This window comes from Neomonachus schauinslandi, chromosome 2, assembly GCF_002201575.2.
Source record: "Neomonachus schauinslandi chromosome 2, ASM220157v2, whole genome shotgun sequence".
NCBI classification, from domain to species: Eukaryota; Metazoa; Chordata; class Mammalia; order Carnivora; family Phocidae; genus Neomonachus; species Neomonachus schauinslandi.
Window position 1 is genome coordinate 201960955 of NC_058404.1, and position 70294 is coordinate 202031248.

The 70294-nt window shown below is 49.4% G+C and overlaps 2 protein-coding genes across 3 annotated transcripts in view; one reads left to right on the forward strand and one right to left on the reverse strand.

Moving 5' to 3' along the window:
• Nucleotides 1-15991: 15991 nt before the first annotated feature.
• On the forward strand, nt 15992-50819 carry TNIP2 (TNFAIP3 interacting protein 2). Of its 2 annotated transcripts, XM_044913038.1 has the most exons (6): nt 15992-16310; nt 45562-45858; nt 47423-47506; nt 47950-48216; nt 48298-48417; nt 50222-50819. In XM_044913038.1, exons 1-6 carry the CDS (start codon nt 16032-16034, stop codon nt 50474-50476), a joined length of 1302 nt encoding a protein of 433 aa, XP_044768973.1. In that variant the 5' UTR covers nt 15992-16031; the 3' UTR covers nt 50477-50819. The 2 variants fall into 2 exon arrangements, with proteins under 2 accessions (XP_044768973.1, XP_044768974.1); XM_044913039.1 differs by lacking the exon at nt 47950-48216.
• An 8708-nt stretch (nt 50820-59527) lies between these two features.
• The window catches only part of FAM193A (family with sequence similarity 193 member A), a 104842-nt gene continuing 94075 nt past the window's right edge, over nt 59528-70294 (reverse strand). The window contains 2 exon segments of the mRNA XM_021677715.2: nt 59528-60280; nt 69702-69783. Of these exon segments, the coding sequence (XP_021533390.2) occupies nt 60187-60280; nt 69702-69783 (176 nt within the window). The 3' untranslated portion in view covers nt 59528-60186.

The window sequence follows — 70294 nt, forward strand, 5'->3', positions numbered from 1 at the left end:
CTCTCCCTCTGACCCTCCCCCCTCTCATGCTCTCTATCTCATTCTCTCTCTCAAATAAATAAATAAAAAAAAAATCTTTAAAAAAAAAAAGAAAGAAAGGAAAGAAGAAAGAAAGAAAAAGAAAGAAAGAAAGGAAGGAAGGAAGGAAGAAAGAAAGAAAGGAAGGAAGGAAGAAAGGAAGAAAGGAAGAAAAGAAAGGAAGACATATGCAAAGAGAATGTAGGTGATCATACATTCCGGACGAGGCGGGTTCTCCAGGCTCAACAGCAAAGGCAAAATGACCAGCTTCTGAGGACAAAGGAAAGCACCAGCAGGTATGACAACATAAAGTGACCCCAAAAAAGTGAATGTCAGAAACGCCATAAATAAATTGAAAGGAAAACCACAAGCTGGAAAGGAATACGTGCAAAATGCACGCATCAACAAGGGGTGAATATAAAAAGCATTTTTACGAGTTATTTACAAGTTTCTACATTTAGTTAAAAATGGGAACTGTGTGTGACCACTAACACAACTTTATTTATTTTTTTTTAAAGATTTTATTTATTTATTTGAGAGAGAGAATGAGAGAGAGAGAGCACATGAGAGGGGGGAGGGTCAGAGGGAGAAGCAGGTCCCGATGCGGGACTCGATCCTGGGACTCCAGGATCATGACCCGAGCCGAAAGCAGCCGCCCAACCAACTGAGCCACCCAGGCGCCCACTAACACAACTTTAAACACGTTCCACCTCACCAGTAATGAATAAATACAAACAGGAACAATGAGATGGCGTTTTTTTATTGACTAAGATCAAACTCTTCCTTGGCACCCCAATATCTCAGTGCAGGTAAAAGCAGCTTTTTATGGCTACACATTCGTGTATTTACTTATTATAAGGAGAACTTATATTCACTCTTTCTAGGGCTGCACAAAAATGAGCTGGTCTTGAGGCCCATGTTCACATCCTGCCAGTTCAACCCGATGAAACTGGGCACGCAGCTCATTTGAGCGTGTGTTTTAAATTAGTTTCGACTCATTACCGAAGTCATAGGTGCATGTAATTTCGAGAGTGACATAGTTTTTACATGCCTCCTACAAAACACAGCCGTCCCCTACCCCTCATTTTCCATGGCAACTTTTAGCTCATTCTTTTGGTTTCACTTCCATATTCCCAAGTAACACACTTTTATCGCCACTTCCTGACTCTGATATCATGACACCATCGTTTTGTTCAGGTCGACAGTCAGGGTCGGCATCGTTGTGCTAGCGCGTAAACGCTGCTCCCCTCTGAGCCACAGGATGTGTCCCGATAACTTTTCCTCTCCTGCTCTACTTCTTCCTTCCCTGAACCTAATGTCACCTTTTTCTAAGTTGCTGAATTTCTCATAACTAATTCAACTCTAAATTCTGCCGAATGTCCACATCTCCCCCAAGATACCCTGGTGTATCAGGTCTTCTTTCAACTCAAAATAGATACTGCTTTCTCCACCGGGGTCCAGCCTTCACCCCGGGAGCTGCCGGCCCCGGCACCCCAACATTCCCTTCATCTTCTCTGCTGAGGATCCCCTGCTTCCTCCATCCCACAACTTCCTCTGCTCAGTGGCGCACCCTTTCAATCAAGTAGCTTCCCGAGAAAGGGTGCTGGGACAGAAGCTTTTTGAGGCCTTATCTTTCCGAAATGTGAAAGTTAATGAAGGGAAAGCTCACTGCAGTGGATGTAGTACTACGTTAGGAGGGGAGACTGGCAGGGAAGCTGGAACATTCAGTGCCAATTACAGGAGGAATTGCCAATTACAGATCTCGAACAGAAGCATCCTTGACAGCCCGGAATCCGCAATTCGGCTCAGGTCATGATCCCAGGCCCCAACAGGCAAAGATGGACACTGTGTCTCCTACACGTCAACCGTCTCGCAACTCAGTCGATGGGCTTTTGTTGGAAACAGCTCCTCCCAACATCCTCCTCTTCCTCCAGAAAATGAGTTTCCCCTCCTTTGTTTGTTGGACTTGCCTATAGTTTTACCATATCCCACTTGTCCCAAATAAACCCCATTCTTGCTGGTAAGAGAACTTTTGTTTTTAAGGTTAACAGAGAATATCTTTCTTCTACCCTCTCTTTTGATTAATAGTTGGGTTGACTATAAAATTCTAGCTTAGAAAGCATTTAACTTTGGAAAGTTGAGAACTTTTATCTGTTGCCTTCCAGCTGAAAGTTTTGCTGTTGAGCAGTCTGAAGCCGTTCTGAACCCTGTTGTTTGTGCAGTATCTTCTCTTTCTGACCGGATGCTTGGAAGATCTTCTTCTTATCTCTGGTGTTCTCAAATTTCCCTTTGATGTGTCTTCTGTGTGCATCCGTTCTCATGCTTGGATTGGAGCGTTCAGTAGATCCTTCAATCTGGAAATTCAGGTTTAATTTTTTTTTAAATATTTTATTTATTTGGGGCACCTGGGTGGCTCAGTCGTTAAGCATCTGCCTTCGGCTCAGGTCATGATCCCAGAATCCTGGGATCGAGCCCCGCATCGGGCTCCCTGCTCAGCGAGGAGCCTGCTTCTCCCTCTCCCACTCCCCTTGCTTGCGTTCCCTCTCTCGCTGTGTCTCTCTCTGTCAAATAAATAAATAAAATCTTTTTAAAAAAATTTATTTATTTATTTGAGAGAGAGAGAGAGAGAGTGAGCACAAGTCGGCGGGGAGGGCAGAGGGAGAGGGAGAAGCAGACTTTCCACTGAGCAGAGAGCCTGATGCGGGGCTCGATCCCAGGACCTTGGGATCATGACCTGAGCCGAAGGCAGACACTTAACCTTCTAGACCGGTTCTCTCACACTTTCCTCTTATCTTCAACTGTTTGCTCTATGTTCTGCAAGATTTCTTCAACCCTAGCTCCCAGCTCTTCCACTGAGTCTTCAATTGCCATGACCGTATTCTTCCGAATTTCCAAGAGCTCTTTGTAGTCCGTAAGTGTTCCTTCTTGATAGCACCCTATGCTTGTTTCTTCCTGAGGACATTGATGATGGTTTTTCTTTTTTTTTTTAAAGATTTTATTTATTTATTTGACAGAGAGAGAGCGCGAGAGAGGGAACACAAGCAGGGGGAGTGGGAGAAGGAGAAGCAGACTTCCTGCGGAGCAGGGAGCCCAATGCGGGGCTCGATCCCAGGACCCTGGGATCATGACCTGAGCCGAAGGCAGGCGCTTAACGACTGAGCCACCCAGGCGCCCGATGATGGTTTTTCTAAGTCATCTTCCCGCACAGTCCCTGTGTCCCCCCAGGGGCCCCCTTTTGTTTCGTCTTGATCTTCCAGATCACGGGTGTCCCTCAGACGTCTGGTCATCCCGGCTGGCTGTTCAGGCTGGACAGTGGGACTCGGGAGTCGGGCTTGTTGACTGTCAGTTTTGCCATTTGGTCAGCTGGCAGGAAGGGGCCCCTGGTATCTCCTGGCTGATCAGAGGCCCTGGACAAAATCCCATTGCCATCCTGCCTGGAAGGGAATGACCCAGTTTCCAGTGTTCTGGGCACTGAGGGTGGGGGGTGGGGGCAGGTCTGGGGTTGCAGCACTGTGCACCCTCTCTCCCTCTCCTGCCTGATGGCCCAGTCCAGGGACACTGTGTCCGGCCCACTCCAGCAGAGAAGCCGGCAGTGCCGGCCGGGTGGAGGAGGTCTGCTGGCCCCACTATGGGTGGGCACTACAGAGAGATCTGGTTCTCTGCCTTTCTGACTTTAGCTCCACCCCACCCACACTTCTAGAAGTCCCCCAGGGCCATGAGTTCCTGAGCCTTTTAGAGGGAAGTGGGAGGCCCTGGGGCCAGGGGACGTGGGGAGCCTACCTCTGTCCTGAGGCTACCAAGGCTGGAGTTAGTCCCTCCCTCTGAAACCCCACTTCCTCATGCACTGGGGGACGACTGCATTTTCCCTGGGCTCCTCCCACCTGAAGGAACTTTATACCAAAGAAGGAGCTTTCCCAGGTTGCTGCAAACGCCTGAGGAGCCCAGCTGGCTGCCATCCTAAGAACTTCACTCTTTGGGTCTGCCTGCCCTTGGGCAGTCTGTTTTCAAAAGTCTTTGTTGAAAATAACCCCAGGGGCACCTGGGTGGCTCAGTGGGTTAAGCGGCTCTTGATCTTGCTCAGGTCCTGATCTCAGTGTCATGAGCTGGAGCCCTGCGTTGGGCTCCGCTCTGAGCATGGAGCCCACTTAATAAAAAACAAAACAAAAACAAAAGCAAAAAACAAAAAACCCCATCAAACCCCAGTTAGCATTAGGCTTTTACGTTGAACATCTTAACTCACAGATAACACTTTAGGGCGCCAGGGGGCTCAGTTGTTAAGTGTCTGCCTTCGGCTTAGGTCATGATCCTGGGGTCCTGGGTCCCTGCTCAGCCAGGAGCCTGCTTCTCCCTCTCCCACTCCCCCCTGCTTATGTTCCCTCTCTAGCTGTCTCTCTCTCTCTGTCAAATAAATAAATAAAATCTTTAAAAAAAAAAACATTTTAGCAGTCACCCAACACCTGTGTTGACAGGTAACCGCTTGGTTATCAGCTAACGCCTCAAATATCAGCCAATACCCTTGCTGATTGCCAAGAAGAAGGCTCTGTCTGGGAATGAAATACAGACAGTCCCCTGTGGGGGGGGGAGGTGAAGAGGGGGGATAGAGGGTGGGTCCGGGAGGAGGAAAACGTTCCCACGGGGAACGGAGGAGCCAAGACCCAAGAGCCACCATGACCACGTTAGCCTAAGGGACCGGCTGGGGGCTCCGGTGGCATCACCTTCACAGGTGAGGTCACTTTCAGCTTATGGGCACATTACCCCCATCCAAAGAGGGTGGCCTCTCCAGGAACAGGGACCACAGCTCACGCTGGCCACACTCTGGGCACTCGATACAAATGTGTTTAATCAATAAGAAGATTAGACTATGCATACCTTCTCTCCATTGAACGGGTGCAAACGTTGGGACCAGAGAGAGGAGATATTTGGGTGTTTTTTTTTTTTTAAGATTTTATTTATTTATTTGAGACAGAGAGAGAGAGAGCACAAGTGGGGAGGAGGGTCAATGGGAGAGGGAGAAGCAGAGTCCTTGCTAAGCAGGGAGCCTGATGTGGGGCTCAATCCCGTCCTGGCATCACGACCTGAGCTGAAGGCAGACGCAACCACCCAGGCACCCCGAGAGGAGATATTTGTCAAGGGTTCCCCTCCCCAGGGCTGCGCTGGCTTCCTGCCCTGCCTGTCCTCAGCTGTCATGCCCCGTACCCACCTACCCCCGGAGAGTGCCAAAGGTGCCCAGCCTCCAAGTGCCTTCACTGGGCCTTTCGTTTATTCCGAACCCTGGGACCCTGGCTGGGAGAGCCCTGCCTTACTGACCCCCTTAGAAAACTGCTGCCCGGGTCGGGAAGAGGATATTGAGGGTCCCAAGAGTTGGCTTCTTGGCCCAAAGCAGGGCTATCTAGGGCCCTCTGCTTCCATAAGAAGGCTCGAACCTTCTTGAATTCTCTCTCTGGGGCCGAAGGGTCTGGAAAGATGTCCCGGCACTAAATGTGCCCAGGAAACGGAACAAGATGGAGAGAAACATGATGTTTCCAGAAGGGCTCTTGGGGATGTCGTATATCCAGTGGGCAGGGAGGGGTCTGTCGGACAGTACTCAAAGGCTGGCTGGGAGGAGGGCAGCCGGAGAGGGCAACCCCATGATCCCCCAGCCAGGGTTGCCTATCACTCTGGCTGGGCAGGACGAAAGCGGAGGCCCGCACCCTGCAAGGCCACTGGAGCATGTATGAGCTCCAGAGACTGGCAAGGAGTATGGTTGTCCCGACCTTCTCCTGGTTCCCCACCCCTAGCAGCCCCTTGAGACTGGGGTGGGGGGGTGGAGGAGGTCCCAGCTCAGCCTCGGCAAATGATTTATTCACCCCTGCATGCTACATATATTCACTGAACACCAAAACGTTCCCTCATTCCACAAATCTCGGTTGGCGGACGCCTCCCACGTGAAGCACCGTGCCAGGTGCTGGGGTGATGGTGAGCTGGCTGGTGAGGGAGGTCCTTTCCACTCCACACCCCACCTCCCGCACCCCAGGTGAGGGCAGTGCCACCCTCCTCATTGAGCAGGCCCACGGCCTCAGGTCCTCCTCGACATTCTCTCACACCCCACCCCACTCTGTGCAAGTTTCCTAGGGCTGCCGTAACAATTACATGAAACTCAGTGGTTTGAAACAGCACACGTGCATTACCTGACAGTTCCGGAGATCAGAAATCTGATGTGGGCCTCCTGGGGCCAACATCAAGTTGTCTGCAGGCCTGCGTACCTTGGGCAGGCGCTTAGGGCAGAGTGCCTTTCCTCGCTGTTCCCAGCCCCTGGACACGGCCGCCTTGCTCAGCGTGTAGCCTTCCTGCAGGGCTCAAAGCCACAACAGCAGGTAGGGTCTCTGGGCCTCTCCAGAGCTGCTCCCTCTGCCTGGAAGGCTCTTCCCTCAGAAATCTGCATCTCTCACTCCTTCACCCCCTGCAAGTCCTTGCTCAAAAGTCTTACTTAATGCCACCACCTGCCTCCGTTCCGGCTCAGCCTGCTAGCGAGGGAGCAAGCGTTCCAAAACCAGATCGTGCAGCGGGACTAAGGCACTGGCCTGTCGAGGCCCCAGGTCATCAGGCTTCCTGCTCCGTTTTCTCCCCCTTGGTCTAGCCACAGCCGAGCTAGCGCGCTCAGATCAAAGGCTTCTCCCACGTGTGGCTGGGATGCTCTCCGTGGTAGATCAGAGATTGGGGGAGGAGAGAGAGAAACTGAGGGGAGGGAACGTCAGGGGCATCTCCAGCCAGCCTTCCCTGGGGAGAGCCACATCCGCATGTTGGAACGTTTCAGAGCTACACATCCAGCTCCCAACCATGAAACAGACATGCTCTCTCCTTGTTCCCTGACAAATGCACCTTGCAGCAGCCTGGAAGGCTTGGTCTGGGTTCACAGTCTTGGGCTCCCCTGAGTTCTTTGCATGAACGGTAAACACAGAGGGAATGTTGGCCGGGCCCCTGTTCTGAGACCTTCAGCCTCCCCTATGTGTACCCCCTCAAGGGGTCCACTCAGCTCCCTACCCAGCTCTGTCGCTGTATCCCTGGGGCCGCACACACCAGCAGCACCATCCCCGCGTAGCAGGACAGGGCTGGAGACAACTCCTGCCAGGGCCGTTTGTCGGGGAATTCCAGGTCCTGGCCCCCAGTGTGGTCTCGAGATTCCTCCTGCACGGGGGGGACATGGGCAGAGGAAGGCAGAGTGGGGTCCAGGCAGGAGGATACCTGCAACTGGAAGATGAGGGTCATGACAGTGGAGACCAGTCAACATCAGCGAGCTTACCCGAGGACCACACCATGGCTGGGACCCCCTTCCCCAAAGCCCTGTGACCCATGAGTTCCCTCTCTCAATCCACTTGGACACCGTCTTAGGGAGAGAAGCAGAGGAACGAAGCAGTGTTCGAGGGCACGTTTCCTAACGAAGTCTGAACAAACACCTCCTTCAGGGCCATGGAAGCTTCTGGATGTAACCACACTTTGGACCAACAGGACTGAAGTCAAATTCCGCCCCCAGCACACAGGGGCCTATGAGAGAGAGCAGGCTGGTGTCTCTACCTCTGCGATGAACTGGGAGATGAGCAAGGTTGTTGAGTGATGTACAGAGGGTTCCGGGCCGGCAGGGGCAGGCCGTGAGCCCCGAACAGCCACGATGAGACCCCCGGGCACCCAGGGTTCAGTTGTGAGTGTTCAGGTGCAGGGTGAAGCTGGGATTCGCACATACTTTGGGTCCTGCCTGAGGCTCTGGTCCCCGTGCTGGCTGGCCCCTGGAAGCACTGGGCCACACTGCCCCCTTGTGGACACTCACTTAGGGGACCCCCCCCCAGCAAGCTTAGGGTACAGCCTGGGCATCCTGGGCCCCAGAGCGCCCTCTTGTGAGGCAGGGTGTGGGGGAGGGGGGCAGCCCAGGTCTTGGGTGCCACCGGGATGGTGGGGGGGGGTTCTTTACTTGGCGTCCGATGTCCCTGAACTCTGGCCAGGAGGTGAGCTGCCTTGAAGTGCTCCATCTGTCCCAGTCCCTCTCTTGCCCTCTCCTGTTGCCCCACTCCAGCGGGCCCAGCCTCCTCTGAGGCTCTTGACCAGGCCTAGCACTCACCCCCAAGACCGTGCCCTTGCTGTTCTCTCCACCTAGAAGGTTATTTGCCCAGACACCTGCATGCCCTCTCCTCCCTTCTGGTGGCCAGTCACAGGCCACCCGTCTTCCCTGAGCATTCTGAATAGAAACCAGGAAGAGTCAGGGTTGGAGCTGGGCTCCTGGTGGGGTCAGAGAGGGCACCAGGAGGAGGGGATGCGGAAGGGTGAGTCAGGGTGGGGGGCTCTGACCTCCCTTCTCGCCCCCAACCGAGCCTCCTCCCTTGTGCTTGCCCTCAGTGACAGTCTCCCTGCTGAGCTGGACCTCTGGGAACCTCATGAGCCGTGGAGGGATGGAAAGGGGATGGAAGGAGGCATGGACGCTGGGCCTGGGAGGGGCCGGTGTGCAGCTCACAACCTCCCCCCTGGGAGCTGAGCCAGCATAGTCTGTTCTGCGACCTCCGCAGTGGCCACCTGTGAGCCCCGCCTCCTGGGAGCACCATCATGTGCCCCTGATCCCACAGTCTGATGCCCACCCCGCAGTCTGCCACCACTTTCTGATGAGCAAAGCCCCACTTATCATGGCAAACAGTACAAGACAACTAGCAGATAAAGCCAGTAATGCTGATGCCCGAGGTCCCTCTTTTAGGATCATCCCTTGTGAGGTGGGCAGAGGGCACCTGGGATCCAGGGGTGCACAGGGAACTGTGGGTTGAGGAAGGATAGCCGCCTTGGGGACAGAGCAATGTGGTGGCTCCTGAGCTATCATTGTCAGCAGGGGTTCTGAAAAAGCAAGGATGCACCCCAGGAGGTGGGGCCCCCAGGTGAGCACCTGGGGTAGTCCCTGAGCAGCAGTGTGGACAGAGCCGGGTCGGCTCCTGGTGTCTGCTGGCCTCCTTGCTGTGTGTCACTCTGTGACTCCGTCTTCACACAGCCTTCTGTGTGTGTCTGTGTCTTCCTTCTTCTGCCTCTTACAAGGTCACTTGTCATCAGTTTTAGGGCCCACCCGGATAATCCAGGATGATCCCCACATTTTGAGATTCTTACCTTAGATTACATCTGCAAAGCCTCTTTTCCCAAATAAGGTCCCATTCACCAGTTCTGGAAGTCAGGATTTGGACATGTCTTTCTGGGGTACACCCTGCAACCCACTGCAGGGGGAATCCACTTTGTTGTTCAAAGAATATATCATCTCATGGAGAGCCCAGTGCTTGCCACGAGAAGGGGGATCTGCAACCTCGGGGGAGAAGCATTTGCCCGGCACAGGATGGGGGCAGCTCCTTGGGGCCACCCAGCTACCCGAGCTTAATTCTCTCACCTGCTATCCGGGGTGACCCCACACATGAGGTAGCTGTTAGTTGTGCAAAAAGTGGCAGGAACAAACATTCCAGGCAGAGGGAACAGCAGGTGCAAAGTCCTGAGGCAGGAATAAACTTGGTATTTTTAAGAGGCTCTCAGGATGGCTGGTCCACAGAAGGACCATGGTGAGTGGGGTGCAGACATGCATGAGAACAGGCAGGGCCACAGGCCTTTGCGGCTGCAGGCTATGGATAGGGCTCGGCCTTTTTCCACTGTCTCATTCCCATTTGAAGCTCCCAGGACTTGCTCTTCCGGGACCATGGGGGCCGAGAGGTCAGCAAGAGTATGACCTCATCTTGCATGACCTCTGCTGACACCCACTGGCCGGGTTCAGTGTCGAGGGGCAGGGACATAGTTTTGGCCTACTCTAGTGCAGGTACCCAAAGTCACTTGGCAAAAGGACATGGCGAGAGGCGGTGGGAGGCTGGGAGCAGCAATCAGTAATATGCATTCACTGCGAAAAGCCCCGTGAGGGTTCCCAAGATGCCCTCGGGCTCAGGGACTCACTAGAAGGACTCACAGAACTCGGACAAGCTTTTATACTCACAGTTAGGATTTAGTACAGAACAGGATATGGATCACAATCAGCAAAGGTGGAAGGCACATACGCCAGGGGCCGGACAGCCCAGGCACCAGTCCCGTTGTTCCGGCCCCGTGGTGTTTAAGGACAGCACTTACTCATTCAGGTAACAACGGACCCAGCAATGGTAGAAATGAGGCTGGATGCAAAATTTAAAAGTACAGGCAAGGCTTTATTGGGGTTTATGCTTTTATTATTATTATTATTTTTTTAGAGAGGGAGGGCAGGGTGGGGCAGAGGGAAAGGGAGAATTTAAGCTGTCTCCTCACTGAGGGCCAAGCCTGACATGGGGGCTTGATCTCAGGACCCTGAGATCATGACCTGAGCTGAAATCAAGAGTTGGATGCTCAAATGACAGAGCCACCCAGGCGCCCCTTTCGGGGTTTATGCTTGAGCATGAGGAAGGCAGCACAAAGGGAAGGATCCTCAGGCTGGCTCTCCCAGGGGAGGTCAGGGAGAGTTTTTAAAGGAACAGGTGGAAAAAGGGTGCTGTGGGAGGGAATTTATTAGCACCTGTGTGCTTAAAGTTTGTGCTGCTTCTTCATGCCGCTTGTGCCTAATTAGCATGTTAAATCTCCACCCCAGGCATGATTTTTAGTATTATAATGAGGGGAAAAGTCGGTGAAAGGTCAGCACTGGGGTCCCTCTTGGTGCAAACTGGTTTGGTCCCATCTTCGCCAGTGTCATAGTAAGCATCCTCCCTCTGCATTCCTGCAAGATACACTACTTGAGAACATAGAGGTTTAGTTTTTCTTTTTTTTTCTTACGGAGGTAGCCAAAGAATGCTGGATTTGGGAGTCAGGGATAGCAGACCTGAGTCCAGTCCCTGTTCTGTCTCACTGCCCACCAGGAAGCTCACCCAGCCTTGATGTCGCTGTGGAGAACCAGTGTGACTGGCCTTAGTCACTCAGTCTCCAGCCCCTCCAGGGGTCAAGCTAGTACATCGTGCCCCTGGCCCTGCCAGAAATCCTATAGTCAGTAAGGAAAGGGTTAAGGTCTAAGCAGGGAGAGGAGGGGCCCCTTGGCTGGGCTCTGAGACAATTCCTGGCTGGCAGGAGGACTAAGCCAGAGGGAGCAAGAGATAAGGAAACAGACCACCTGGCCTCCGACCCCAGAGTATTTTTCTTTGGCTGCTACAGTGTATCACAGAGAATGACCAAACCTCAAAGAATTAAGTTATGAAGGGTGTTATCAACCGTCTGTGCTCAAACCAAGACAGCACAAGAATCTCCAGGCCACAAGCTTCCCGGTCAGTTCTCAAGAAAAGACTGCCCCTAAATGCCCTCCGTGGCAACCCATTTGGGACGTCTCTCACTCTAGGAGCTTCTCCTTTCCTTTCTGCTCTCACCTTAATAAACTCGCACTTCATTTCACCCTGTTGTGTCCGTGAGATTCATTCTCGCCCTGCGATCCTGTAACATTAGCACAGACCATGTGGTGTGGCTGGAGGCCTCCGGGTAAGCAAAGAGATCTTATCAGACAGAACATTCCAAGGGTTTAGAGACTATCTCCCAGGAGCAGGTCCAGGGCCCCTACTTTCTTCGGAGTGTGTGCAGAGTTTGAGCACCCAAACCTGCATGCTAATCCTTTATTGCACAAACCCAAGCACTGCATAACTGCAGGGCATGGAAACCAGATGCTCCCTGGACCATCTCCCGCTGTGGGCCAGGCTTCGTAGAGCTTTGTTTCAGGTCACGTGAGCATGGACGGTGGGCGTAGGGCTGGGCATAGGAGTTCTTCGGGCTAGTGGGTGAGGAGTGGAGAGGGGCGGGGGGCCAACCCACAGAGAGGGTAAGAAGGGTGGGCAGTGGCCACGTCAGCCCTGGATCTGAGGGCTCTCTCCTCAAGCTGGTGCTCTTTCTGCTGTTCCAGTGCACCAGGAGCAAGGGCACCCTAAAAAAGCACAGGGCAGAGGTGACAGCCCGCATGACAGCTTACTGTCTGTGCTAGCCTGGCTGGGAAGGTACGGAGACACTTGGAGGCAGAGGGTGTGCTTCTTCCTCCGTTTGCCACGGCAGGTATGACAGGACCAGACAACCTTGCCGGGTGCTGTGACGGACTCAGAACCCAGGCTCTTGACGGCCACTCTCCGTGCCCCGTCCGTCTCTGTGCTTCACCTTTTCCCTCTCCCAAAGGCAGAGGGAGCCTTCCTCCATGTGTCGGGCACCTTACAAAAGAGTAGAAAATATCTTTGTGCTACTCAGTAGCATCCCCACTGTTATAGACTGAATTGTGTCCCCCCAAAACTCATGTGTTGAAGCCCTACCCCCTGAATGTGACCGTATTTGGAGACATGGCCTTTAAGGAGATAATTAAGGTTAAATGAGGTCATTAGGGTGGGGTCCTGATCCACTAGGACTTGGGGTCCTTTTAAGAAGAGAGACTGCAGGGGCGCCTGGGTGGCTCAGTCCGTTAAGCGACTGCCTTCGGCTCAGGTCACGATCCTGGAGTCCCGGGATCGAGTCCCGCGTCGGGCTCCCTGCTCGGCGGGGAGTCTGCTTCTCCCTCTGACCCTCCCCCTCTCATGCTCTCTGTCTCTCATTGTGTCTCTCGCAAATAAATAAAATATTTAAAAAAAAAAAAAAAAAAGAAGAGAGACTGCAGGGATGTGTGTACACAGAGAAAAGGCCTTGTGAGGACTCACGGGGAAGGGGGGACCCGTGCCAGCCCAGGAGAGACCAGACTGGCTCGCACCTGGAATTCCAACTTCCAGAAATGGGCGAAGTAAAGCCTGCTGTTTAAGCCCCCCATCTGTGGCATTTTGTTATGGAAGCCCGATCTAAGACACCTTCCTCCAAGTAGGAACTCTGCTGGGAACGGAAGTTCCTCACCACCCGTTATCTCTCCACCGAACACACTGGGAAGGGAAGGGCTTGGGTTGGGGGTGGGGTGGGGACATCACAGCAGGTGTGTGCAAATGTGGCGGCTTAAGCCCCACCAGCAGCCAACCTGATCGGCCACTGTTGGGTGGGTGTGCTTGGCCCCGGAGAGGCCCCCAGCCCCTTCTCATACCCCTTCTCAGCACAGCTGCTGCCAGAGGCTGTTCTGGCCCCACTCTGGCCAGGGTGTTGGCCCCTGTAACTCTCCCCAGGCACATTTTCCTCTGCTTGGGACTCACTCCTTTCTGTGCCCTAGGTTGCCGTTGAAACTCCCCTCCGTTTGGCTGCCCTCCTGTTTCTCCTTCTTTGCTCCTTATTTATTTACTTATACATTCCTCCCCTTTCCTGTACAAAGTTTCCTTACTTTGCAACTTCTTTCTTTCTTCCTCCCTTCCTTCCTTCATTTCTTTTTCTTTCTTTTTTTTTTAAAATATTTTATTTATGTATTTGACAGAGAGAGACACAGCGAGAGAGGGAACACAAGCAGGGGGGAGTGGGAGAGGGAGAAGCAGGCTCCCCGCTGAGCAGGGAGCCCGATGTGGGGCTCGATCCCAGGACCCCGGGATCATGACCTGAGCCGAAGGCAGACACTTAACGACTGAGCCACCCAGGCGCCCCTCTTTTTCTTTTTTTTGAAAGAGGGTCTGTCTCCACCATCAGAGTGCTTGCCCATGAATCCCCAGTGCCTGACTCAGTACCCGGATTTTAGCTGAAGGCACTGGCATGTTGTTAACAACACTGTGAAGGATGTTAACCTAAGAATCCTCACAGCACCGTGTAGGACTCCTGTTGTGGAAAGTGTGCCATCCCTCATCCGGAATCCTGAGATCCCCAAAGCTTGGAAACTCAAAATGTCTTTCTTAAAGTTGGTGAGAAATCTAACTTGAAAGCTGTAAGGCTTTTCATCGTCTTTCTTTATCTCAGTCTGAATAGTCATCTTTGGAGAAATGTTAATGTATCTGGCTTTGGGGTGCCGTCCATGCCTCAGTAGGCACACCGTAATGTACTACCTGTTAGTTTTCTGCTTCTGCGTAACAAACCGCACACCTCAGGGACTCAGAAGCAGCTTCTCCGAGTGGTTGTGGCTCAGGGTGTCCCATGAGGTCACAGGGAAGATGTAGGCTGGGGCTGCATCACCTAAAGGCTTGCCTGGGCTGGAGGGAGCGGTTCCAAGGAAGCTCACTGACTAGGGTGGGCAAGTTTGACGCTGGCTATTGGCACAAAGCTTTAGTTCCTCACCACCCGTTATCTCTCCACAGGGCTACTTGGTGTCCTCAGGATATGGTGGGTGGCTTCCCCCAGAGCTGGTGATCCAAGAGAGAGCAAGGCAGTAGCCACAACGTCCTTCCACTTCACTGCAGAAATCACACTCCATCCTTTCTGTAATATCCTAATGGTGACAATGGCATCAGGGCGTGAAATCACTAGAGCTGGATCCCAGGAGCTGGGAGACCCTTTCCGGAGCCTGGCTACCTCAATGACACATCCCTACATAAAATCCAAAATTTGGAAATCCATTCGGATTTCCAAAATACATGGGGCCCCGAGAGTGTTGGATGAGAGACTGGAATGCCCATTTCACGGCTGAGAACCAGGGCCAAGGGCGCTTGACCTGCCCCAAGCTATAGGTATAGCAATAAAATGAGGACTCATCCCACCTCGAACAGCCGTGGGGCCGGAGCTGTGTCTTTGTCTCCACCACTGCCTCAGCCAAACAAACTGTGCCATCCATAGCCGTAGCCACGGGGATTGTGGACCTACACCTCATCTTCTAGTCCCCACAACACCCCCGACCAGGCAGGGAGGGTACCGGCTCTGACCTTCCCTCTGCAGAGGAGGAAGTGTGAGTTGGCTTTGCTCATACGCTTGTCTGATTTACAAGCCTGCCAGGGTTTTCCCGGGGCCCAGCCCGAGCTTGGCAGTGGACTACAGAAAGGGGAAAACCAGATGGGGACAGGGCGGAAGACGCAGCGGCTGTGAGGGAGGAACCTTTGAAACAGTGCAGGTGTGCCTGGGCCTCATTGTGGGGGAAAGCTCAGACTTTGAAAAGGAAAGCAGCGTGGAGCCAGAAAACCACCGGGAGTTGGTCTGGGAAGGTGGAGGAAGGAAAGGGACGGAGCAGTGCGGGTAGGACAGGGCAGCTCGCTCCTGCCTTCTGCTCTCAGACTAGCTTAGCGAGGGGCGCGTGGGCCCGGCGCCCGGCTCCGGCTCGCTGTCACGCGGTGGGGGGTGGGGGGTAGGGCATCTCCCTGGGCTCGGCTCTTGGGCCGTCGCCCTGTTCCTGTTGCCGTGTGTGGCCAGCCTGGCCTGCAGCCCGGTGATGTGGACCCACGCACAGGTCCAACACTTGAGGTCGCCTTTGACCCCTTCTTTCCCTCCCATCAACAGCTGCATCAGAGGCGGCCTTACCCTCCCTCCTCCTCCTCCTCCTCCTCCTCCTCCTCCTCCTCCGGGCCGACTCCCCGAAGACTCCCCCGACTCCGGGGAGGGGGGGACAGGGCGGGGGGAGCGGGGAGCGGGGGGAGGAGGCGGGCCGCTGGGACAAGCCCGCCACTCGGGCACTCCGGGACCGCTGGGCCACAAGGCTGGGGCCTGGAGAGGGGGCGGGCCGTCGAAGGGTTTGGGACGGCCTTTCCGCGGGTCAGGGGCCACGCTGGTCGTCGTGGGCGGGGCCGGACTGTCGGCAGGGGGGCGGGGACTAGGCGGGTCGCCGTGGGCGGGGCCAAGCGGTCGGCGGATGGGGCGGGAAGGGGCGGGGCTGTGGGCAGGGGGCGGGGCCAGGCGGGCCGCCGTGGGCGGGGCCGGGCTGTCGAAGGGTCTGGGACGGCCTTTCTGCGGGTCAGGGGCGGACTTTCCGCGGGTCGTCGTGGGCGGGGCCGGACTGCCGGCAGGGGGCGGGGCTAGGCGGGCCGCCGTGGGCGGGGGCTATCGGCAGGGGCGGGGCCAGGCTGTCGAAGGGTCTGAGACGACCGGACTGCGGGTCAGGGGCCACGCTGGTTGTCGTGGGTGGGGCCGGGCTCTCGGCGGTAGGCGGGGCGCGCCGGGAAAAGTTCCGGGAAGGTGCGCGGCCCGCCCAGACCGGGCGCGGAAGTTGGCGGCGTCCGCGCCCCCGCCGGTCGAAGCCCGTGGCCATGTCCTCAGGGCGCGCTGGGTCCGGCGGGCAGGAGGGGGCCGCGCGCGCGGCGGCCGCGCTCTGCGGCCTGTACCACGAGGCCGGGCAGCGGCTGAGGCTCCTGCAGGACCAGCTGGCCGCCCGGGACGCCCTCATTGAGCGCCTCCGCGCCCGCCTGGCCGCGTTCGAGGGGGACGCGGCGCCCTCGCTCGTGGACGCGCTGCTGGAGCAGGTGGCGCGCTTCCGGGAGCAGCTCCGGCAGCGGGAGGGTGGCGCCTGCGAGGCGGCGCTGCGCCAGGTGCGTCCCCGGTGGGCGAGAGCCGCGCTTGCTCGGCCCGCAGCGAGTTCTGAGGGGCGGTGAGTCCGCGTTGGGGCTGAGGGTTTGTGCCACGCTGGGCTCCGAGAGGTTTGAGAGTTGTGCTCCTGTGTTGGGTGTGAGGACAGTGGGGGGGGTTCCGGGGGGTGTCCGTGCCCGTGTTGAGTGTGGAGGGCGGTGCTGTGTCTGCCTGTCGGTTCTGAGGGCGCGCGTGGACGCTGTTAACCTTAAAAAGAACACTGCCAGTCATTTCCCCCCACAAATAGATTTATTCGGGAATAGCAGAGAATTGCGGTCTGGGACGCGCAAATAGGGGAGGCCACCGGACCGAGGAGGGGAGGCTCTTACAGAGGAAGGGGGTCGGGAGGGCCGTTGCAAACAAGGTCGGCGGGGGTGAGCCGGGAGCTGGCCGGGCTGTGGCACAGGGTGGCGGAGTAGCGCGGCCGCGCGGAGTCTCCCTGCTCCTGTCGGCTTGGCGACCAGCGAGGCGTGGGAGGGGGAGCGCTCCTCCTGCCCCGTCAAGACTCGGTTCTGAACAGTTTCCTTTATGAATTTTTACAGTGTGGTTCTGACGGCTGTGCTCCCATGTTGGGTATGAGGGTTGTGCATTCTTGTTGGCTCTTCAGGCGGTGTGTGCGCCGGTGTCGGGTTGTCCGTCCCGAGGTGTGTGTGCCTGTGTTGCCTTCAGAATGGCGTGCTCCCGCGGTGGGCGCTGAAGGCTGTGTGTTCACGTTGGCTCTGAGGCGTGTCTGCCTAGCGTGGTGGATCTGAGGGGTGTGTGTCCATGTTCTGTGGGTTTGTGCCCGTTCTGGGTTCTGAGAGGTATTTGTGCCCTGTTGGGTCTGAAGGTTGTTCTGTATGAGGAGCGTTTGTTCCTGTTGGTTCTGAGGATTGTGTGTATGTGTTATGTTCTGAGGGGTGTTCTCCATGTTGTGTCAAGGACTGTATGTCCATTTATATCTGAAGGTTGTGTTAGGATTAGCGGTTGTGAGACCCTGTTGGTTCTAAGGGGTGTGTGTGCAACCGTGTTGGGCATAAGGGTTGTATGTCTGCGTTGGTTCTGAGGTGTGAAGCCCCCATTGGGTTTTGAGGAGTATGTATGCCTGTTTTGGTCTGAAGGTTGCGTGTTCGTGTTGCTTCTGAGGGTGTGTGAGTGTGTTAGATTCTGAGCAGTGTATCCTGTGTTGGGTCAAAGGGTGTGTGCTCATGTTGAGGGTTGTGGGTCCTTGTTGGTCTGAAGGTGTGTACGTTCCCATGTTGGGTTTGAGGCATATGATGCTCTCACTGGGTTCTGAGGGGGGTGTGTGCCTGGGTTTTGTCTGAGGGGTGTTTGTGTGTTAGGTTCTGAGGTGTGTGCTCCTCTGTTGCATCTGAGGGGGTATGTGTTTGTGCTGATTCTGAGGGGCATACTCCCATATTGGGTCTGAGGGTTGGGTGTCTGTGTTGTTCTGAGTGGTGTGTCTGTGTTGGGTTCCATTTGGTCTTATTTTATTTTTTTTAAAACGCTTTTTAAAAGATTTTATTTATTTGAGAGAGAGCAAGAGTGAGAGAGCGAGCATGAGTGGGTGAAGGGCAGAGGGAGAAGCAGGCTCCCCGCCGAGCAGGGAGCCCGATGCGGGACTCGATCCCAGGACCCTGGGATCATGACCTGAGCCGAAGGCAGACGCTTAACTGACTGAGCCACCCAGGCGCCCCTCCATTTGGTTTTAAAGGGCTGTCTGTCCTTGTTGCTTCTGATAGCTGTGTCTCTCCGTGTTGGATCTGAGGGTGTGTGTTTGTGTTAATTCTGAAGGGTGTGCTCTCATCCTGGGTTTGAGGGGTGTGTGCATGTGTTAGGTTTTGAAGGATGTGTTTATAAGCTGGGTGAGAGTGTCGTGTGTCTTTGTTGGTTCTGAGGAGTGTGTGTGCCTCTTTTGGGTTCTGTGGGGTGTGTGTGCCTGTGTTAGGTCTAAGGGTTGTGTGCCTGTGTTCTACAGGTGTGTGTCTGTGTTGATTTGAGAGGTAATATACCTGTTTTAGGTTCTAAAGGGTGTGCCTTGGGGTTAGGTTCTGAGGAGTCTGCTCTTGTGTGCCCATTGTGGGTTGTGAGGGGTGTATGTGCCTATGTTGAGTCTGAGGAGTGTGTGCCTGCATAGGTTCTAAGGGGTTGTGTTTATGTTGGGTTCTGAAGGGCATGTGCACCTCAGGGGCTTCTCAGTGGTGTGTGTGTCCATTTTAGGTCTGAGGTGTTTGTGTTAGTGTCAGTTCTGAGGTGTGTGTGTGTGTGCATGTTGGCTTCAGAGTGTTGTGCTCCCTTGTTTGAGGGGTGTGTATGCCTATGTTGGGTCTTTTTTTTTTTTTTTAAAGATTTTATTTATTTGAGAGAGAGAATGAGAGAGAGAGAGAGCATGAGATGGGGGAGGGTCAGAGGGAGAAGCAGACTCCTCGCGGAGCAGGAAGCCCGATGCGGGACTCGATCCCGGGACTCCAGGATCATGACCTGAGCCGAAGGCAGTCGCCTAACCGACTGAGCCACCCAGGCGCCCTATGTGCTTCTTTCTTTCTTTTTTTTTATTTTTAAAGATTATTTATTTATTTGAGAGAGAGCACATGAGAGGCGGGAGGGTCAGAGGGAGAAGCAGACCCCCCGCCGAGCAGGGAGCCCGATGCGGGACTCGATCCCGGGACTCCAGGATCATGACCTGAGCCGAAGGCAGTCACTTAACCAACTGAGCCACCCAGGCGCCCCGCGCATGTTGGGTCTTAAGAGTACCGTGTCTGTGTTGGTTCTGAGTAGTGTGTCTGTGGTGGGATCGAGGGGTCTGCCCATGTAGGTCTATGGGGTGTGTTTGTCAGTGTTGGCTTCTGAGAAGTGAGTGTGCCTATCTGGGTCAGAGGGTTGTGTGTCTATGTTAGTTCTAAGGGGTGTGTATTCCTGTGCTGTGCCCATGTTGGGTCCAGTGGTTGTATATCCATGTTTTTTTCTGAGGGCTGTGTGTGCCAGTGTTGTGTTCTGAGGGTTGTGTGTCCATGTTGGTTTCTTTTTTTTTTTTTTTAAAGATTTTATTTATTTATTTGACAGAGAGAGATACAGCGAGAGAGGGAACACAAGCAGGGGGAGAGGGAGAGGGAGAAGCAGGCCTCCCGCCGAGCAGGGAGCCCGATGCGGGGCTCGATCCCAGGACACCGAGATCATGACCCGAGCCGAAGGCAGACGCTTAACGACTGAGCCACCCAGGCGCCCCTCCATGTTGGTTTCTAAGAGGTGTTCTGTCTGTCTGTGTTGGGTCTGAGGTGTGTATGTTCAGTGTTGGTTCTGAAGGGTGTGCTCCCATATTGGGTGAGGGTTGTGTGTCCCTGTTGGTTTTGAGGTGTCTTTGTGCTCCTGTGTTGGACCTAAGGGGTGTGTGTCCCTGTTTTGGGTTCTGAGATGTGTGTTTGCCCACATAGGGTTTGAGGTGCCTATGTTGTGTCTGAGGGGTGTATGCACTCATGTTGGGTTCTGAGGGATTTTTGTGCCCAAGTTGTGTATTGAGGGGTGTGAGTAGATGTTCATTTGGAAGGGGGGGGTGTGTTCCCACTTTGAGTTGAGGGTGTATGCTCCGTGTTGAGTTCTGAGTGGTCTGTATGCCTGTGTTGGGTCTGAGGGTTGTGTGTCTTTGTTGGTTCTGAAGCTGTTTCTCTTTGTGTTGGGATGAGGGGTGAGTGTCCTTGTTGGTTATGAGGTTTTGTGATTAGGTTTGGAGGAGGAGCTCCCATGTTGGTTCCGAGGAAAGTTTGTGTGCCTGTGGTAGATTCTGGGAGGTATGTGTGCATGTTTGGGTTCTAAAGTGTCTGTGTGCTGTTATTAGGTGTAAGGTATGTATGTCTCTGTTGGTTGTGAGGGGTGTGTGTCTGTTGGGCCTGAGGGGTATCTGTATGTCTGGCGTTCTGATGGGTATGTATTTGGGTTCTTTTTATTTTTTTTAATAAAGATTTTATTTATTATTTGACAGAGAGAGAATGAGAGAGAGAGCACATGAGAGGGGGGAGGGGCAGAGGGAGAAGCAGACTCCCCGCTGAGCAGGGAGCCCGATGCGGGACTCGATCCAGGGACTCCGGATCATGACCTGAGCCGAAGGCAGTCGCTTAACCAACTGAGCCACCCAGGCGCCCCTGTATTTGGGTTCTAAGAGGTCTGCCCCCTTGTAGGGTGTGAGGGCTGTATGTGACTGTATTGTGTTCTGATGGGATTGTGTGTGTACGTGGAAGGTTCTGTGTATACGTGTGTTCATGTTCAATTCTGTGTTGTGTGTGTAGACACTGGGGTCTGGGGTGTTTGTGTGCGTGTGGTACCCGAGCATAGGCTCCTGGTGTGTATGTGTTCACACTGGGTCCTGGGCCATGTAAACCCTGGTTATGTTCTGAGGTGACTTTCAGCTCCATTCGTAAATGAGTCTTTCAGTAACAGCTGTCTTCTGCTGGGAGCAATGACCTCGGATAACAGACTTAAATCTCACTTTCCCTCCTCCTCGTCCCTGACACTGATGATCTGTCTTTGTGAAGTACCATAAATGCCCAGAACAGGAGCAAGAGTAACAGTATTTGTCTGTAACAGCTGTTTGAAGTACCACACGCATCTGGGTGAACTCTAGTGCCCTGTTTGGGCCATAGCTATTATCTGGGTTGTCCCAGGAAAGAAACTAGGTCTGCAAAGAGAGTAGCTGCATAAGACAATTTTCTTTTTCTTTTTTTAAAGATTTTATTTATTTATTTGACAGAGAGAGACACAGCGAGAGAGGGAACACAAGCAGGGGGAGTGGGAGAGGGAGAAGCAGGCTTCCTGCTGAGCAGGGAGCCTGACGTGGGGCTCGATCCCAGGACCCTGGGCTCATGACCTGAGCCGAAGGCAGACACCTAACGACCGAGCCACCCAGGCGCCCCCAATTTTCACTTCTAGGCTTGGCCCTGCAGCCAGATTTTAGAGTGAAAAAGAGACATGCACCCCCCTTATTTTTTTTACTATAAAAGTAATTTTGAATATCTGAAAAACAGAGGAGAGAGTAAAGAGTAAAGAATAAAATAACAGCCACCGTAACCCCACAATGTGGGGATAACCAGTGTTCATTTCTTGGCATGCCTCCTCCCTGTTTTTCCTTTATACTCGGTATGTGCACACTGGTGTGCTTGAGTTCATGCTGTCTGTACATCTTCATATCACATTGCCAGTATTTTCTCATCTGCCTCATTTTAGATGCCTCTGGAAGCCAGATGTCTCCCTCATTGCAGTGCTCTCCCTCGTCTGGGGGAGATGGTTCATAACTCATTGGGGCAGAAGGAGAATTTAGAAGGCACCTGGCCTGCACCACTGATCTTAGTGTCGTGGACACGACAGATGAGTGCAGGGTGGGGACTGGAGGACGTCATACCCACCACCAACTTACACCTGCAAGTAGCAGGACTGTACTTACAGTCTGGTGGCCATTGGTGTTCAGCCCACATGTTCAGCCCCGGCACAGCCTCTAACCAGGACCCAGACAAGCAGATCTATAGTCCTAGATCTATATGGTCTTTTACCCCTGACATTTAGGTTTCATTTTAGGATTTTTAATTATTTAAGGAGCATTTTAACAATATGGTATCTTACGAGATTACGTGTTTGTGGCTTACTCCTCCATCTGTCTGAGTCTGTCACAGAACCTGTGGAGAAATGGAGAGATTTCACACTGTGCAGAGTGAAAACAGTGGGAAGAATTGATCAATAGGTTGGTCTCCTCAGAGGCCATGTCAGCCAGCCTGTTGGGAGCAGCGACCCTGGGTTGGTAGAGCCTGGGGGCTCCCAGAAGGGATGCTGAGGCTATATCCTTAGGTGTGCGGGGACTGCCAGGTGATCTCTGCATCTGTGGCTGAGCTGTCGCTAGCGTGTGATGGGGCCAGGTCAGTCTCAGAATTCTGGTTCTTTCTGCCACCACAGTAAGACTTGAGACCTTACCTCGTTTGTAACACGAGGTCTACATGGGTAGCTTTACAAAGCTCCAATTAAGACTCTCTGGGATAATGGTGTTAATTCACTATGTGGCCCATAACTGCTCAACCCCATTTCATCACCACCCAGGGTACTAGCCTCATGGGCCGTGCTTGGTCCTGACATATCAGTTTCCTCTCCCTTCTGGCTTTTTTTCCCCTGTTCTGCCATGCTTTCTATTGAGTAGAACAGCATACACCCTTTACAATAGGCTGTGTTAGCTGTGTGTTTTGTTTTTGTTTTTTTAAAGATCTTATTTGTTTATTTGACAGAGAGAGAAACAGGGAGAGAGGGAACACAAGCAGGGGGAGTGGGAGAGGGAGAAGCAGGCCTCCCGCGGAGCAGGGAGCCCGATGCGGGGCTCGATCCCAGGACCCTGGGATCATGACCAGAACCGAAGGCAGACGCCTAACGACTGAGCCACCCGGGCGCCCTGTTTTGTTTTTAATCATCTATCTCCATACCTTTTTTGATCTTGTAAAACTGAAACGCTATAGCCATTAAGCAGTAACTCCCCATCTTCCTGTCCCCCAACCTCTACCCTTCGCAAATATCATTCTACCTTCTGTCTCTGTGATTTGACTCCTCTAGGGACCTCATAGAAGAAGAAATCATACAGTATTTATCCTTTTGTGACTGACTTATTTCACTTAGCCTAGGGTCCTACAGGTTTATCTGTGTTGTATCATGTGCCAGAATTTCCTTCTTTTAAGGCTGAATGATATTCTGTTGTACGTATATACCACATTTTGCTTATCCATTCATCTGTTGATAGACACTTGGGTTGCTTTCATATTTCAGCTATTATGAATAACATTGCTGCTATGAATATGTGTGTACAAATATATCTTTGAGACCCTCCTTTCAGTTCTTTTGGGTATGTGCTGGAAGTGGAATTGCTAGGTCATAAGATAATTCTGTGTAATTTTTTGAGGAACCACCATACTGTTTTTCCACAGTGGCTACACCATTTTACATTCCCACCAGCAGTGCACAGGGTTGCAATTTCTCCATGTTCTCACCAGCATTAGTTATTTTCCTTTTTTTTTTTTTAATAGCAGCCATCCTGATGGGTTTGTGGTGATTTAATACAAAATGATTATAGTTTTGATTTGCAATTTCCTAATGATTAGTGATGTTGAGCATTCTTTCATGTGCTTATTGGTCATTTGTATATCTTCTTTGAAGAAATGTCAAGTCCTTTGCCCATTCTTGAATTGGTTATTTTGTTGTTGAGTTTTAGGAATACTGTACAGACATACCTCATTTTATTGCACTTCTCAGATCTTGTGTTTTTTATAAATTGAAAGTTTGACAGGGCCCTGCCTGGCTCAGTAGGTGGAGCATGTGACTCTTGATTTTGGGGTTGTGGGTTTGGGCCCTGTATTGGGTGTAGAGATTATTTAAAAGAAAAAAAAAAGTTTGTAGCAACCCTGCGTCAGGTAGGTCTACGGGCACCATTTTTCTAACAGCATTTGCTCACTTCATGTCTCTGTGTCATAGTTCGGTAATTCCTGTGGTATTTCAAATATTTTCACTGTTACGTTTGTTATGGTGATGTGTGATCGGTGATCTTTGATGTTATTATTGTACTTGTTTTAGGGCACCATGAACTGTGCCCATAAAAGACACAAACTTAATATGTGTGTTTTCTGACTGTTCCACTGACCAGCCATTCCCCCATCTCTCTCCCTCTCTTCCCTGTCCCCTGCGACACAACAATATGGAAATTAGGCTAATTAATAACCCTGTAATGGCTTCTAAGTGCTCAAGTGAAAGGAAGAGTCACACATATCTCACTTGAAATCAAAGCTAGAAATGATTAAGCTTGGCGAGGAAGGGATGTCTAAAGCCAAGATAGGCCGAAAGGTAGGCCTCTTGTGCCAAAAGTCCACGTTGCAAATGCCAAGGAAAGGTTCTCGAAGGAAGTTAAGAGCGCTACTCCAGCGAACACATGAGTGATAAGAAAGCACAACGGCCTCGTCGCTGATGGGGAGAAGATTTTGGTGGTCTGGATAGGAGATCAAAGCAGCCCCAGTATTCCCTTAAGCCAAAGCCTCATCCAGAGCAAGGCCCTGACTCTCTTCAAGTCCACGAAGGCTGAGGGAGGTGAGGAAGCCGCAGAAGAAAAGTCTGCAGCTAGCAGAGGGGGGCTCATGAGGTTTAAGGAAACACGGAAGTGCCAGGTGAAGCAGCACGCGCTGGTGGAGAAGCTGCAGCAGGTTTGGCAGAAGGTCCAGCTAGGATCGCTCGGGAAGGCGGCTGCTAAACAGACGCTCCGTGGAGACGCGGCAGCCTTATCTGGGGAGAAGAGGTCGTCTGGGACTGTCCTAGCTGGAGAGAAGCCAGCGCCTGGCTTCAGACGTTCAAGGGACGGGCTGACTTCCCTGTTAGGGGCTAATGCGGCTGGTGACTTGAAGCTGAAGCCGGAAAATTCTTAGGGCCCTTAAGAATTATGCTACCTCTCCTCTGCCCGTGCTCTGCAGACGGAACGGCTCGGCCTGGACGACAGCATACCTGTTTACAACACGGTTTACCAAATATCTGAAGCCCACTGTGGAGACCTACTGCTCAGAAAAAAAGATTCCTTTCGAAATATTACCGCTCGTCGACATCGTACCTGGTCACCCAAGAGCTCTGATGACGTCCGGCGAGATTAGTGTTGTTTTCATGCCTGCTAATGCAACGTCCATTCTGCAGCCCACGGAGCAAGGAGTAATTTTGACTTTGAAGTCATATTTAAGAGACACACTTCGCAAGGCTGTATTATTTAAGAGACACACCATAGATGGTGATTCCTGTGCTCGATCTGGGTAAATTGAGAATCTTCTGGAAAGGATTCACCATTCCAGACGCCATTAAGAAAATGTTCCCATGGTTCAATGTCAGTACTAACAGGAGTTTGGAAGAAGTGGGTGGCAGCCCTCGTGGAGGACGTTGAGGGGTTCAAGACTCAGTGGAGGAAGTCACTGCAGATGTGGCGGAAACAGCCAGAGAGCTAGAAGTGGAGCCTGGAGAGGTGAGCGAACCGCTGCCCTCTCAGGATAACACTTGAACGGATGAGGAGGTGCTTCTATGGAGGAGCAAAGAAGGGGATTTCTTGAGATGGAGTCTACTCCCGGTGACGATGCTCTGAAGACTGTTGAAATATGACAAGGATTTAGGATATTGCATAACCTTAGTTGATAGGTTGGCAGGGTTTGAGAGGACTGACTCCAATTTTGAGAGAAGTTCTGTGTGTAAAATGCTATCAGACAACAGCACATGCTCGGCGCCTGGGTGACTCAATTGGTTAAGCGTCTGCCTTCAACTCAGGTCATGATCCCGGGGTCCTGGGATCAAGTCCCACATCGGGCTCCCCCTGCTTTGTGGGGAGCGTGCTTCTCCCTCTCCCTCTGCCTGCCACTCCCCCTGCTTGTGTTCTCTCTCTGTCAGATAAATAAAATCTTAAAAAAAAAAAAAAAGACAACATCACATGCTACAGAAAAATTCTTGTTTCCTGTGCTCTGGTATCATATCTAAGAAGTTATTGTCAAATTCAATATTGTGAAGCTTTTGCCTATGTTTCCTGTAAGAGTTTTATAGTTTTAGGTCTTACATTTAAGTCTTTGATACATTTTTTTTGAAGATTTTATTTCTTTTTTTGAGAGAGAGAGAGATCATAAGTAGCAGACAGGCAGGCAGAGGGAGAGGGAGAAGCAGGCTCCCCACCGAGCAGGGAGCCCGATGCGGGGCTCGATCCCAGGACACTGCGACCATGACCCGAGCCGAAGGCAGATGCTTAACCGACTGAGCCACCCAGCGCCCCGTCTTTGATCCATTTTGAGTTAATTGTTGTATATGGTGTTCATATACAATATGAACTCTTTACAATAAAGAGTCCACCTTTATTCTTCTGCATGTGGCTGTCCAGTTTTCCCCATAGCATTTGTTGAAAAAATTATACTTTCCGCATTGAATGGTCTTAGCACCCTTATCACCACCATTTGACCATATATGCAAGGGTTTATTTCTGGGCTTATTATTCTTTTTTTTTTTTTCAATTTAATATTTTATTTATTTATTTGAGAGAGAGAGAGAGCACGAGCACAGCTGGGGGAGGAAGAGGGAGAAGCAGACTTCCCACTGAGCAGGGAGCGTGATGTGTGGCTTGATCCCAAGACCCTAGGATCATGACCTGTCTGGGCTCATTATTCTATTCCCTTTGTGTAAATGCCTGTCTTTATGCCAGTGCCAGATTGTTTTGTTTACTGTAGCTTTGTAGTCAGGTTTGAATTCAGGTAGCATGAGTCCTGCTTTGTTCCTTTTTTCTTTTTCTAAGATTGTTTTGGGTATTTGGGGTCCCTTGAGATTCTATATGAATTTTAGGATGAATTTTTTGATTTCTGCAAAAAAGAATTCACTGGATTTTGATAGGGATTTTATTGAATCTATAGATCACTTTGAGTAATGTTAAACTTAAAAATAAAACTGTCAGTTATTTTACCAGCAAAAATGGGTTTATTACAGAGAGCAGAGATTTGCAGTCCATGCAAGCTACAGCAAAACCATAGGCAAGTCCAGAGAACAAAGAAGAATGCTCTTTTATAGAGGAAAGGGGGAGATGGGAGGGCTCTTGAAGACAGTCCATTGCAGTAAACTGGGAGTTTGAAGTGTAGTGACTTTTCATTGGTTGAGTTGTGACAGTCTCTCATGGGCTGGGCTGTTGGGGGGTGGTGCAGGGAGGAGAGAATCTTTCTTCCTTCTGCTGGGGTAGTAAAATATAGTTAACCCTTGAACAACATGGGGGTTTTGGGTGCTGTCCCCCTGTGCAGTTGAAAATCCATGTATAACTCCTGACTCTACAGAAAACTTTAACTATTGATAGTCTGCTGTTGATGGGAAGCCTTACCAATGACAAAAACAATTGATTAACACATACTTTGTATGTTACATGTATTATATGCTGTATTCTTAAAGTAAGCTAGCAAAAAGAAAATGTTCTTTTTTAAGTTTTTATTTATTTGACAGAGAGAGAGAGAGACAGTGAGAGACCACGCACCACATGGGGCTTCCTGCTCAGCGGGGAATCTGCTTCTCCCTCTCCCTCTGCCACTCCCCTACCCCCCTGCACCCCACTCATGCTCTCTCGCTCAAATAAATAAAGTCTTTTTTTTTTTTTAAGATTTATTTATTTATTTACAGAGAGAGTGAGAGCGAGAGAGGGAACACAAGCAGGGGCAGAGGGAGAAGGAGAAGCAGGCTTCCCGCCGAGCAGGGAGCTGGATGTGGGGCTCAATCCCAGGACCCTGGGGCCATGACCTGAGCCAAAGGCAGATGCTTAACAACTGAGCCACCCAGGCTCCCCAAAAAGAAAATGTTCTTAAGAAAATTAAGAACAGGGCGCCTGGGTGGCTCAGTTGGTTAAGCGACTGCCTTCGGCTCAGGTCATGATCCTGGAGTCCTGGGATCGAGTCCCACATCGGGCTCCCTGCTCGGCAGGGAGTCTGCTTCTCCCTCTGACCTTCCTCCCTCTCGTGCTCTCTGTCTCTCATTCTCTCTGTCTCAAATAAATAAATAAAATCTTAAAAAAAAAAAAAAAAAGAAAATTAAGAACAGGGGTGCCTGGATGGCTCAGTCATTTAAGCATCTGCCTTCGGCTCAGGTCATGATCTCGGGGTCCTGGGATCAAGCCCTGAATTGGGCTTCCTGCTTCAGTGGGGAGCCTGTTTATCACTCTACCTCTCCTCCTCCCTGCCCCCCACTTGCACTTTCTCTCCCTTGTCTCAAATAAATAAATAAAAAATCTTAAAAAAAAAAATTAAGAACATTCCTGGGGCGCCTGGGTGGCTCAGTTGGTTGAATGTCTGACTCTTGGTTTTGGCTCAGGTCATGATCTTGGGGTTGGGAGATTGAGCCCTACATTGGGCTCATTGCTCTGTGGGGAGTCTGCTCGAGATTCTCTCTCCCTCTGACCATCCCCCTGCTTGCACATGCACTGGCTCTCTCTCTCTAAATACATAAATCTTAAAAAAGAAAAAGAAAATTAAGAACATTACTGTCCAGAATGCAAGATACATCTTTTCCTGTTGGTTCTGCAATTGACGAGTGGTAGGGTATAAGGGCTCCCTTTTCTGGCCCCCTGATTCCATTTTAGTGAGGTTTCCCTTAATAATTTTCACATTAGTATTGACATCTTAACAATATTAAGTTTCCAGGGCACCTGGGTGGCTCAGTCGGTTAAGCAACTGCCTTCGGCTCAGGTCATGATCCTGGAGTCCCGGGATCGCGTCCCGCATCGGGCTCCCTGCTCGGCAGGGAGTCTGCTTCTCCCTCTGACCCTCCCCCCTCTCATGCTCTCTCTCTCTCATTCTCTCTCTCAAATAAATAAATAAAATCTTTAAAACAAAACAAAACAAAACAAAACAACCCCAAAAAACAATATTAAGTTTCCAGTTTGTTAACATGGGATGTGTTTCCATTTATTTATGTCCTAATTTCTTTCAGTAACGTTTTATAGTTTTCACTGTACAAGTCTTCCACCTCCTTGAGTGAATTAATTCCTAAGTCTTATCTTTTTTGATGCTGTTGTAAATGGAATTGCTTTTATAATTTCTCTTTCAGATTCTTTATTATTAGTATATAGAAATACTGCTGTTTTTCGTGTGTTGACTTTGTCTCCTGATATTTGCTGAATTCATTTATTCTAAGTTTTTTTGTGTGTATGTGTGTGTGTGTGGAATATTTAAAGTTTTCTACATTCAAGATTATATCATCTGCAAAATATCATTTTACTTCCTTTCCTATTTGGATGCCTTTTCGTTCTTTTGTTTTTTTTCCTACTTGCTCTGGCTAGAATGTCTAGTACTATTTTTGAATAGAAGTGTTGAAAGTGGGTACTGTTGACTTGTTCCTGATCTTAGAGGAAAAGCATTCAGTCTTTCACCATTGAGTATGATATTTGCTGTTGGTTTTTCAAATATGGCTTTTATTTTATTTATTTTTTTAGAAGATTTTATTTATTTATTTGATGGGAGTGGGGAGGGAGACAGCATGAGCCAGGGGGAGAGGCAGGGAGAGAGGGAGAAGCAGACTCCTCACTGAGCAGGGAGCCTAATGCAGGGCTTGATCCAGGAACCCTGTGATCATGACCTGAGCTGAAGGCAGATGCTTAACCGACTGAGTCACCCAGGCGCCTCAAATATGGCTTTTATTATGTGGAGATAGTTTTTGCCTCAATTGATAGGATTATGTGTTTTTCTCCCTTCATTCTGTTAGTGTGGTGTATTACATTGATTGGCTTTCTTTTTCCTTCCTTTCTCTTTCTTTCTCTTTTTCTTTTCTTTCATGAAATATGTTTGTGAACTTAACCAAAGCAAGATAGTGTATTACCTAAATGTGTGTATAACAAATCTAGTGAAAAATTGTCTGATTGGAAAAGTTTAATAATAACTTTGTTCACTCCATGGTATTGATGCTGACTCATAAATAGAAAACAAACATCAAACACACATGTTGTGCTTCTTGTCACCCAAAAGGCTTAATTCTCTTGCCATTATTGTTACCTATTTATCAACAATTGCCTAATTGTCTTCAGGTAGTATAAATGAGAATAAATGATAGGTATGTCAAGAACATGACCAATTTGTAAGATGTAGAAAGTAGAACTAAAGTGGAAGTAGAAATAATTCAGGGCTTATCAGTACATAACTAAAATGATGCTCAATAATTGTCCAATTTCTCCAAATTGGCCTCTGATCCTTCTACATTGCGGTTCAGAAGATAAATATGCTGCACCTCTTATTCTTTTAAAAAGCTGGGGATAACCTTAGTCATGAGCATCACCTTTTCATAAACTGTGATGAAACTTGCTCAAAGTTCCTTGTGGGAAGTTCACAAGCTATTTGTAGAAGTACTCTGGGCTATAATACTTCCTCACTATTGGGCACCGATGAGAAGCAGGTGTTAACATTAGATACTGAAAACCAGTATACTTTGAATCTGGTTCTGATGCTTTCTAGCTGTGTTACCTTGGGCAAGCCACTTAATGTTCTGGTTTTCTCATCAATAACCTAAAATAAGAAGACCTACCTCATAGGACTGTTTATGTATTCATTCATTCAGTCATTAGATATTTGTCAAATGCCTGCTGTATGCTAGATGTTTTGATAGGCCCTGGAAATGCAGAAAGGATCAGAAAAGGCAGATTCCTATCTTTATGAAGCTTATATACTGGGTGCCTGAGTGGCTCAGTCAGTTAAGTGTCTGCCTTTGGCTCAGGTCATGATCTCGGGCTCCCGAGATCACACACCACATGGGGCTCCCTGCTCAGCAGGGAATCTGCTTCTCCCTCTCCCTCTGCCGCTCCCCCACCCCCCTGCACCCTGCTCATGCTCTCTCTCGCTCAAATAAATGTCTTTTTTTCATTTTTTTAATTTTTAATTTAATTTTTTATTTTTTTAAAGATTTTATTTATTTATTAGAGAGAGAGAAAGAGAGAGAGCATGAAGGGGGGAGGGTCAGAGGGAGAAGCAGACTCCCTGCTGAGCAGGGAGCCTGATGCGGGACTCGATCCCGGGACTCCAGGATCATGACCTGAGCCGAAGGCAGTCGCTTAACCAACTGAGCCACCCAGGCGCCCGTGTCTTTTTTTTTTTTTAAAGATTTATTTATTTATTTACAGAGAGAGAGAGCGAGAGAGGGAACACAAGCAGGGGCAGAGGGACAGGGAGAAGCAGGCTTCCCGCTGAGCAGGGAGCTGGACGCGGGGGGCTTGATCCCAGGACCCTGGGACCATGACCTGAGCTGAAGGCAGACGCTTAACGACTGAGCCACCCAGGCACCCCTCAAATAAATAAAGTCTTTAAAAAAAAAAGATGCTTATATGCTAGTTGAAAAAATAGAGATTGTAGAAATAATCAATTGCTTTTGTGGAAAATATGCAAAATGGATGTATAGTACATTATGAGTTTTTATGTTGTAAGGAACATGTGATTTAACATATATAAAGAACATAGCATAATCTTTTGCACCTAGTTGGTACTCAGAAGATGGGAATATCATCTACCATTGCCACTTAAGTGTTTATTTATTGAGCATCTGTATAGGAATGGAGTGTGCATGCGCAGCACCTTGGGTTATGTTTTTCCATTTCTCCCAATATTGAGTATAGTATATTCATTTCACAAGCATGTGTACAGTGTCAGGGTTGTGCCAGGCTCTGGAGCAGTGTTAATCCAGTATAATTGGAGTGAAGAGTGTAAAGAATAACACAGGAAGTGGCTATAAAGTTAAATTGGGGGCAGATTGTGACTACCTTTACTACCTTATAAAGGGGTTAACTGCATATTCTTTTAAGCACTAGGCTAGGGGAATGCAAAAATGATCAAGGTCCATTTCTTGCTCTTCAGATTGTGGAATCACACATGCACATAAATGATCACTTTTTTTTCTTCCTTACCAATTTGGATGCTTTTTATTTCTTTTTCTTGCCTGATTGCTATTGCTAGGACTTCCAGTACTATGTTGAATAAAAGTGGTGAGAGTGGACATCTTTGTCTTGTTTCTGATCTTAGAGGAAAATCTCTCAGTTTATCACCATTTAATATGTTAGCTGTGGGTTTTTCATATATGGTCTTTACTATGTTGAGGTGTGTTCTCTTTAAATCTACTTTGTTGAGAGTTTTTTTTTTTAATTAAAGATTTATTTGAGAGAGAGAGTGAGAGAGCATGAGCAGGGGATGGGGCAAAGGGAGAGGGAGAGGGAGAAGCAGGCTCCCTGCTGAGCAGGGAGCTAGATGAGGGACTCAATCCCAGGACCTGGAGATCCTGACGTGAGTCAAAGGCAGATGCTTAACCAACTGAGCCACCCAGGCACCACTCTATTTCTTCTTGATTTAGCTTTGGGAAGTTATATGTTCCTTGGAATGTATCCATTTCTTCAAGGTTGTCCAATTTGTTGGCATAATAATTTTTCATAATATTCTCTTTTTTTTTCCTTTTTCCTTTTCTTAAAGATTTTATTTATTTGACAGAGAGAGACACAGCGAGAGAGGGAACACAAGTAGGGGGAGTGGGAGAGGGAGAAGCAGTGTAGGGGGAGTGGGAGAGGGAGAAGCAGGCTTCCCACTGAGCAGGGAGCCCAATGTGGGACTCGATCCCAGGACCCTGGGATCATGACCTGAGCTGAAGGCAGACGTTTAATGACTGAACCACCCAGGCACTCCATAATATTCTCTTATAATCTTTTGTATTTCTGTGGTGTCAGTTTTTTTTTTTCTTTCATTTCTGATTTTGAGTTCTCTCTCTCTCTTTTTGAGGAGTCTGGCTAAAGATTTATCAATTTTATTAATCTTTTCAAAGAACCAGGTCCTGGTTTCATTGATCTGTTTTATTATTTTTTAGTCTCTCTCTCATTTATTTCTGCTCTCATCTTTATTATTTCCGAAAGGTTGTTTATTTGAGATTTTTTTTTCCTGCTTGTTGAGGTAGACCTATTATAGCAATAATCTTCTCTCTTAGAACAGCTTTTGCTGCATCCCAAAGATTTTGACTGTTGTATTTTCATTTGTCTCCCTATATTTTTTTGTTTCATCTTCAATTTTTTGATTGATTGATTCATTGTTTAGTAGTATGTTATTTAACCTTCCTATATTTGTGTTCTTTCCAGATTTTTTTTCGTGTGATTGATTTCTAGTTTCATACTGTTGTGGTTGGAAAAGATGCATGGTATGACTTTGATCTTTTTGAATTTAAGACTTGTTTTATGGTCAACTGTGGAGAATGTTCTGTGTACACTTCAAAAGAATGTGTAGGGACACCTGGCTGGCTCTGTCAGTAGAACATGTGACTTTTTTTTTTTTTTAAGATTTTATTTATTTTTTCAATGGGGGGGAGCTTCCTGTGGAGCAGGGAGCCCGATGCAGGACTCAATCTCAGGACCCCGGGATCACGACCTGAGCTGAAGGCAGACGCTTAACCGACTGAGCCACCCAGGCGCCTTTTTTTTTTTTTTAAAGATTTTATTTATTTATTTGAGAGAAAGAGTGAGAGAGCACGAGAGGAGGGAGGGTCAGAAGGAGAAGCAGACTCCCCGCTGAGCAGGGAGCCCAATGAGGGACTCCAGGATCATGACCTGAGCTGAAGGCAGTTGCTTAACCGACTGAGCCACCCGGCACCCAGAACATGTGACTCTTAGTTCCAGCCCATATTGGGTGTGGAGCCTACTTGGGAAAAAAAAAAGTTGTTTTGAATATGATGTTCAGGGGCGCCTGGGTGGCTCAGTTGGTTAGGCGGCTGCCTTCGGCTCAGTCATGATCCCAGGGTCCTGGGATCGAGCCCCGCGTCGGGTTCCCTGCTCAGTGGAGAGCCTGCTTCTCCCTTTCCCTCTTCCTGCCACTCTGCCTACTTGTGCTCTCTATCTCTCTGTCAAATAAATTAAAGAAAAAAAATCTCTGAATATGATGTTCAGAAAATAACTGTTAGTTCCATTTGGTCCAATGTATCATTCAAAGCCACTGTTTTGGGGCACCTGGGTTGTTCAGTCAGTTAAGGGTCTGCCTTTGGCTCAGATCATGATCTCAGTGTCCTGGGATCAAGCCCGGAATCAGGCTCCCTGCTCAGTGGGGGGTCGGCTTCTCCCTCTCCCTCTGTACCTCCCCCCTCCCCCCCGCCGCCCGCTTGTGCACTCTCTCTCAAATAAAATATTAAAAAAAAAAAAGGTCACTGTTTCCTTGTTTTTCTGTCTGGATGATCTATCCATTGATGTATTTACACCTATTTAGGGTGTTAAAGTTCCTTGCTAATATTAGTATCAGTTTCTTCCTTTATGTCTATTAATAGTTGCCTTATGTACTTGAGTGCTCCCATGCTGGGTATATAAATATTTACAATTGTTATATCTTGTTGGAGTGTTCCCTTTATGATTATGTAGTGTCTCTCTCTTGTTTTTTTTTAACTTAATTTTTTAAAAGATTTTATTTGAGAGAGAGAGAAAGCAAGCAAGCATGAGTGGGGGGCAGAGGGAGAAGCAGACTCCCTGCTGAGCAAGGAGCCCAATGAGGGGCTCGATCCCAGGACCCTGGGATCATGACCTGAGCTGAAGGCAGTTGCTTAACCAACTGAGCCACTCAGGTGCCCCTCTTTGTCTCTTGTTATTGTCTTTGTTTTAATGTCTGTTTTGTCTGACATAAATATTGGTACCCCAGTTTTCTTTTTGCTTTTATTTATATGATCCCTTCACTTTTCCATCTCTTCACTTTTTTTTTTTTTAAGATTTTTTTTTTTTTTATTCATGAGAGACAGAGCGAGAGAGGCAGAGGGAGAAGCAGGCTCCCAAGGAGCAGGGAGCCCGATGCGGGACTCGATCCCAGGACCCTGAGATCATGACGTGAGCCGAAGGCAGATGCCTAACTGTCTGAGCCACCCAGGCGCCCCACCATCTCTTCACTTTTAATCTATATATTTTTTATGTCTCAAATGGGTCTCTTGTAGGCAGCATATAGATGGGTCTTGCTTTTTTATCCATTCCATCACTTTGTTTTTTGATTGGACCATTTAGTACATTTACATTCAGAATAATTGTTGATAGACATGTGCTTATTGCTGTTTTGTTAATTTGTTTTATGGTTGTTTTTGTAGTTCTCTCTTCTCTTGCCTCCTTATCATTTGATGGCTTTCTTTAGTGATATGCTTGGATTCTTTTCTCTTTATATTTTGCTTATCTATTATAGGTTTTTGATTTGTGGTTACCATTAAGTTTATATATAACCTCTTAAGCATATAGTAGTCTGTATTAGGATGATGGTTACTTAAGTTTGAATCTATTTTCAAAGCACTAAGTTTTTACTCCTCCCATCCCCATGTTTTATGTATATGATATCATACTTTACATTCTTTTTATTTTGTGAATCCCTTGACTGATTTTTATAGATATCATTGATTTTGCTGCTTTTGTGCTTTTTTTTTTTTTAAATGTTTTATTTATTTATTCATGAGAGTCAGAGAGAGAGAGAGAGGCAGAGGCAGAGGGAGAAGCAGGCTCCCCGCCTAGCAGGGAGCCCGATGTGGGACTCGATCCCAGGATTCTGGGATCATGACCTGAGCTGAAGGCAGACGCTTAACCATCTGAGCCACCCAGGCGCCCCGCTGCTTTTGTGCTTAAACTCTCTACTGGTTTTACAGGTAATTAATCTGTTTATTACTTTATGTTTGTATTTATCTGTGAAAATTTTTTCTTTCCTAATTTGCTTACTCCTGATTATGGCCTTTACTTTCCACTCAAAGAATTCCCTTTAACGTTTTTGTAAGGCTGGCTTAGCGATGATGAGTTCCTTTAGCTTTTGTTTGTCTGGGAAACTCTTTATCTCTCCTATTTTGAATGATAACCTTGCTGGGTAGATTATTCTTTGCTGTAGGTTTTTTCCTTTCAGCACTTTGAATATGTCATGCCACTTCCGTCTGGCCTGCAGTTTCTGCTGCAAAATCAGCTGACAGCCTTTTGGGGTTTTCCTTGTATGTAACTATTGTCTTTTCTCTTCCTGCTTTTAAAATTCTTTGTCACTACTTTTTGCCATTTTAATTACTATGTGTCTTGGTGTAGACCTCCTTGGGTTGATTTTGTTGGGGGCTCTCTGTGGATCCTGGATCTGGATTTCTTTTCCTTCCCAGATTTAGGAAGTTTTTAACTATTAAGTCTTCAAGTAAATTCTCTGCTCTCTTTTCTCTCTCTTCTCTTTCTGGGATCCTTATAATGCAAATGTTATTATACTTGATGTTGCTGAGTTCCCTTAATCTATTACCATTTTTTATGTTTTTTTGCTATTCAGCTTGGTTGCATTCCATTACTCTGTTTTCCAGCTCAGTGATCCATTCTTTTGCCTCCTCTAATTTGCTGTGGATTCCCTCTAGTATATTTTTTATTTCAGTGATTGAGAAGTCTTTATTTTTGAATTTTTTTTTTTTTTTATATTCTCTGTCTCCTTGTTGAAGGTCTCACTGAGGTCCTCTACCCTGTTCTCAAGTCCAGTATCTTTATGACCATTATTTTGAATTCTCAATCAGGTGTATCACTTACCCTGTTTCACTTGGTCTCTTGCTGTGATTTTGTCCTGTTCTTTCATCTGGGGCATACTCCTCTGTCTCCTCATTTTGTCTAATTCTCTGAGTTTGTTTGTGTGTTAGGAAGTTCAGTTATGTCTCCTGATCTTGAAAGTAGTGGCCTTCGGAAGAGGTCCTCTAGTGCCCTGCAGTGTCCCCTGTTCACCAGGTGGTGCTTCAGGGCTGTCTTCTCTGTGTGTTGTGTGTCCCCTGACGTTGTGCCTGAGCTGCGTTTGCCTTCCAGTTGGCTGCAGTGGTCCCCTTTGCCTGTGTGGGTGGGGTTTAGTCTCTTTGTGTTAAGGGGCCAGTCTGGGGCTGCCTTGGGCTTCTCCTTGGTTCAGACCAGATGCTTGCCCTCAACCTGTTTGGCAGAACTGTGGTTGCACTGAACTGAAGGGTGCTTTCCCTGTTGTCCCCTGCGAGGCTTTTATGGGTGGGCACAACCTGCAGTCAGACCAGATACTGCCCCCAGTCTGTTAGGGTTGCAGTCTCCCTGAACTACAGGACTCTTTCTTCATGCTGCTCCATGTGAGGGTTTTGTTCATGGATGGGCTGGCCATCAGATCAGTTGTCTGCGCCCAGCCTACCGTTGGGGTTGCAGTCGAACTGGTGTCTGTGGTTGTCTTCCCTTCTCCCAGGGTAGGAGTCACTTTGGTGTTGGCCACTGTCAGGGCTTCTTGCTGAGTGAGACGTCAGGCACCTTGGAGGGACTCCTGCTGAGTGGGACAGGTTGGATGGGATGGATCCGCAGGAGAATGTGGGGGCAGGGGAATGGGCATGGTGTTAGCGAGCTAGATAGTGAGTGTTCATGCTGGTTCCCACAGATGTCTGGGTATCTAGGTTGGCAGGGAGGGGAAGAGAAATGGTGCCCACTAGCTTTTTTCTTCTTGGACAAGGCTACTAAAGATCCCTGCTCTCCAGGGATCTGGAGATTAGTAAATTCTGAGATTAGTAAATAAACCTCCCATACACCCCAGGCACTTTTCGAATGCTGCTTCTAGGTGGGATTGTTTGTTGTGCTGTCTCTAAGGGCAGAGACTCAGTGTTATTGCTGATAATCCCCACTGATTGTCCCTTCTGTTTGTGGTTAGTCTCACAGGTTAGTTTGGTTCCCAACTGGGACTCTGCCCTTCCTACCATTTTTCATTTTTCGGTGTGACCTCCCCTCTACAGTTAACTGTGGAGAGTCTTTGGTTCATTCTTTGGATTAATTACACTGATGTCTAGATGATCACTTCTTTTTAAAAAAAAGTTTTTTTAAAAAGATTTTTATTTATTTGAGAGAGAGAGAGCATGAATGAGGGAAGAGGGAGAAGCAGACTCCCTGCTGAGTAGGGAGCCCGATGTGGGACTCGATCCCAGGATCCTGGGATCATGACCTGAGCCCAAGGCAGACACTTAACCGACTGAGCACCCAGGCACCCCTAGATGATCACTTCTTGAAGCAAATTGTGAAAGGGATGGAGGAATGTGTAGTGGGGAAATACTGAACTCAGTAAGTGTATAGGTAAGCCAACTTAAGTTTCCAAACCAGAACACTGGTATTATAGTGTCAATTGCTTTTTTTTTCCCTTCAGATATAGTTAACATTAGTTTCAGGTGTACTGCATAATGATTTCATGTTTGTATATATTGAGAAATGATCACCACAGTAAGTCTAGTTAACATCCATTGATCAATTTTTGTATGTTTATAATAGCTTTATGTTCCAGTAAAAAAATTCCACTTGATTGTGGTGTATAAAAGGATTCTTTTTTTTTTTTAAGATTTTATATATTGATTTGACAGAGAGAGACACAGCGAGAGAGGGAACACAAGCAGGGGGAGTGGGAGAGGGAGAAGCAGGCTTCCCGCTGAGCAGGGAGCCTGACGTGGGGCTCGATCCCAGGACCCTGGGATCATGACCTGAGCCGAAGGCAGATGCTTAACGACTGAGCCACCCAGGCGCCCCAAGGATTCTTTTAATATGCTGCCTAATTCGGTTTGCTAGTGTTTTGTTGATTTTTGCATCCGTGTTCATCATGGAGGTTAGTCTATAATTTTCTTTTCTTACAGGGTCTTTGTCTGGCTTTGGTATCAGGGTAATGCTGGCCTCATAGGACGAGCTGGGAAGTGTTCCCGCCTTTTTTTTTTTTTTTGGAAAAGCTTAAGAAGGATTAGTATTCTTCACATGTTTGCTAGAATTCACCTGTGAAGCTGTCGTTCTAGGGCTTTTTTTTTGTTGGGAGAGTTTTGATTACTGACTCAATCTCCTTACTAGGTAGAAGTGTGTTCAGTTTTTCTGTTTCTCTGTGATTTAGTTTTAGTAGGTTTTGTATTTCTAGGAATTTGTTAATTTCATCTAGGTTATCCAATTTGCTGCTGTACAATTGTTCATAGTACTCTTAATTCTTTTTATTTCTATAGAATTGGTAGTAATGTCTCCTCCCCACTTTCATTTCTGCTTTTAGTAATTTGTCTTTTTTCTTGAGTCTGTCTAGCTGAAGGTTTGTCAATTTTCTTGATCTTTTAGAAAAATCAACTCTTGGTTTTATTGATTTTTCTCTGTTCTTTTTTTTTCTCTGTTTCACTTACCTCTGCTCTAACCTTTATGATTTCTGCCCTTCTGCTAGTAGCTTTGGGTTTAGTTTGTTCTTGTTTTTCTGGTTTCTTAAGTGATAAAGTTAGGTTGTTGACTGGAGATCTTTCTTGTTTATAAAGGCAAGTGTTTATAGCTATAGATGTCCCCCTTAACATTGCTTTCACTGGATCCCATAAGTTTTGGTGTGTTGTGTTTTCATTTTATTTTTCTCTAAGTATTTCTTAATTTTCTTGTGAGTTCTTCTTTAATTAATTGATTTAAAAGTGTGTTGATTGGGGCACCTGGGTGGCTCAGTCAGTTAAGCATCTGCCTTCGGCTCAGGTCATGATTCCGGGGTCCTGGGATCGAGCCCCACATTGGGCTCCTTGCTCAGCGGGGAGCCTGCTTCTTCCTTTGCCTGGCGCTCCCCCTGCTTGTGCTCTCTCTCTCGCTCTGTCAAATAAATAAAATCTTAAAAAAAAAAATCTGAGACTTAATATGTGGTCTAACATACAGTCTAGTCTGGAAAATGTCCCAAGTGTACTTGAGAAGATCTTGTATGTGGCTGTTGCTGGTGGGTGTTTGTACATCTCTTAGATCTAGTTGGTTTACTGTGCTAAGTCCTGTTTTCTTAAGTCTGGTTGTTTAATAACTATTGAGAGTAGAGTATTGATGTCTCTAACCATTATTGTAGAACTATTTCTCTCTTCAGTTCTGAGAGTTTTTGTTTCATATATTTTGCTAGTCTATTAATAGGTGCACAAATGCTTATAATTGTTCTATTTTCTTGCTGTATTAAACCTTTTTTTTAATGTGTAATGTTCTTTGTCTTTTGTAACCTTTTTTCATTGAAGTATTTTGTTTTATATTAGTATAGGCACCCCTACTCTCCATCCTTTTTTGCTTTGAGTCTGTTTGTGTCTTTTTATCTCAAGTGAGTCTCTTGTAGACAACCTGTAGTTGGAGCTTTTGTTTTATCCATTCTGCCAAATCTCTTTTATTTTATTTTATTATTATTTTAAAAAATATTTTATTTATTTGACAGAGAGAGACAGCGAGAGAGGGAACACAAGCAGGGGGAGTGGGAGAGGGAGAAGCAGACTTCCTGCTGAGCAGGGAGCCCGATGCGGGGCTCGATCCCAGGACCCTGGGATCATGACCTGAGCCGAAGGCAGACACCTAACGACTGAGCCACCCAGGCGCCCCCAAATCTCTCTTTCAATTGGAGGGTTTAATCCATTAATATTTAGGGTAATTACTGATAAGGATGAGTTAGATAGATGTCTTATAGGCTTTTTGTTCCTCATTTTCTGCTTTACTGTCTTTGTGTTTATTCACATATTTGTAGTGAAATGTTTAAACTTTCTCATTTCCTTTGTATATATTCTACAGCTTTTCTTTTTTTAGTATATGTGCTGTCAAAGCGAGCACTATTCTACAGCTTTTGTGTGTGTGTGTGTGTGTGTGTGTGTGGTTACAATGGGAATTATGTTTAACATCCTAAAGTTATACTATTCTAAGTTGAATGTATATCAGGTTAACTTCACTTGATCTTAGCCAAAAGGCCGAGAAGCGATTATCAGGTTAACTTCAATAACATAAAAAACTCTGCTCCTTTACAATTCTGTCCCCATCCCTTTCAGTTGTTGATGTCACAAAATTTTGAGTTAATTTTAATTTTTTCTATATGTAGTTGCTTCTGAATGTCCTTGTCTTTATTTTGTGTATTTTTATGTATGTATGTAAACAGGCCTGAATGGCCTTGTCTTTAGTGTCTGGTTCCCAAAGCCGGGGGGAGAGAAAAATGAAAGGGGGGGAAAGGGCTCCCTCCCTTTAAATGTCCCAAGTCACTTCAGCTGGGGGAGAGGGTCTCTGCAACCATGGGGGAGCAAAGCGGCTGCCTCTTCTCTGTGTTTGCACCTTTGTGATAGGAAGCAGCAATCAGTGATGAGAGCACAGATTTCCAGTGTTTGGAGGACAGGGTCTTTTTTTGTCCACCCTGGCTCCTGCAAGATGTGTGCTAGTTGCTGCAGAAACATGCAGGTGGCTGGGTGTGGGGGATGGGCTAAGAGCTGAAATTGGTTGAAATTAACCTCAGTTGACTGGCCAAGTCCTTCCCTGGAAGTTGTTATCCTTCAGTAGATTCCAGGTTTCCAAAATAGTGACATTAGATGGATTCTGCCAATGCCGCTGTTTCTCAGGTGGGGAGATAGATTCCTGGTGCTTCCTGCTCCACCAGCGTCCCAGAATCCTCCAAGCCATGTTAGGTCTTGTCCTTGTCTGTTCACCTTGCTCTCCACCACACTCTTCTGGAGGGGAGGAAGCATGTTGCTATCTTACCGCTGCTTCCCAGGGTCCATCTGAAGTGTTTGGCACTTGGGGTAAAGGCTCAGTTAACTGGCCTTACAATTCCAGTCTGTTCTCATCTCTTACAGTCCCACAGGGGCTGGTCGCAGGGACAGTCCTGGGCTGGGCTGTGATGCTCAGGAAGGAGAGAGAAGGGAGGACTGTACTGGGTTGGACAGTGTCCCCCTCACCCCCAGTTCGTTTCCATCTGGAACCTGTGAATGGGACCTTTTTTGGAAATTGGGTCTTTGCAAGATGTAATGAATTAAAACGATGTCATACTAGGTTAGGGTGGATTGATGATTGGTGTCCTTAGCAGAAGGCCATGTGAAGATGGAAGCAGAGATTGGAGTGGTACATCTACAAGCCCAGGATTACTGGCAACCACCAGGAGCTGGAGGAGGCAAGGGAGGATTCTTCCTTTTTGCCCTGGAAGAAGCATGGCCCTACTGATGCCTGGATTTGGGACTTCTGGCTTCCAGAATTGTGAGAGAGTGAACTTCTGTTGTGGACTGGTTAGGGCAGCTGAGCGTACTAACAGAGGGATGAGGATCGGGAGGCTGTGCCTCTTATTTTTAAGGCTGATCCACAAGACTACAGAATTCTTCACACTTTGTATTCCCAGCTCTGAAGGAGAGTAGGGTAGTGCCCCCCAGCAAGCCTCCACGTGAGCTAGGTTCTTTCTAAAGTGATGTTTGAAAGCTGATTTTTAAGACAAAAATAAGGCTGGTGAGTCCTTTAGAACTAACCTCACCCCTGTAGGTGGCCACGTGTCTGTGGGTTTTCCGTGTCTGTATTGTGAGCAGCCTGAGAACAGAGCCCAGGTCCTGACCCTTGTACTGCCCTCACTCCCAGACAGTTCCTGGGCATCCGCATGGGGCTGGGCCCGGTGCCCGGAGCTGGGGTGTGGAGACAAAGCATGCCCTCGGGAAGCTCCATGAGCCCCCTGGAGCCAGGGGACATGCTGCCTGCCCCCCCCCATTTGTAGGGATGCTTGTTTCTCCTGCTGTCTCCAGTTGACCAGTGAGGAACTCAGGTCTTGCCCAAAGCTCCTCCAGCCCCAAGAGGACGTGCGGAAGCTAGAGGAGATGCTGTGGTAGCCTCTTTACCCAGTCACTCCAGTGGCTACTGACCCCAAGAGCCTCAGTCTGCCCAACCGTAGAATGGGAGAGATGGTAGAAGCTGTCTCGTAGGATGTGTGGAAACTGCATGGCTGGTACGGAGGGAGGGCGTAGCAGGCAAGAGCTGCTCCTGCTGTCATCGTGGTTATTTGCTAAATTTATGAGTCCCCTGGAGAGCAGCCTTCATGGGTATTGTTTATAGGACTCCCGTCTGTATTTGTATTACATATATTTGCATATGGGTCGATATCTGTTTTACACAGAGACGTATTTACCCTGAACAGACTTCAGTATTAGATATTGACAAGGATAGAGACATTTCTCCGTTGTGCTAATTTGAGTAACTTTGAAATTTTAATGGAAACTGCACTCGGGGCAGACGTCTTTATGCACTGTCTGTTCACTCCATACACGTGTTTGAGCCACCGTTGAGGGTAGCAAAGTCTAAGATCAGCGAGCACGGCAAAGAAAGGTTACTGCCCTCAGGCACCTCCTTCCACCAGCGGCAACAAAGCAAGACCAAAGGTCTAACGTGGGCGGAGGGAAACCAGGCCAGGCCAGGGGCTGGACACACCAGAGGGCGAGGCTCCTGCAGTCCTGTCCAGACATGAGAGCACGGGATAGGGCCCCTGCTCTCAGTTTTTAAAGAAAACAAATTCAAGGCTAATTAAGAGGCCTAGTTTTGTGTTTCCAGGCTCAAGGCCACAGGAATAGTCAGCAGTGGGAACCTGAGCTTAGCCTGGGATTTGGCCTTGTTTTTCCTGTTTATAGAATTTTATGTTAAGGAGCCATCTGGTTGGTTCTCAGCTGCATAAATGCCCCATTGCGCTGTGTCTGGTCATGGCCACATCCAGGCCAGGTGACTTGGCACCAGCTGGCAGCCCGCGGCTGTGTGGACCCGGCCCCCAGGCCCTGTCCTTCCAAGGCCTGCGGGTCCCGCCTGGTGCTGAAGGGCCGTCTGCTGGGAGGAGGTACCAATGCTGAGGGGCCAGCTTTCAGGGAGGGGCCTCCTCTTCCTTCAGCGCAGAAAGGCCTGGACTCTACTCAGGGGTGAGGTCAGGGAGCGGCCCTAAAGTAGGAAAGTGAAAGGAGTGGCCTCAGGGGCTGCGCGGCAGAGGTGCCCCTGGATCTCAGACCCCTGTGAAGGGATGAGGGAACGCGGCTGCCGGACACGTCGGGCAGCTGTCCCTGTTCGGGCGCCTTGCCGAGGGTGGTTTCCGTCTTACACTCTGTCATACTGCCCCCGTCCTGTCACTCCTGCACTTGATGTTGGACATGTCCCACTGGCCTCTCTTTGCAGGCCTTTCTTGGGACGTGGGTCTGGAACAGCCTCTTCCTCTGCTAAGAGAGCCAGACTGACCATCCTAACGAGGGCTTTTCTTCTTTCTGGTCTTGTTCTTAACTTCCTGAGTGAAGCTGAAGGAAGTGAGAAAGAGAAGGCTCTTAAAAACTCGAGAGGGTGAGACTTCCAGAATGTGTTCTGGGTCACCTGGTTAGAGTGATGGAGGTCACCGCAGGTGCGTGGGGAGTTTGGGTGCGGGAGCCTTTGCCTCATGGGTTCGGGTGTTGGCCCAGGAGCCAGGGCGGGCCCCTGAGTTCCACCAATTATTTCTCTAAGATTTTATTTACTTATTTGTCAGAGAGAGAGAGGGAGAGCAAGCGAGCACACAAGCAAGGGGAGCGGCGGGCAGAGGGAGAAGCAGGCTCCCCTCGGAGCAGGGAGCCCGATGCGGGACTTGATCCCAGGACCCTGATGATGACCTGAGCTGACGCTTAACCAAGCGCCCCCCACCAGTCTTGAAAACGGTCCAGTCGTGTGACTTTGGGGCATGTCTCCCATGGGCCGTGTCCATCGGTTGGAGGTGTTCTCTGCAAATCTGGAATCTACTGTGGGGTTCCAGGCTGCAGTCAGAAGGAATGAGGCAGTTCTCATGGCATTTCCTTCCGTATGTTTGAATTTGTGACAGCCGCGCACATTTTTTGCTTAAAGCAAAACGGGTCCTTTAGTAATGTGGCCTGGCGTCTCCTTCTGCTGGGGGTCCTGGTGTCTGTCCCTCCTCACACGCATGGGTGGGGGTAGGGGCTGTGAGCCGCGCAGGGTGGAGGCCAGCTCCCGCCTTCCCTGCGCGCCCTCCCGCTGGGTTCCCACCTGCAGGCTGCCCTGGCTCACCCTGCCCACCTCCTCTCACTGCGGGTGCGGCAGCGTTCTTTGAAGTACAACAGTAAGGCCAGACATAAAGCAGATTGTAATTTTAAGGACTTTTTTTTTTTTTAAAGATTTTATTTATTTGACAGAGACACAGCGAGAGAGGGAACACAAGCGGGGGGAGAGGGAGAGGGAGAAGCAGGCTTCCCGCCGAGCAGGGAGCCCGATGCGGGGCTCGATCCCAGGACCCCGGGACCATGACCTGAGCCGAAGGCAGATGCTTAATGACCGAGCCACCCAGGCGCCCCGGGACTTTTTTTTTTTAAGAAGTGATTGGGGTTGGGTGTATTCGTTTCCTACAGCTGCCATGACAAAGCACCATAAACGGGGCTTAGAACAGCAGTGGTGTCATCTTCCACACTTCTAGAGACCAGAGCCTGAGCTGAAGGTGTCCGCGGGGCCGTGCTCCCTCTGAGGCTCTGGGGGCTTCTGGTGGCTTCTGCGCCCCTGACACATCACTCAACCTTGTGTCTGTGTCCACATTTCCTCCTTCTAAGCACAGGAGTCACTGGATCAGGACCTGTTCTAATACGGAATGGCTTCCTCTTAACTAATTACATCTGCAAGGACCCTGCTTCTAAATAAAGTCCTATTCCAAGTCCCGGGGGGTTAGGACACGCACGGCGTTGGGGGGACTAGCCGCTGCAATTTCTAGCCTTCCCATAAAGAAGCCTTTGGAGTTGCCACACTTAGTAATTTGATGATGTACTGTCTAAAATTGTGAACTTGCTTGTGAAAGCAGAATTTTAGATGAACTTTCAGACAGAACATTAGAAGCTGAAAAACCAGTGACTCACAGTTCTGAAGCTGACCTCTGAACGAGCGTGTCCGTCATCTAGTGATGGCGGGTCCATGCCACTTTTTCTCTTGCTTTATGAACAACTGTTTCTGACCTTGCTGCTTTTAATAAAATGAACTGTGCTTTTAAATCTTCCACTTAGGAAATTGAGAGACTTTCTGAGCAGCTAGAAGAAAAAGAGAAGGAGACGCAGCAGCTGATGAGCCAGCCGGAGCGCGAGCGAGAGCGGGAAGTGGCACTGCTGCGGAGGAGTGTGGCGGAGAAGGAACGGGCCCGGGCTGCCAGCGACATTCTGTGCCGCTCCTTGGCTGATGAAACCCATCAGCTGCGGAGGACTCTGGCCGCCACCGCCCACATGTGCCAGCATCTGGCCAAGTGTCTGGATGAACGACAGCGCGCTCAGGGGGACGCGGGGGAGAAGAGTCCGGAGGTAAGCCCCGCACCTGGGTGCGCCGAGGACGGTGAAGGCCTCCCTGGGGCGGGAGGCCCTGCGTCGGGGCCGCACGATCCTGCTGCCGTCACAGGGGTCGGGGCGCCCAGAGCCACTTCTGTTCTCAGTGTGAGACCCAGCTGTTGTGGCAAAGCCCAGCCATCCAGGGGTTTCTTCTAGAATGACAGAACATGCAGAATGTGATAGGAAAGCAGGGGAGCCCCTTGCCCCAGCCCCTCCCTCCCGACGGCCCTGTGCACTTTGGCCTCCTCGGCCTCACCCAGCTGAGGACCAGAGGGCAGAGCCGGGCTGGCAGGCCTGCTCCGAGCAAGTGCGAGCACTCGAGCGTTGGGCAGATGAGCAAACTGCCCCTCTCCGTGCCCCGTGTGCGGGGCCAGGCCCCAGCCCGCCATGAGGGCAGTGGGTGCTGGCCTTCTGTGGCTCCACGAGTCTGCGCGGAGCAGCGCTGCCCGGCCTGGGGCAGGGAGCAGGGTTCTTTCCAGGCGGCTCTCTGGAGCTGCCACCATGGTCATGTTGGAAATGCGCTCTGCGGTGTTCTGGGGGGTGCGGGGGGCACAGGTCGCCTGGCTCCTTAGCAGCCTCTTCACTGAGAGCCTGCGTGGGGAGAATGTCGATCTGAGAACCACCCGTTCCCGATGGGGGGATTCCACGAAAAGGGAACCTCAGAAAGAACACCCGTGTATTTCAGAAGCCAAAAGACGAGGGCTGTCTGGGAGGAAGCGGGTGTGCTCATTCGACTTTGAGTCACTGTGTCATTTCCTTATGGGGACTTGGAAGTGGCTGCGCAGGAGGGTTGGCCCCGGGGCCGCTGTGGGGTCGGTGCAGCCCCTAAAGCAGCATCACTTCTCAGCCTGGGACTCGGCTGAGTCACCCGGGGCTTCCCGGCGCCTGCTCGGTGAGGACACCCACTTCCTTTATCGTTCAAGGGGAATTCTCAGAAACGATGTCACCAACATATAGCCCCCCGTTCTGTTAAATGCACTGAAGCTCTCGGATTCAGATGGACTTCTCATGAGACTTTTCACTTAGGTCTGCCCACCATTGTTAGGGTTGGTTTGGGATGTGGCTTCTCAGCATGGAACACGGTGTGGGTCAGATCGCCACGTGTGGAACCACTGAGGTCGACCCTGACTCTGCAGACATGATGCTGTCATGGGCTTGGAGGAGGGGAGCTGGGTTCCGGGCCAGGCCTGCGCCAGGGGGCCCAGGCCGGAGCCTTCTCTGCGGCCCCACGGGGCTGAGCTGCCTGCCCTCCCGACTTCTCGTGATGATGGAGCATCTGAGGCCGGGGGGACACCAGATGCACGACTGGATGCAACTCCATGGCGGCGGCCTGGGCGGTGCCAGAGCAAACCCCTCTCCCCTCCCCTCCAGCCTTTCGAGTCTCTGCTTTGCTTCCCTCCTGCATGCACGCCTGCTGGGGGACCCGTTGCTGGATGAGCGCCATCGGTGGCCTCAGTCTGCAGGTCTAGCTTCTTCCTCCCTTCTTGCTGCGTGTGTCATGTTCAGCGACACGGCGTCTTCCCTCTGTCCCTTCCTTCTGCAGCCAGAGTGTACAGGCGGGGCCGCCTCTGGACAGGCTGTTATCGAGAAGTTACGGGAAGAAAACCGACTGTTACGACAGAAGGTGACTCATGTGAGTATCTGTGCCATTTTGTTCAACCGCAGGGGAGGGTCCTATCCTCTCTGTGGTGCTCAGGGCTTGTGTCCCCCTCGGGCCACTTGGGTTGACACACACAGCCCCCAGAGACCTGCCTTTCTGCCTGAGAGTGCAGAGAACGCGCCCTGTCCTGCTCTGTCCCCCAGGTCAACTTGTAGGTCGAGAAAGGAGGTGCAGGAGTTTCAGGTACAGCTTTTAAGGCAGGAGAATGGCACCAAGTCCACTTCGGTGGAAGCCAGTGGCCCGTGGATGTCCTCACGGCGCCTCGGGTGCATCTGGCAGTCTCAGTGTCCCCTCTGGACAGAGCAGGGTGAGGCAACGGCAGTGACGGGCAAGGACTGCGTAGCTGATTGCTGCTAACAGAGAGCCTCCTGGCCTCGGCCGCTGTCACCCAGAGCTCTGTGGCTGCGTCCCCTCAGGTGGAAGACCTCAATGCCAAGTGGCAGCGCTACGATGCCAGCCGGGACGAGTATGTGAGGGGGCTCCACGCGCAGCTGCAGGGGCTGCAGGCCCCCCCTGAGCCTGAGAGGTCCTCCTGCCCCGAGCTGATGAGGAAGGAGATTTCCAGGCTCAACCGGCAGCTGGAGGAGAAGATAGGCGTGTGTGCGGCCGTGAGGCGGGAGCTGGCGGCCGTGAGGGGGGCCCACGACGCGGCGCTGGAGCGGGTGCAGATGCTGGAGCAGCAGGTGGCGCTTGGGGCTCCGGGCGGCCGTGGCGGGGGGTCTGCCTCCTTCCCGAGTGACAGCGAGCGTCTCGCCTCCTTTCAGATTCTCGCTTACAAGGATGATTTCACCTCAGAAAGGGCAGACCGAGAACGGGCCCAGAGCAGGATTCAGGAGCTCGAGGAAGAGGTGGCTTCCTTGCGGCAACAGGCGTCCTGGACACAGGTAGGGTCCCAGGGCTTTGCTCCTCGTTTAGGCTCAGCGTTTCTCTCGTTTTTCTTTTCCTGAATTTTGAGTGTCGGCCCGAGACACTTGTCACGGCCCAAGCCCGTTGGCCCGCTTGGGTCAGAGCCGCCTTGCCTGGCGCCCGGGGCACGGTGGCGGGAGCCGTCTGTCGCAGTGGTGTGACGGAGGAGGTGGCTGTCCACGGGGCCCGTCCTGGGCTCCGGGCCCCCTACCAGGCCTTCCTGCCTACACGTCGCCTCCTTGCTGTGAGGCGGGGACCCTGGTTACCCCATTCCGCAGACCTGGACACCGAGGCCCCAGGTGTCCAGTGACGTCCCCCAACTCATGGTCCGTGTGTGGGGAGATGTGCCTTATGGGCCAGTGGGCCCTCCACCCCCCTGGGGAGGCCTGGCAGGTGTCAGAATTGACAAAGTCTCTCACTGCGGGACCCCTGGCACCCACCTGCCTCTTCCCCTCTCTGCCCTGCGGACACCCCAGGAAAGCTTAGTTTCTTTAGCCCCTCAGCAAGTACCCAGCACACCTCTGGCCCTGCAGGGAACCCTGGGCCCCTCAAAGAACTCCCGTCCGGACAGAGCCTGGGCAGTAGGGGGGCTCGACGTACCGGGCGGAGCAGGGACGCTGAGTGGACCTCGGAGCTGCCCCTTCGGGTTGGCTCGTGGGCCGGGGGAGCTGCCCGCGCTGCCCTGTGGTGTGGCCGCTGCGGTTGTCGGTGGCTTGTGCATTCCCCGCTGCAGGAGGGGTGCAGGGAGTCATGGGGGACACACTCTGGGACTGAGTCCGTAGCCGTGGGCCTGGACGGAGCATTGTGGGGAAGTGGGTGGGGACTGTGGCTGGGGTCTGCCCCCCGCGAGTCTGCAGGCCAACGGGGAGATGCCGGAGGGCCTCACCAGCCCCGGCAGCCTTCTCGGCCTCCATCAGGAGTTCCTGCTTCTCTTCAGGCCCCGGGACTACAGGCTTTGGCTCAGGACCCTCCCACGTGGCCGGCGGGGACAGGGCGTCCTCCGGCACAGCTAGCTGCGTGTGGTCTTGCCGCGATGGGGCTTGGCCTGCGGGTTTTCTCGGGGAAGCATGTGCTCTTGGGTTGAAAGGCCGTTCAGGATGTGGTCCTCCGCAGCCTCTCCACGACTCAGGGCCAAGAGGAGTGACCAGAACCGGCTCCAGGTCTGCTGGAGCCTGAGCCTCTGTATCCTCCGCCGCCGCCGCCTGTGGCCCCTCGAGCGGTGGGCAGCACTTGCTCTGGTGCCCAGCGCCTGGATGGCCCTGGGGCAGGGGTGCTGAAGGTGTGGCCAGTGAGCCGAAGTTCCTGAGCAGTAGTGAGGAGCATGGCAGGCCACGGCTCACACACGACCGCTGTCTGGGGGACCCCTGCTGCCTCGGGGGGCTCCCAAGGGCTCCGGACCCTGGGCCTCGCAGAGACGGTGCAGAGCGGGGCCGAGGCACAGGTTGCCCGGCTCTCCGCCCTGAGCTTTGCCAGCCCCCCTCCACTGAGGTGTCTGGGGCAGGTCTCCAGGGCCGAGGGGCCGCTCAGGCCTTCCCGCCCAGGGGTGGGGGTGCGCCCCACTCAACCCTGTCCCTCCCCGAGCACACGCAGCGGTGTCTGTGTGCCCGCTTCGCTTCTGTATGGAGCACCGCTGCGTTTGGGCTCTGGGCTACTCCAGGAAGCAGGGTGAGGGGGCTGAGTCTCACTCAAGGATAGAAGAAATCTCTCAAGTGCTAGAACCCAACACGTGATTTTGTGGTCTCCAGGGCAGCCCACGTAAACCGACCTTGGCCTTTTTTCCAGGACCGCCGCGAGCCAGGCTCCTGCCGGATTCACATGGGAAACAGAACCTCCAAGTACTTAGAGACGGATGCTTTGGAGCTCGTGGCACCCAGTGGCCGGAGGGCGGGGACTGGATCTCAGGGGCTGGACTCCCCCGCCGAGGGCAGAGCGACCCGCAGAGGGCAGGGGGACCTTCAGTGCCCTCACTGCCTGCGGTGCTTCGGTGACGAGCAAGGCGAGGAGCTCTTCAGGCATGTGGCTGAGTGCTGCCAGTGAGCCCCGTGGCCGGGAGAGGGAGAGCGCCCTCGAGGTCTGGGGCCCAGACCAGGCTGAGGGGGCTTCAGATCCTTCACCTTGGTCCTCCTTGGGCGATGGAACAGACCAGGTCAGAGGGAACCTCCCGTGGGGCATCTGCTCCTGGGAGGGAGTGTGGCCCCCCAGCTGCCAGGCTGAGAGGCTGGGAGCAACCGGGTGCAGGGATCCAGGCCAATAGCCCCCCGACCCCGGGCGTGCCGCAGCTGCTAGAAAAAGCGGGCTGCCTGTGGGGACCCACACGTGTGGGCCCCAGGGTGAAAGGCCTGCCTTGTTCTGTTGAGTAAGGACCAGGAGGTCTGCAGAACTGAGCGCTCTGGCAGCACCTGGGGGCCGGCCTCCGCCACTGCAGAGCCGTGTGTCTGCACTGAAATGTACCGCAGTAGCCTTTGGCACGTATCTGAAAGTCAAGAGACATTTCGCGTGCACTATTTTCATAATAAATGTACTTACTCTGGTGACCGCTCTGGGAATGCATCCTGGGGGCTTGGGTGCAGGAACCGGTAGTATTTCCAGTCGGGCCGGACTTAGACCAGCCGGTGAGGAGAAATACTCCCTTGTCTGCCACGCGCCAAGGGACCAAGATGGACTGGCTGGAGTCCAGCCATGCCTGCCTGTCGGGGGGCCATGTGACCTGGCGCCCACCCAGCTTTGCCTTTGGGCAATTTCAGCCCCAGCCCAGGATGTGAAGTCAGGGGCTGGAAACAAGGAGAGGAAGCAGGTGCCTGCTGAGAGCACAGCAGAGCCACAGAGAGCAAGGTGTGGCTGCGGAGGGCCCGCCAGTGGAGCAGGGGACAGGAAGGAGAAGGCAGGAGGGGAGACTGAGGCGCTGTGCTAAGTGTTTGCCAGGGTCACTCATTTAACCCTTCTAGCAATTCCAGGATGCACACGTTAGATCATCCTCAACAAAGACGAGGAAAATGCACAGAGGGGTTAATTCACTTGCCCAAGGTCACACAGTGGCTGAATGACAAAGCTGGGATTTGAACCCGTGTTCTTAATTGCACATTCTGTACTTCTTCCTGGAACTCACCCTTCCATGTGGTTCAGTCCTCCTCAAGTCCGAGTTCAGGTGTTGCCTCCTCTGGGGACTCCCTGTGTACCCCTTTCTGCCGGAGCCCGGCTGGAAGGGACCCGGCCTGTGTGGCATGGGGTGGGTAGGCTACAGCAGAAAAGCCTCAGTCGGAGTTGGAAGAGTTTGTGGACATCTGAACACTGGAAAGAGAGGATGGGGACATCCCAGAGAGAAGGTAGCCACAAAAGGGGGAACCCTCACATCCTTGGCTGACCCCCAAATTGTGCATGCTTCGAGCAAGACCCCAATGATTCTGGGGTGAGAAGAGCAGATGGAAAACAGAGCTTAGCAGGCATCCCCGTGGCTGAGTATTACAGGGTAACAGCTTTGAATCTGGGTCCCTCAAGGTTAGAAGGGCTTAGTAAACACTTCAGGTTTTCCTTTGAAACCCTAGAAGGGCCAGGCCTCAAGAGTAAAGTTGACATCCTGGGACAAAATGGAAATAGCCCTTGCTCTAAAAAGGCATACGAGTCCCAGGTAATCAACCAACAAGTCACCTGCCTATTGGAACAAGAACCAACTTTTTTTTAGAGACGGGCAGAATCTCAGACCTTACACTGTACTAACCACAAATGCAATATGCAAGAGAAAATACTAGACGGGCGCCTGGCTGGCTCAGTCGGTAGAGCATACAACTCCCGATCTCGGGGTTGTGAGTTTAAGCTTAAAAATAAAATCTTAAGAAAAAAAAAAATTAGATGTAGGAAAAATAAAGGCCGCATGAAGGTATTTTCAGATAAATACAAGGTAATGATATTTATATCCAACAGACTCTACTACAAGAAATTTGTACTATAGAAATTATTCCAGCCGAAGGGAAGTGATTCTGGATAAAAACAAATATAGAAAAGAGTGAAGAAGATGGGAGTGGATAGATAAGGATTACTGACTAAGTCCTTTTGAGGGCTTTAAAACATGCAAACATGTGGCCATGAGAGCTTTCTAGGTGTGTGTGTGGGGGGGAGTATTTAATGAACTTACACAGGAGTTTTTGCATTGATTTAAGGTGGACTGTAATTCAGTAGGGAAGCATAATTTCTAGAGTAACCACTAAAATAGTAATACAAATATTTAACTAAAAAGTGAACAATGTTTTTATTAATCCAAAGCAAGACAAGTTAGGAAAACTAAAGGAATAAGGAAGAGATGAGACACGCAGAAAATAGATGGCAAGATGGTATACTTAAACCCAACTCTATCAGTAATTAACTTAAAGATAAGGGGATCAAATACTGACTGAAAGATCATGATTATCAGGCTGGGTGAAAATAAACTCTCACGTATGTGCTCGTTAGCAGAGGCATACTTTAAATGTAAGAACAGAGAAAAGGATAGAAAAAGACACACCCTGTCAACACTGGCCAAGATAATGAGGGAGTGGATGAAGCCATGAATGACATGGTTTCAAAATATATAAATGAAAAGGAGACCTGGATAAATGCACAATCATAGCTGAAGATTTTAACACACCTCTCAGAGAAGAGCAGGGATACTAAAGATTTAACCAAAATACTTAACCAATTTGGCCTCCTTTGCATATGGCAAACATTACGCCCAACAAAAGCCAATTAGAATTCTTCTCAGCTCTACGTGGAACACTTACCACCAGAGACAAATCTGTGGGGCATAAATCAAGTCACAACATATTCCAAAGAACCGAATCACTGAACTTATGTTCTCTGACCGTGGTGAGATTAAACCACAACTCAGTAACAGATAAATACCAAATTCTCAACACACTTCTAAGTGGTCTGTGGGCAAAGGAAAAAACACAATGGAAATGAGAAAATACTTTGAACTGAGCGAAAATGAGGTTAAAATTCAGTGATCTGAGTGCCCATCTCAAGAGCTAGGAGAAGAACTGCATATTAAACCCAAAGAAAGGAAAGGACAGAATATAAGAGCAGAAATCAATGAGATAGAAAACAGAAAAATCAACAAAGCCAAGAGTTCTTTCAAATGGCAACACCACCAACAAACCAGTAACAAGACTCATGAGGAAAAGACGGGACAAATTGCTGATAAGCAGGAATGAAAAGGGGGACATCACTATGGATCTCTAAGAGGACTACTATGAACACTTTAAGCTAATAAATCTGACAGATGAAACGGATAAAATCCTTGAAAAATACAACTTAACCAAAACAGATACAAGAAGAAAGAGAAAACCTGAGTAGCTCTGTAGCCATTAAGTAAACAATCTGTAATTAAAAGTATTTTCACAAAGAAAATTATAGGCCCAGATGACTTCACTGGTGAATTCTTCCAAACATCTGAGAAAGATATACCAATCTTACATACACTCAGCAAATAGAAGGAATGTTCCCCAACTCATTTTTATGACACCAAAACCTGAGAAAAACAAGAAAATGACAAATCTCTCTCATGAACACAGATGCAAACATCCTAAACAAAATATAAACAAATTGAATTAGATATAAAAAGGATAATAAGTCATAGACAAGTAGAATTTACAAGTAGAATTTTAATTAGAGATACAGATTGACTATTAAAAAAAAAGCACTGGGGTGCTGGGTGGCTCAGTTGGTTAAGCGTCTGCCTTCGGCTCAGGTCATTATCCTCGGGTCCTGCAATCTAGCCCCATGTTGGGCTCTCTGCTCAGTGGGGAGTCTGCTTCTCCCTCTGCCCCTCCCCCTGCTTGTGCTGTCAAATAACTAAAATCTTTAAAAAAAAAACCACTAATGTAATTCACTAGAGTAACAGAAAAAACATGATCATCTCAATAGAAGCAGAAAAAGCATGTAACAAAATTTAATGTCCACTCATGAAAACACACTCAGCAAACTAGGAATAGAAGGCATTTCCTCAATCTGATAAAGATACATGTCCGAAACCCTACACCTAACATTCTACCTGGTGACAAATAATGCTGTCTGTGCCTGCTCAGGTTAACATCAAGGCAAGGGCACTCACTCTTACCACTGCAATTCCACATTGTACCGGAGGGTCTACCTAGTGCAGTAAGTTAATAAAAGGAATAAAGAACAGAAAAATTAGAAGAAATTGTCCTTATTTGCAGATGACGTGATTATAGATGTAAAAAATCCTAGGTGATCTTGAAGTTTAAAATTTGTAAATCATTTTGACAATCTCAAGATACAAAGTTCAATATACGAAAAATCGACCATATGCTATATATATTTGCAACAACTGGAGAAACGAATTTAAAAACCTGTTTCCCCAGGGGCGCCTGGGTGGCTCAGTTGGTTAAGCAACGGCCTTTGGCTCAGGTCATGATCCTGGAGTCCCGGGATCGAGTCCCACATCGGGCTCCCTGCTCAGCAGGGAGTCTGCTTCTCCCTCTGACCCTCCCCCCTCTCATACTCTATCTCATTCTCTCTCTCAAATAAATAAATTAAAAAAAACAAAACCAAAACCTGTTTCCCCAAAAGATAAGGTGACTAAAAAGATGTTAAGTCCTAACCCCTAGAACCTGTGAATGTGACCTTAACTTGGAAATATGGTCTTTGCAGATGTCACATGAGATAATGTTGTGCTGGATGAGGGTGGGCCCTAAACCCAATATGACTGGCGTCCTCTTAAGAGACATGGGGTGCCGGCTGGCTCAGTTGGTGGAGCAGGCAGCTCTTGATCTTGGGGTTGTGAGTTCGAGCCCCACGTTGGGGTGTAATTACTTAAAAATAAAATCTTAAAAAAAACAGACACAGACACAGGGAAGAGGCCATGTGAAGACAGGAAGAGAGACTGGAGGGACACCTCTATAAGCCAAGGACTGCTACGAGGAGCCAGGAGGGAGGCATGGAACAGATGGTTCTTCACCTCTAGAAGGAACCAATCTTGTGGATACCTGTGTTTTGGGGCATATATCCTCCCAGGGATTTTGCGTTATATCCTCCAGGACTGTGAGAGAATAAATTTCTGTTGTGAGAAGCCACCCAGTTTATAGTACTTTGTTATGAGAGCTCCAGGAAACTAAAGCATAACCCTGTTTATGATGTCAAAAACCTAAAATGCTTAGAAAACATTTATCAGAAGCATGCAAAATCTCTACAATAAAAGCTACAAAATAACTGCTGAAATTCAAGAACATGTAAATGAAGAGAAATCACATCTGCAAACTGGGAACTCTGTAGTCTCAAGCTGTCACTTCGTCCCAGATTGATCTACAGACTCAACACAGCCTCATCCATATCCCAGCAAACTTGTGACAAGCTCATTTTATATATTTTTTTGTTCCCCACTTCTGCAGGACTCCAGTTACATGTATGTTGAACTGCTTGATACTGTCCCACAGGTTACCATTTTCCATTCTCTCTTCTCTCAGTGCTTCTTTCTGGTAGTTTCTGTTCTGATGCCATCAAGTTCATGGTGTTTCCTCAGAGGTTTCGGATCTGCTGTTAATTCTATCCAGGGTATTTTTCCATTTCGGATGATGTATTTTTTCTTTAGAACTTCACTTAGGTCTTTTTTGGATCTTTCATTTCGTCCTTCATCTTGTTCATGATTTCTCTTACATCTTGAGCATATTTTTAAGACTTACATTAGCCATTTTAAGGTCCCTGTCTGCAAATTCACCAACTGTCATTTTGGGGTCTATTGTTTGTTTAGTATTTCTCTTGATTACGGTTTATATTTTCCTTCCTCTTGGCATGGCCTGGTAATTTCTGCCTGGATTCCAACATTGTGAATTTTGTTTAGTGTGGGATATTTTTGTATTCTTTTAAAGAACGTTGGACTTTGTCTCAGCAGGCAGTTAAGATACTTAGGATCAGTGTGATCCTTCTGAGGCTTGCTTTTTAGATTTTACTCTAGGGCTAATTTAACCCCCCTGCTAAGGTCACAGCTTTCTGAGGATTCTACGCTGGTGTCTGCAGCGTGTATTACAAGGTTCTCCACTGTGGCTGGTGCAAACACTATTCCCGCCGTTCTGCTTTCTGGTGATTTTCCCTTGGGTTCCTGGAAGTTTATGCCACACCTGCAACATCAGTAGATTGTAGGGGACTCTGCAGACCCCCAGAGCCCCTTATGTGCAGCCCCTCCTGTCTGGAACCCTGCCCCACAAATTCGAGCCACCTTGACCTCTCCAAATGCCAATCTCTGCTTGCTCTACTCAGCAGGCCTGCTGGGCTCTGGGCTCTGCAGCCCCCAGCCCGTGCTGGGCCTGGAAACTGCCTCCACGCTGGAAGCTGGGACGCCAAGAGGCTTACCTGGTTTCCTCCCCTTCACCCAGAAAACACTGCCATGTGCTGTGTCTCTTCCAACAGCCAAAAGCATTGTTTAAACACCTTCCTCGGTTTTACAGTTGTGTGTGGCAGGGGGACAGTCTCCGTGGCAGTTCATCGTTCATGGGTGCCACTGGCGCACGTTTAGGACTCTTCCTCTTAACCTACCTCGTCTTCCCCACGGAAGAGCATCTGGAGGGCTCCCGGGTACGGCAGGCTCCCGGTGGCACATGGTTGGTTTCAAGCGTAAGTTCTTAACAGTTCGGAACCGCATGGGATGTCTTCGTGCGCCTCGCCTCCCACCCCTCGGTGCTTATGCTTACGTTTTAATAGTGGATCCCGGACAGACGATTTCGCCTGTCACTGTGAAGACGAAGAACCAGGACTCAAGTTACTTCAATTCTAGTCATTCTGTGGGTGACCGAGAGCTTTTATTGGTGTTTCAAACAGAAACAGTGGGACCTGTAAGTTTCTTCTCCTTTAATATTAATGAAATTAAGAAACGTTCATCCTTTCTGGTACCATAATACTCCTTTTGATAATATTTTGGTTTAATAGCATGAGTATGTAGACAAAGTTCAATAAAAGGACATTTTTACTGTTTCTTTTCTAGCCGTTGTTATTTTATTTCATCTCATGATTGCCGTTACCGTATAAAGGAGGTGATACTCCAGCGTGGTCTATGTGAGGCTCCCGCGGGGGTCGGCGCCCAGGTCTAGGCCCCGTGAAGACAGGAGCACTGGAGCTGGATGTCCCGCAGAAGCACCCTGGGCCTTGGTTTCCCCACCTGTAAATGCAGTGTCTGGGCATGAGGACACACGGTAGCAAGTCTCCAGGCCTGGGCCTGCCTCCGTGGGCATGGGAGGGGCTGCACTAGGGAGGCCCTGCAGCCTTGACCTTCCACCTCCCCCACCCCTGGACTCTGGCCTGGGCTTCCCAGGCCCTAGATGCATCTTCAGAGAACTGGGAATGGTAAAGTGACGCCCCCCTCTTGGGGAAAGAGTCAAAGGAACAGCAGGGGCGGAAGGGGGCAGGTGGGGCCACCTCAGGAGTGGGCGCCCAGGGGTTCCCCTCACCACTCATGGCCCTGACAAGGTCCTGCTCATGTCACAGGTGGGACCCTGCGGTTCCTCAGCACCCAGTGTGGCGCCCCAGGACAGACGAAGCCGGAGGCCCAGAGGTGGGAGTGCCCCCGACACGACCTCAAGACTGTCCCCGGGGAGAAGAGGACGAGGCAGGGGCCTAGGCAGGCAGCTTCCCCGGAGAGCAGGCTCCCCGCCCCCCGGACCCTTCCCAGCATTTGCTGCACTGACCCAGTTGAGGCTCCCCTTTGCCCTCACCGGGAGGGGTGGAGGCCTAGGCCTGGGCTTGGGAGTCCTGGAGGCACATCAGGGCCTTTCGAGGACACGGCTCCTGCTGCGGTCACTGCCCAGCCCGTTCCTCGCTTTGCAGGGTCATCCCACGAGCAAAGCGGTACGCTTGTTCTTCCCACCTAGTTAGAAAAAAAGCAAAACAAGCCAGCCAGCCTCTTGCCCCATCTCCTATTCCCAGGACCTGCCGTTCCCACCCTTGTTTTCCTGCAAACCAGCTCCCACTGGGCTGTGGTCAAGGTCACCTCAGTGTAAGAGCCCTGGGCCATTCCTTGGACCACACCTTGACCAGAGCAGCCTGCCATGGCCAGTCTCTCCCCACCTGTGTCCTCCAGGCTGCCCTCCTCCTCCCACCCTGGACACTGGTTCTAGGGCCTGGACCCCCGACCTGTCCACACTTGCTCCAGGGTGGCCTTCTGTCCACAAACAGCAATTCCCAACGCCAGACATTTCACCTGGGGGGGTCTGATGGGCACCTCAGACTTGACCCCTGCTCCAGGGCGGGCAGCCCCATCCTGCCCGGGGCTCAGCCAAAGCCCGGGAGCCCCTCTTGCCTCCTCTCACTTCTACCTGCATCCCGTCCGTCCAGAAGTGCTGTGGACGGAACCGGCAGAATGTTTCCAGAGGCCGTTTCCTCTCGCCCTGTCTCCACACGGAAGCGGGGACACGCCGAACCCCCACGGCTGCACACAGGCAGGTTTCCCGAGAGGCGGGAGCAGTGCGGCTCCGCAGTGCTCTGGGAAGTGGGTGGGTGCAGGACGGCAACCAGGAGGCGGCTCCACCAGGGACTCCCGCAAACGGCCTGCAGAGGCCGCAGACGGAAGGAACCCAGGCAGCATTCCCACTCTCGTCCTAAATACTCCCGTGTTGCTCCTCGTTTACACCCAACTGAACACCCGTGACTTTTCATGGTCTCGTTAGAGATCACCGCCCCCTCCCCCTCCCCCCCACCCCGGACAGGCACCTGCCCATAGGGCTCTGTGTAGTCCCAGCCTGCTGACCCTCCGGCCCACATGGCTCTGCGTCCCCTGCCCCCTAGGTCAGAATGCGGGGACCACTGCTCCGCCTCCACCCCGCCACTGCTGCTTGGTGTTACCACTGCTCTCTCCCCAAACCCTCTGAGCGTCGGGCCGGGCTCTGTCCTGGGCCTGGCCCTGCCTGGCACACGGAAGGCCCCGGATACACTGCTGCGTGGAGGATGGTGGGGGTGCCAGGACCCCTAAACTGCTGCCAGGGGTGACCCGGGAGATGCTCCAAGGCTGGTGGCCCAGGTTTCCCTCGGGGGGCACTGCCCCCCACTCGCCCCGTGCCCTGCCCCCGGCACCACACCGCCCCCAGCAGAAAGCAACCAGACGAGGTCTTCTGCTGTACTAATGTATTCCATCTTTCAAAAAGAAAGACATGATTTTAATATTACTTAACAATATGTTAAAAAAGTAGCCAGGCAGGCCTCCGTGTTAATACAGTCGTACACTCTCTAACAGACTTGATGGTGTGAGTACTGGGTGGGGTTCTGTTTTTGAACTTTCTCATTCTGCAAGGGGTCTTACACAAGCTGGCTACAAGTCAGGGGTTCGGACACAAACAGCGCAACGTGTACACTCTGAGACAGGAGGTTGTGCAGGAGAACGGAAGAGCGCCTGCCCGCCTGGCCCGCCTCGGTGGGGTGCAGGGCACACGAGAGCTGCGTGACGGCAGTGCCCCGGCGGGGACAGACGACAGGACAGGGCGAGATGCAGAGGCAACGGGCCACGTGGATGATGAAACGCGTCTCTGGCCACGACCCAGGCTCCGGGCCGCGCGGCGGCGAACCGGCAGGAGCTACTGTTCCAATCCGACAGCACAGCGCTGGGCTCAGCGCCTCACTCACAGACACACGCACACGAGCTACCGGCGCGGGCCGAGCAGCGAGTCCTCGGTCTGGGGGTCTCAGGTGCGGCGGCCCACCCGGCCCAGCCCTGGGCAAGCACAGCAGCTCCGGGGCCTGGCCCACCTCCCGCGTGTCCCTCTCCAGGCGGTCCTCATTCAGTGGGCAGCAAAAGTGGCTTTTTTCAAGCTAAAATTGGACCAGTTGATGGACAGTCTTTGTCGGGTCTGTCTAGCGGAATCCAGACAGAATCTGTGAAGACAAAGAGCCAAACAGTCAGCGAAGGAACAGCCCACATGCGAGCTGGTGTCGGCAAAGCCTAGTGTCCTCCGGGGGGGGAGGGGGGCCCCCTCAGTGTGCCAGGCCCGGCGACAAGGTCCCCTCCACACCTGGCCACCCTTCAGAGCGGGGAAAGGCCCTCGGGAGGACAGGGGCCCCCTTCTTCAGGACACTGGCCAGCACCCTCAATGTCCTCTGGTGTCCTGTGTCCTTCTTAGCTGCCCAAAGGAAGTTTCTGATGAGCCCATCTGAGAACGTGCCAATGGCCACCACCTTACCCTTCTCCACGTGTTAAGCCGTGGAGATCCCCTCTGCCCTCATTTATCCACGAACGCACGCGTGAGTGTGATATGGAACGGGACCTGGCACGGTGAGACGGCCACAGTGCTGCCCGCTGCCCCCAGGTCTCCAAGGCAGGCCTCCAGCCCTGGAGCCCAGCTCTGCTTCACCCCTGCACGCCCAACAGTGTTTGAAAAACACCACCTTCTGCTACCTGCTTCCCAGGCAATAGTGGGTGATTCTGTATTAAATGAGGAACACTTCCTTTCAACCGCCTATACTTCGCATAATTTCTGAAGTTCTCACCTGTCCAGCTCTCATCTGAGCAGAAACTTGAATTAAGCCTGAAAATGGTTACCGCTGTCACCCAGCCAGAAGCTGAAATGTGTTCGTTTACATGGCGGTTCAATCGCCCACAATTTCTTATGCTGCCTGCTGGGCGGTCTGTGTCCGTCCCTGCCCTGCTCCCAAGAATCCAGCCTCTCCTTCCCTGGCCACAGTTGGTCAAACCCCAAGTCCTAGTGGCGTCACCTTTTCAAGCTTCGGGAACTCCCCCCTCTGCCTCCCCCGCTCCCCCTTGCTCTGGCGGTAGCTCCCAGCGGTCCCCAGCAGGCCACACACCCCCGCGTCTCTCCACTCGCCGTGGCTGGAACGCCCACAGGTGGCTCCGAGCCAACGGAAGCAAGGCTCCCAGCGGCTCCCCCAGCACAGGGCCCAGGCCCCCAGCCGCCGGCTCTGCCTCCTTCCCAAACCCCTGGCTCCCCTGCACCCGACGCTTCAACACCCCCTGCCCATCAGGCCTCCGTGTGGTCCTCTGTGGACTGTGTCACACACGCTGTGGACGTGCACCCAGGGGACCGGGACCAAGCCTGGGTCGCCACAGCCCCCCAGCCCAGGTCTGAAAGCCTGACCCCGCCGACCCTGCAGCACCTCGCTGTCCTCTCCCGGGAGGCAGCCCGCACCCTGGCGTCTGTGACAATCGCCCCACGATCTCGCAGCCCCTCGCCCATGTTTGCGTGTGCGGATTTCTGAACTTACAGGAACCGAATTGTCCTGTATTTTTTTCTTACTGCTCGCATTCAACACTATGTTGTGCGATTCCTCCATAAGGCCGCTGGGTGCTCGTTTCCAAGGCTCCAAGAGCTCACCCCGCGGAACGGACAGACAAGTGGACGTTGGTGCTCACGCGCGTCGGAGCGCGGGGCTCCGTGAAACGGCTGGCTTCGACTTGACCCAATTCTGCCAAACTTCTCCATGGTCGCTGGAGCCACTGTGTCCCCCCCGGAGGGTGGGGGAGCCGCTGCCCCTGTGCGCCCAGCTCCCCATCAGGCGGGAGGCCTCTCCACAGGTCCATGGTCACAGTTTTCTGTGACAGCACATCTGTCCACGCTGTTTGTCTTTTCCTGCTCTGTCATGTTTATCTGTTCTGATACCAACCCTTCGTGAGGTGCTGCGCACACGGTCTCCTCACTTTCTTTAAAGAATTGTTGATTTTAATGTCATTTATCAATCTTTTATTTTATGGTTGGTGTTTTTAAGAATCTTTCCCTACTCTGAGGTCAAAAAGATACTCACCTGTATTCCAAATCAAAAGGTTTGCTTTTGACATTTAGAATCTTAACTCATCTAGAGCTGACCTTTGGGTAGGATATGGGGGGCAGATCCAATTTAAAAGTTTTTCTTACATAAACTTTCATAGCTCCATTTATGAACACACCTTCATTTCCACTGTCGATCTGTCTTTTGTCATAAACCAAAGCTCAGCGTTTGTATAGTCTGTTTCTGGGCTCCGGATTCTGCACGAATATCACAATGTTTTCATGATCGTCTTTGTAATGGGCAAGAAAAGCCGTCCGTTCTTCCTATTCTTCTAGGAGGATCAGATTAATCCTTTAGCATATGGTTTGATTTTTGTGTGAACGTCACACACATACAGGAGAGTAAAGAGACGTGTGCTCGAAAGGAAACTGATAAGGCAAACACTGGGGAGCACAAGCATCAAGCTGTGGGACAGTGCGTCCCGGCAGCCCCCACCCACCTCAGAAGTGATCACCATTCTGGCTTTTTATGATCATTTCCTTGCTTTTACTTATAGTCTTAACACCTATGTGCTGTATAGTATCCCTGAATGATAGACTTAATTTTTAAAATATACTTCACTGAGGTATATTTTATGTACAATAAACTACAGTTATTCTATAGCTCACAGTGCTGACAAATACATCGGGAAACTATCCCATCAATCAAGACACAGAACACTTCCAGGAAGTGTCCTTTTGCTGTCATCTCCTTGCTGCCCCGGCCCCAGGCAAACAGAGATCTGCTGTCACTAGGGATGAACTTGTATTTTCTGGCATCTCATGTACACGGAACTTTGCACTTCGTTACCTCTTGTCTGGCTTCTTGCCCTAAGCACCCTGCTTCTGAGATCTGGCTCTGGTGTTTCATCAGGAGTATGCTTTTCACTGCTGAGTGGTGTCCACTGGACGGAGAGAGCACAGTTTATCTGCTCATCTGCTGTGGATACGGGGCTGTCCCCAGTTTTTGGCTATTACAAGTGAAACTTCTAGAAACATTCATGTAGGAATCTTTGTGTGGATACATGCTCTTATTTCTCTTGGGCAGCCAGCCAGGAGTGGAGCTGCTGGACTGAAAGGTGTACATTAAAAAATGTACTAATGGAAAGAGCCCAGATGTCCATCAACAGATGAATGGATAAAGAAGACGTGGTGTGTATATACACAATGGAATACTACTCAGCCATCAGAAAGAATGAAATCTTGCCATTTACATCGATGTGATGGAACTAGAGGGTATTATGCTGAGCAAAATAAGTCAGTCAGGGAAAGACAACTACCATATGATCTCACATGTGGAATTTAAGAAAGAAAACAGGATCATAGGGGAAGGGAAGGAAAAATAAGATGAAATCAGAGAGGGAGACAAACCATAAGAGATGCTGAACTCTAGAAAACAAACCGAGGGTTGCTGGAGGGCAGGTGGCTGGGGGATGGGGTAACTGGGGGATGGGCATGAAGGAGGGCACGTGATGTGATGAGCATTGGGTGTTTTATGCAACTGATGAATCACTGAACTCTACCTCTGAAACTAATGATACATTTTATGTTAATAATTTTTTTTTAAAATTTTATTTATTTATTTGACAGAGAGAGAGATAGCGAGAGCAGGAACACAAGCAGGGGGAGTGGGAGAGGGAGAAGCAGACTTCCTGCCGAGCAGGGAGCCCGATGTGGGACTTGATCCCAGGACCCTGGGATCATGACCTGAGCTGAAGGCAGACGCTTAACGACTGAGCCACCCAGGCGCCCCAATAACTGATTTTAAATAAAGTAATTCTTAAAAATGTACTTTGGTTATGTCTAAACTGAGCTTTATATAAACAGTGTATTATGTATATTCTCATGTTCTGCCTTTTGTCTACTATTGTTTGTAAGATCCACATTGCAGACTGCTCTAGTTCATTCCTTTCCTCGGTTGTATAGCATTCCACATGTGACTGTATTGTCACGTATCTACCCTAATGTGTTTTAAGAACACTCAATTTTACAAAATCCTTCTTGGGTTTTAAAATCTACAGATAAATTTTGGGAAGTGAGATAGCTTTATGATACTCACTTTTCCTATCAATGAATACAGGATCTATTCCAGGTCTTCAATATTCTTCACTCATGCTTCATCCTCTTCTACGCATAGGTCGTGGGCAACTTCTATTAGATTTATTCATGGAGACTGCACAGATTCTGGTGCTGTTACAAATACTGTCTTTATTTAAACTACATTTTTAAATTACGGATGGTATAGAGAAACATAACTTCTGTACACTGATCCTACAGCCAGTCCCTTCACTAAAAATTCTTTTTCTTGCTAAATTCTTTTGTAATTCCCTTTGTAGTCAATTAGATCATCTGTAAGTAAAATGGAACTTTATCTCCTGCTTTCCACTCCTTAAGCCTTTAATTTCTTTTCTCTTATAATGCTGCCTAGGAACCACGACTTAAGGCTGAACAGAAGAAGTGGAAACAGAGAGCATCTTTGTTTTGCACATGCTTCCACGCTTTCCGTTTGAGAAACTGTTTCATATAGATTTCTTTTCTCTGTCTCTTTTGGTAAACCTCCTTTTCAGGTTAAGGATATTTCCTTCTACTACTAGTTTACCATTTTTTTTTTTAATTAATTGAATGCTAACATTTTTATCAAATGTTTTTTCTAAACCTATGGAAATGATCATATGGCTCTTCTTTAATTATCAATTTAGCAAAGAGCATTTGTGGATTTCCTAATAGTAAATACTCCTTGCACTCATTCCTAAGGTACACCAGTTTGGTCATATACTGCTTTTAAAAATACTGTTGGGGGCGCCTGGGTGGCTCAGTCGGTTAAGCGACTGCCTTCGGCTCAGGTCATGATCCTGGAGTCCCGGGATCGAGTCCCACATCGGGCTCCCTGCTCGGCAGGGAGTCTGCTTCTCCCTCTGACCCTCCCCCCCTCATGCTCTCTCTTTCTCCTTTTCTCCCTCAAAAAAAAAAAAAAAAACTTTAAAAAAAAAAAAAAAAAAAAAAATACTGTTGGATTTGGAATGTGAAATTTTTTTGCACCCAATTAATATTCATGACCGAAACAGATCTGTGATTTTTCATGTTTTCTGTAATCACTTCTAGCAGATTTTGGTATCAAAATCTTCCTTCTCTCATAAAATAAAGTGGGGTGTCTTGTGCTGTCTCCTCCTGTCAATCCTCTGGTAGAATCAGTAGAAGGCTGAATAATCTCTTAAGTTTTGGGAGAATTCTCAGCACAAATGTCAGAATGTAGTGTCTCCTCGGGATTATTCGCAACCACTACTCTGATTTCTTTGATGGTTACTGGATCTTCAGGCTATTTTGTCATTGGGTTGATTTTGTGTTTTTTTTTTTTTTTTTAAGATTTTATTTATTTATTCATAAGAGATGGAGAGAGAGAGGCAGAGGGAGAAGCAGGCTCCCCGCTGAGCAGGGAGCCCGATGTGGGACTCGATCCCAGGACCCCGGGATCATGACCTGAGCCGAAGGCAGACGCTTAACGACTGAGCCACCCAGGCACCCGATTTTGTATTTGTTTTAAAATTAATTGTGAAGTTGTTCCCAGTGTTCTCTTATGGTTGAATCACTGCAGTACCTGTAGCTCTGTCTTCCTTTTCACTTCTATAGTCACAAAACTAAAGAAACCCTTTTCATTATAGAAGATGTCAAACCCACACAAAAGCAGAGTGTGGTAACATGGGTGCAGCCATGGTCCAACTTTGATCATTATCAACACTCTGGTTCTTTTCCATCTAATTACTGTATTGTTTTGTGTCTTTTTCCCCCTATTTTATCCTGATCAGTCTCTCAAAGGTTTATTTATTTATTTAATATTTTCAAAGAGTCAAAGTTTGGCTTTGTTGATCTTCTCTGTATTTTTCTGTTTCACGATTTCTTTGATACATTATCTCCTTAAACTTTCTTTGGGTTTATTTGTTCTTTCCCTAATTTCTCAAACAAAATCCTTAACTCATTAATTTTCAGGTTTTTAAAAACTCACTCGGCAGTCTTAAGACTTCACTGAAAGAGTGCTTGAGAACGAACTGTGTCCCCATCCCACAAGTTTTCATATGCAGTGTTTTCCTTCTCTTTTAGTTCCACATATTTTTAAATGTCTACTGTGGTTTCTTGTAGAACCCATGAGTGAAACATACATACTTTCAGATTTCCAAATACTTAGGGACTTAAAAATTTACTTCTTGTAAATTGCCGATTTAAACGTGGTGTGGTCAGAGAACACAATTATACATATTTCTTCTCTGAAACTTCTGAGCCTTGCTTTCTGTGGCCCAGTACTTGCTTCGCTTCCATGAGCATCCCCTGTGGGCCCAAGAACACAGACACCCTGTTCCCTGGACGCACTTTCATCTGTATTCATCTTCCACATCCCTGTGGATGCATGCACTGCTCGAGCAAGCGGCCACACAGACATAGTTGGAGATGTCCTACACGGAGGGTAGATCTGATCCTCTATGCAGCCCAAACTATTTCCTGTTTGTATTTTGAGGCTATTTCATTTAGTACCTAGTTTAAAATTTCTATGTCTTCCTCACACACTGAACCTTTTAGCACTATGTAGCAACCTTTATCTGTCCCTTATATTAATCCATATTCTGTCTGATAATAACGTAATTATACACCTCTTTTTTTTTTTTTTTAAAGATTTTATTTATTTATTTGAGAGAGAGAGAATGAGAGAGAGCAAGCACATGAGAGGGGGGAGGGTCAGAGGGAGAAGCAGACTCCCTGCCGAGCAGGGAGCCCGATGCGGGACTCGATCCTGGGACTCCAGAATCATGACCTGAGCCGAAGGCAGTTGCTTAACCAACTGAGCCACCCAGGCGCCCAACACTTCCTCTTTACTTCCACCTTTCTATTCACTGTATTTTAGGTATGTTCTTATAAACAGAGTGTGTGCGCGTGCATGTGTGTAAGCATGTGTGTGTATATATTTAAAATCGTTAACACAATCTGACAAACTTTTTTTTTCTATCATGGTTGCTGATAAAACTGAACTTGTGTCTCTCGTGTTTTTAAAATTTGTTTACTGTACTTTCTTTACATTTATTTTTTCATTTTGAGTTTTGATTTTTTTCCTTCTACAGATTAGCAATTTATACATCCTATTTCTATTCTTTTAATGCTTACTTGTGAAACTGTATCGCCAATTTAGCTTCAAGTCTGAATATTAAATACCTGTTAAATACCTCAACGAGAAAAGGACGTGAGGATACTCAGCTCTATTTCACACCTAGCTTACATACTATTCTGTTCAATACTGTGGTTCTTTCAGACATAATGTCAATTAGACATTATTACTATCTTGTTACAAAGAAAATGTTTTATTTAACAACATTTATCAGGCTGTTTCTCTCTCTCCTTCCTGCAAATCACACTGTCTTTCTGAGGTATCTTTCTCTCTTGAAGATTTTTTTTTTTTTTAAACACAGATCTCTTTGGAGCAAGTTCCTATAGTTTTTCTTTACTATGGAAAAAGAATAGGTTTGTGGTATACACAGTTACAGACTGACAACTTTCTCTCAACGCTGTAAATATCACCCCATGGTCTTCTGGTTTCACATTTGCTATGCTGAAGAATGGAATTTGTTTGTTTATTCCATTCGTATATGTTGTGCTTCTGAATTTGTAGATTTGGATTTCTCATTAGCGCTGCAAAATCCCCAGGTGCTGTATCTCTTCAAATACAGCTTTTCTGTAGCCTTCACATTCTCCTAGGGGGGCTCCAGTTAAATGTATGTCAGACTCAGTCTTTCCTCCATGTGTCTGAGCCTCTTTCCTCTTTTCTAATTTCCTTGTATGTGGGTGCATTCTGGGTACATCTTTCAGATAGTTCTTCCAGTTCACAAATTCCCTCTTCAGCAATGTCTAATCTATTTATCATGTATCTATTAACATCTTGATTTTACTCATTACATTTTTCATTTCTAGATGTTTCTTTTCCCCAGGTCTTGGGTGTTTGATAATCTTTGTTTATAAGGTCATGCATGATTTTAAAGTATATGAGTCCTATAGGTCTACCTTGGGAAAATCTCTCTCCAAAGTTTTGCCTTTATCCAAAAAATGCTCCCTAGAATCCAGCTTCAGGGCAAACTGTGTTAGTAACTCAAGTGATTTGCTTACAGATTCTTTGTACAAACACACTTCCGTCACAGAGAATGTGTGAGGAAGACAATTCTGAGAATTGTCTGAGAATGACAATTCTATTTCTTCCTTCTGATCCTTGTCCCTTGGTTTCTTCTTACACCTTCACAAACAGAAGTTGTAACATTGGGCATCCTTATTTTCTTTTGTCTTTTTTAATCTCAAGGGACAGCTTTTATTTTATTTTAAGATTTTATTTATTTGCGAGAGAGAGAATGAGAGACAGAGAACACGAGAGGGAGGAGGGTCAGAGGGAGAAGCAGACTCCCTGCTGAGCAGGGAGCCTGATGTGGGACTCGATCCCGGGACTCCAGGATCATGACCTGAGCCGAAGGCAGTTGCTTAACCAACTGAGCCACCCAGGCGCCCACAAGGGACAGCTTTTAATGTTTCACTGTAACTATGGCATTTATTGTATTTTATGGATACCCTTTATTATGTTAAGGATATGCCTATCTAGTCCTATGTATGAGTTTTTATTAGAATGGACGTCCAACTTTAGCAAATGCTTTACTCTGTCTGCTAAAATGAGATATATACACACACATGCACACATACATAAATTATATAATAAACATAACTTCCAGAATAATTTAGAATTCTATCATATTTCATTTATTTTTATCTTTCATTTTTTTTAAGGAGGCTCTGTGCTGGGCATGGAGCCCAATGTGGGGCTTGAACTCCTGACCTCGAGATCAAGACCTTAGCTGAGATCAAGAGTCAGACGCTTAACCGACTGAGCCACCCAGATGCCCCTACAATATTTCAGATAGGAGTTAATGACTTTTTGCACTGCAATCTACCTGCTCCTTTTGTGTGTGTATGTGTGTATTATCTGAAACAAACAGGTTAAAGAAGGAACAAGAAACTTTAAAATGAAATTTGCTTGCCATAATTCACAAAGTAGATAAAATACTATTGAACACAGTACTAATGAAATCTGCTTATCGGGAAAACTGAGCGAATCTCTAAAATGTTACTTTTCTCCCCAAAAGCATGCCGTATCAGTGTGTTCCAATGTCAAGCACAAATGAGGATGACCAGGGATGCTTGTGACAACACAGATGTTGGGTACCTCCCAAGAGTAATTCAGCAGGTCTGGGGAGGGGCCTGCTCCCTGATGCTGCTGGTCTGGAGCCACGGTCCTCAACCAGTCTTCACACAGAGGGGTGGGGAGAGGTGACCGGGTGTGAGGGTGAGTGAGGAGGCCCGTGTGTGTGCTAGGACTGTGTGGGGATGTGTGTGACAGGCCCCTCGGCTAGCTGACAGAACTCGTGTCCATGACAGCAGCAATGCCGGGGGGGGGGTCAGGAGGGTCATGTCTGGCAGCCGTGAAACCATCATCATTTCAGACACAAAGCCGTAACATTTACCTTTTGAAATACTCCACTTCCCTCTCTGTCTCATCCATATCCACGCTGTCTAGGTCGATATCTTTAGGCAGAAAAACATCATCTGTAAAATGAAAGAAAAGAGGAAAGTCAGGTTACAAGAAAACAGATTACCTGGCTTTACTTAATTTTAATAACTTCACAAACTGAAAATTTTCTCTAAAATGAGACTTTACAAACAGCCAAAGGAGGGCAGATGTCTCTCATGTGCTTGTGAACTTCCACGTTCAACCTGGAAATTATGGAACTCACAGGTTTGCTGAGCAAAGCAACTGCGGCTTCAGGTCCCACTAGAAGAGATCCATTGGCTGGCACCCAGATTCCCCTAGTGACTGGTCTTTTTTTTTTTTTTTTAAAGATTTCTTTTTTTATTTGTCAGAGAGGGACACAGCAAGAGAGGGAACACAAGCAGGGGGAGTGGGAGAGGGAGAAGCAGGCTTCCCTCTGAGCAGGGAGCCCGATGCGGGGCTCGATCCCAGGACCCTGGGATCACGACCTGAGCCGAAGGCAGACGCTTAACGACTGAGCCACGCAGGCGCCCCGCGACTGGTCTTTACCTGATACATTTCCGTGAT

Coding starts and splice junctions, on each gene's coding strand:
- TNIP2 (XM_044913038.1), top strand. CDS start 16,032: ATGTCCTCAGGGCGCGCTGGGTCCGGCGGGCAGGAGGGGGCCGCGCGC. Junction 45,859..47,422: donor AGAGTCCGGAGGTAAGCCCC/GCACCTGGGTGC, acceptor CTGCAGCCAGAG/TGTACAGGCGGGGCCGCCTC. Junction 48,418..50,221: donor AACAGGCGTCCTGGACACAG/GTAGGGTCCCAG, acceptor CCTTTTTTCCAG/GACCGCCGCGAGCCAGGCTC.